The 72,089-nt window shown below is 36.5% G+C and overlaps 1 long non-coding RNA gene across 1 annotated transcript; it reads left to right on the forward strand.

Moving 5' to 3' along the window:
- Window positions 1-11,840: 11,840 nt before the first annotated feature.
- LOC129146526 (uncharacterized) lies at window positions 11,841-38,808 on the forward strand. Its single transcript, XR_008553388.1, has 3 exons — window positions 11,841-11,883; window positions 14,612-14,676; window positions 38,731-38,808. It is a non-coding gene; the product is annotated as an uncharacterized LOC129146526 (long non-coding RNA).
- Window positions 38,809-72,089: the final 33,281 nt, after the last annotated feature.

Below are 72,089 nucleotides of genomic sequence, written 5' to 3' on the forward strand. Positions count from 1 at the left end.
CCAAAACAGATGACTGGATCAAGAATATGTGGAGTGTGTGTGTGTGTGTGTGTAATATTACTCAGCAATCAAAAAAGATAAACACATGTCATTTGTGGCAGCATAAGTGGAAGCTGGAAGAGTTGATGCTAAGTGAAATAAGTCAGAAGGAAAAAGATAAATATCACATGGCTTCACTTATATATGAAATATAGAAAAAACAAACAAAAGGTCAAAGGCAAATCTTGAAAGCTGACTGTAGATAGAAAGCATCCATGAAAGGGAGGGGTGGAGAGGAAGAAGAACACAAGGGAATAGCATGATGGACAAGGGTACTTTGGTAGTAGGAGAATTACAGTGACCACACCTGCAGGGAGAAATCACATATTGCCCCAAAATTAAATAAATTTTAAAAAATGACTTCATTCATGACCTTAGTGAAGTTAACTTCATCAACTGTCCATGTCTGCATCTATAAAATGGGAGGAAATTATCATCGCTGATCCTTCAAAATATCTTAGTAAACTAGTTCACTGCTTATAATATGATTGAAGTATCACACATGCAGAAAAATGCACAGATTTAAATACAGCACTGAATGAATTCTTTATAAAGTGAATACCTTTGTATATCCAGCTCTCAGATAATAAGCAGAGTCTTTTAAATCCTTCTTCTGTCCCCTTTTGGTCAATAGCATCTAACCAAGGTCTATTTCCTTCTAGATTATTTTTTTTAACTCTGTGTGTGTTTGTGTGTGTGTGTGTGTGTGTGTGTGTGTGTGTAAAATCATACAATATTAACCCTTTTGTATCAGGTGTTCTTATCTTAATTTTATATTTGGGACAATCATTCTTGTAATTTCAAGTAGCTATCATATATTACGCTATAATATCATATATTACACTGATTTTTACACTGTATTTTTATTTCAAGAATCACTACAATTTATTGTCTAACTTACTATTGATAGGCATTGGTTTACTTTCTAATTTGAGACTACTTCAAATATTTTGTAATAGATTTTTTTGTACATGTCTTTAGAAAATATCTGTACACATTTTCACTGTGTATATATTTAGGAATGAAATTGCTGAATCATAGAGTATGTACATATTCTACTTTAGTAGATCTACCAAACAGATTTCCAATGTGGTCGAATCATTTTGCTCCCACAAACAGTATTTAAGAGTTCCAGTTGTTCCACATTATCACCTGCAACAGTTATCATCTTATTTATTTCAGCCATCATGACAAGTTGGAGTATTGTCTTATGGATTTAATTTTCTTTTCCCTGATGACTAATGCAGTTGGGTGCTTTTCACATGTTCTCATATGGCTGTTGTTATAGTTAAAAGATATAACCCATGTAAAGCTCTTAGCACATTCCCTGGCACATAGCAAGTGCTCAGTAAAGCCAGATATTATTCTAATGTTGTTTATTTGATTTCAGTGAAGGATCACAACATGACGTCAATATTGCACATTCCCATCTTGTAATAATTCTTTTCCTCTCTGGGTTGCTAAAGAAAAAACAAAAAACAAAACCCCAGACAACTAAACTAGACAAATCAAAAATGAAGATGTTAGCCAAACAAGAAAAAGAAATATCTTTCTGACTATATTTCTATTTTACCTAGTATAAGCAACCAAAGTTTATTTTATTGAGCACCACCGAATTAACATAAATGAAATGTAACCCCATTAATCACCATTTATTGATTTACACCTTGCTAATGCAATCATTTAGGAAAGTAGCTGTTAAGTAATGGTGTCTCATTATAGTTCTTGTGCAATTTCCAGATAGGAATTATCATCAAGTATGTCAAGTGGGAATCCTGGGCACTGGGTGTGTGATAATCCAACTACTCAAACAGTTGTGTAAAATACTACCGGGGGAATTTCCAAGTAGCCAATAATGAATAATGTAGGTTCCTTTGCCACATTTTAAGGGAGTTTTTCTTCTTGATTTGTGTTAAAGAGGAATGTAGCAACCATTTCAGGCCACATTTTACTCTTCACTATAATCAGAAGAGAAAGAAGAGTTTGAATTGTGGACAATAAGAAGGCAGAGACGGCACACTTGAGTTAGTGAGTGGCATCCAATCAGGAATTTAGAAGCAGGAATAACATGGCAGAGGGCACAAAATGGCTTTAAATGTTGAGCAGTCTAAGCAATGCCAGCAGGCAGGCATCTATCAGTCACCCAACATATTCACAAGGAAATTTACCCCAACAAAATAGCTAGAATTATCAAATCATTTGGCATTTTCTTTTGTACAAACTCTAAGTAGGGAATCTCTACAGGTATATATGATACACACATACACACACACATAATAGTAATTTAATATGTGTTTGTGTATATATAATGTACATATAGTATATATACACAGCTGTAATGTATTTATATATATATAACAAATGAACTCACTGAATGGAATACAGCACAAACTATACAAATTTTAAAATTTATTTTCTCACTTCTGAGTTTATCATGGGTTTTGAATATATTGCTTAATATATGTGCATTGGCTTGTACAATAAGGCAGTGATCTGAACTCTCTGATAAAGAACTGACTATAAAACCTAAATTCCATTTGAATCAACAAATATTTAATTAATTGTGGTTTGGTACAAGTCTACATTTGGTGCTCTGGTGGATGCAAGGCCATAGATGTAATTGAACATAATATGAATAAGTTCAAATCAAAGAAAGGTCTGCAAAGTGTGACCTTTGAGTCTCTTTAAGCCCTGTATGGAGCTTGACTATAAGGCTTAAAGAATGAGTCCTCAAAAAGAATATTTTTGCTCCTCAGGGGTCATTTAGAAATGTCTGGAGAAATTGTTGGTCATCGCAAATAGAGGAGATGGGACTACCCCTTCAAGAAAGGACTCTAGTTCAAAATCTCAATAGTGTTCAGGTTGAGAGCCCTGATTTATTGCATTCATTCTTAACCCCTAGATCCAGAGCATGACTTGCTACCTAGTGTTGGTTGTCAATAAATATGCATAAAAGAATGGTAATATCAACCTATTCAACAAAAAACTGTTTAAAACACAACAATCAAATGAGTGATTGTGCAATAGATATAAATAATATCTCAATAAATTCTCTGTTAAAAACAATAATAATTTCAATTTTTGTGATTATATTTGACTTTTTTTTTCACATTTTCATACCAGGTGTTCTTTTGTAACTTGACAGATTAGAAAACAGTATTTAAATTGACAGCAGTGGTTTCTAAGCCAGAAAGACATGGATTCAATTCCACAATGACCCTCAGTTTCCTGGACTGTAAATTAGGATAAAAGTAAATCATTAGGGGGAATTTACATATATATATGTAAATATATGTTATATATGTTATATATTTATATATATATATATATATAAAACATAACTATTGTCTCCTATCATGGGGTATTTCACATGCATTCAGCTGGTTGTTTGTTTTTCTTTGAAACCATTGACTGGCAGGCAGAATTAATCTCTGCTTGATGAAGGAATTTCTTTATTCTAGACAATATTATCCTATGATGGTATTAACAGGTCATGTAACGAGTCACGTTGTAGAAGAAGTTGCCTTGTAATGGCAAACCTTTCAATTTAGAGAATTTCTATGTGCCAGGCATCATGCTAGGTATTTCACATGTATTTCACTCTCTAATCATCCCATGTCATGACAAATTTTGGCGTGTCAAGGCTCAAGGTTGTTTGACCACAAGGGTAGTAAGCAGTCCTGAGCTTCAAGCGCTCAAGTGTCTCACTCCAAGGCCTAACTCTCTCCTGATGTGCATGACTGTGTCTTTGAACAATCAGGAGAAAACTTCACGAAAGATGTTGGAATATATGCAGAGAGAAAGGTCTAATAAAGATGGGGTGAAAGTTAGAGTAAATTTATTTCCCAACACAAGCTGAAATACTTTGTAATGCACCAATTTTTCAGTAAAGCATTGCTTACAATAGTACATTGTAAGAATAAATATTTATAGCTATCATTAAGGGATCAGATAAGTAATACAGAACAATCTATAACCATGGCAATTAATGATGCAGATCTCTATATATTAACTTAGAAAAAAATCACACCGGTTATAAGGATGAAACAGGTTATGTCATAGAGTGAGGTATACATATATTCATGCACGTGTGTGTGTGTGTGTGTGTACAATTATGATAGAATTATAATTGTATGTTGGGAAGTAGTACTTATAAGGAAGAGGAGATTATGGGGTGCTGTAACAGTTACCAGAAACTTTACTTCCTTTTTCCTTCTCTCTCTCTTTTTCACAAATGAGGGCATATTATGTTTACAATGTCTAATTTCTGATGTCAATTTTATTAATTTAGCACGTGTTTATTATACGCTTGCTCAGACCAAGCACAAAACTTCTAGATATTTGAGTCTCACCTTTGCTATGTAATTAATAAGTTTCTTTGTTGATACGCAAGACATAATTTTGGAGCAAACTGATGTGAAACTGGACTAAGGAAGTCACACTGGGAATGCAGGGGACAGGGAGGGTAAAATTCATAATATGAACCTCCTGGGAAGGGGGAATATGTCTCCCTCCCATAAGCTCCTGCATGTACAAGTTCAAGGCAGAATTCACCCCATGCATTCAGTCCACAAGAGAAAGAATCATTTCCTGGAAAAAAAGAGGATTGAGGAATTTTTAGAATCTCTCCAGACCACTGTTCCTGTTTGACAATAATATGACTATTTATTCATATAATACTTTCCACAGATTCTGATTTTTATGGTGCCATAAAGTAAGATTTTCAGAAACTTGGTGGTGGGTAACATAATGCCATCAATGACACTATTAATTAATGAAGAATTGTACTTAGTGAGGGTGAGCATCATATTTTTCTGAAAATGAATCTTGAGAGCTTCCTTGATTATGCTGTGATTCTGCTTCCATTATCATTTAGAGATTGAGGCATGAGATGGGTCTGGTGATTATAATGATTTAGGAGAAATAATATGTCAGAACTATGGGAGATTCTATAATTTCATGGTCTATAGCATAAAAAAATACATCACATCACTAGATCTGGGTGTGTTGTCTTTTCATATTGGCTGTTGTGATACCTTGCACAATATACCTGAATGCAAATTTATACTGAATTCCCCTGACATCAATGGCATATATATAGTGTAGTTACTAATGAAGAAAAGAGAATATAATATACTTTTATTAGAAATTTCTTTAGGGTCCAGGCCATAATGGCACATATGAGGAAAAGAAATTGTTCATTAAGTATTTCCTAAGAATTATTCATAATTTCATCAAACAATATGACTGACCCTAGACCTTGTGGATGCTTCAGCTGGTACTGAATGGAACTACCCAGTTCCATAAGGCAGTTAGCCATATGGAGCACATTATACCTCTGATCTAAAATCTGCAATAAAGATCTTTTTTGCTTTCTGTGGCAATTACATGTTCTGACAATTAGAGTCTTTGTCAGACTGGGCCATAACTTTTTTAGAAGCAAGAATGTTTACACATCCCCAAATCTGCTCCTGAAATAGTCTATGGGTCACTTACTGATTTGGGGTTTGATGCTTCATAATTTAACCCTTAAAATGGAAATTCAAAGACGTCAGATACTTTGCAAAGAAAAAATTGGCATCAAGAGTAGTCACCGAAGAAAGTAACTCAATTTTCAGCTTCTATCTGAACATTTTTTGTTTTTTTAGAAAAGGATAAGAAAATCTAAGAAATTAAGTACCAGATTATTTTCTATAGGCATCGGATATCAAATAACAGTAAAATGAATTCTCTTTTTTAAATTTTTTGCTTTTAACTTTCTAAATCATATTTCATTGAATCTAAGACTCCCTGAATATATAATGCACCATTATGTGCTATTGTGAATTGCAACTGTAAGTCTAACTTCAATTTTGGGAAATGTAGAAAGCAGTGTATCTCAGAATCAAAGAAATTTAGTTAATGCAAGGGATACATGCTGGGAAAAAGCAAACTATGCATATATGTAGGTATTGTCCTCTTCCATTGGAGACCTCTATAAATATTTTTTCTTGCCTTTCCCATAATTCTTTATCCAGTTATTACAAGATGGAACCATTCTATGTATTTTATATTGCCAATGAATAAAACATTAAATGGAAATGTTCTTTCCTCCTTTAAGTCAGAAGTTACCAATTGTGTCCCACAACTCATTGTTTTAAATATCAAGAAGTTTCATACACACTGCTACTTTTCAACATCCCTTAAAAATCGGACCAGGGTGTTACTTTTGCAAAGTGCCTGTCTCTGGTCAAGTAGTGACCAGCCCTCTAGAAGAAGCATCCTCCTCTGGTTCACTGTGTTCCCTGTATTTCCCTGCTGTGACAGAAGCTTCTCTGGTTTCCATCCCAACCTGACCCCACTGGATTTACAGTTTCCAATCCCTCTTTAAAATTTTTGGAACAGAACATTACAGTGGTATAGGAAGATCTTTTGTGACATTCCAAGTTCACTTAGAAAATTACAAAAATGCCCCACTGTCTACCATCTCCACCATCTAGTTTTTATAACTGGTAGCATTTAGATATCTGATGCAAAACTTAAAATTCTCATGCTACTTTAAAACTACAATAGATGAACTATCAGTCCCATTTAATTGGCCCCAGTTATTTTATTATTCTTTCCTGTCATGTGTATCTCATTTGATTATCATAGACTCAACTGCACTTTCACATTGGGAGTTCTTCATTAAATCTCATTTTCAATGACCTGCTATTGTCTACCCCAAATGGAAACATTTCCTTTGTACCACTAGTTACCCCAGTTTTGTCCCTCTAGTTCAACCTGACTACTTCTTTCATTGTTGCTCCCCCAGAGTTTAGGAGCTTTACCCATCCTTTTATCTTTACCTCTTCCTTAGTTGACAAAGGATATTGTGAAAATGTTTGAGTGAACCTTAGGAACAGACGAGATCTAGTGTTTCATTTGCTGAGAGGTGACTCGTTTTTCCAGTGCTACATTTGTGTAAAGCAGATATCCATTAGTAACATGAAGCAGAAAATTCTCTTTAATATACTTACAGTTATTTTGTAATTGATACATATTTCTTGGAGATAGTTTTAGTATGACCAATATCCCATTGCTTTTTGAATGTGCATTTCATACAGAATAAACAATACAATATTTTTTTAAAGATTTATTTATTTATATATACAAGAGCTGGGGTTTAAGTCAGAGGAGGAGAGGGTGAGAGGATTCACCAGAGACAGAGTGGGGAACAGAACAGGAGGATTGACTGAAGTACACTGCTGAGGGGAGCAGCGGGTGAGTCAGGAGAGGTCTGCTGTGCCATGTGGGTAGTTCCCTGGCTAGCCAGGGAGCAAACTCATGCTGCATTGGCTGCGGACAGCATCATAGGTTGCATCCTAACCCTTTGTGCCACCAGGAGGCCCAACAATCCAGTAATTTTAATGACATCACTATATTTTTGGAAGATATGCAGACATTTCTATCTGGCTTGAAGTTTAAAATAAAAAAAATAAAATACATAGCACTGAATTTAGTAAAATTGGGTGACTATTAAACAATGAATATCATGAACAGTTATTTCCACAGTATTAGTTTACATATGTCACAACTAGATAAAGGCTCTTTCTATTCTCCCTGTCTCTTTCTGCCTCTGCCTCTGTGTCTCTGTGTCTGTCTCTATGTCTCACTGTGTCTGTCTTTCTCTGTCTCACTCTCTTTGTCTCTCTGTCTCTCTGTCTCTCTCTCGTGCTCTCTCTCTTTCTCCTGTGCCTGCAATGTTATGTCAGTCGTGATACCCAGCAAGTAATCGTTCCCTGAGTAATAATATGGTAGGACTGAAATGGACAACTTGCACTCAGGGCCTCCATTAAAATAGTGCTATCTCTTAAAAACACCCATGGCTCTTAGATAGACCTCATCCCATGGAAAGATAAAAGCAGAGAGTATCCTGGGTAGCTTGCTGTTAGATTTTGTCATCTAAAATACAAATTAGAGTTCCTTTTTCTTCACATCCTCGCCAACATTTGTTGTTGCTAGTTTTTTTAATATGTGCCATTCTCACTGGTGTGAGATGGTATCTCATGGTAGTTTTGATTTGCATTTCCCTGATTGCAAGTGATGTTGAACATTTGTTCATATGCCTGTTGGCCATTTGCATTTCCTCTTCAGAGAAGTTTCTTTTTAGCTCTTCTGCCCATTTTTTGACTGGATTATTTTCTTTGTTTTTGTTGAGTCTCATCAGCTCTTTAGATTTTTGTGATCAGTCCCTTATCATTAGTGTTGAATGTAAAAATTTTCTCCCAGTCGGTGGGGTTTCTCTTTGTTTTGGTTATTGTCTCTTTTGCTGTGCAGAAGCTCTTTAATTTGATGTATTCCCAGCTGTTTATCTTTGCATTCACTATCATTGCTTTGGGTGATGTACTGTAAAGATGTCTTTGAGGCGCATGTCATGCAGTGTTTCACCTATATTTCCTTCTATATATTTTATGGTTTCGGGTCTTATGTCTAGTTCTTTAATCCATTTGGAGTTGGTTTTTGTGCATGGTGTGAGGTAGTAGTCAAGCTGGTGGGAGTGCAAACTGGTCCAACCACTATGGAAAGCTGTGTGGAGATTCCTCAACCTACTAAAGATAGAGCTTCCATATGATCCAGCAATTCCACTCCTAGGTATTTATCCAAAGGACACAGAAACATTAATTCCAAAGAGCACCTGCACCCCTATGTTTATAGCAGCACTGTTTACAATAGCTAATCTTTGGAAACAACCCAAATGCCCAAAAATAGATGACTGGATCAAGACGATGTGGTACATATACACCATGGAATATTACTCAGCAATCAAAAAAGATAAACACATGAAATTTGCAGCAACATGGATGGAGCTGGAAGGAATCATGCTCAGCGAAATAAGCCAGAAAGAAAAAGAAAAAATACTGGATGGTCTCACTCATTGCAGGAATCTAGAAAACCTAAATAAGGGAACAGGAAAAAGAATATAAGAAAGAAAAAATCAAAATCAACAAACAACTATGAACCAGAGACTCACTTGGGGAGGGGGGCAGGGAAAGGAGAGATTGGGGTCAAAATAAGGGGGTTGCAATTGTATGGGGAATATAAAAATAAAATAAAAAAAACACAAATTAGATGCAAAGAGGTATAAACTAGGATCTTTTCCACACTAAACCTTAAACATGTCTCTCTCTTTACATGTCTCACTTACTCCAGTGGCCCCTACTCCACACCTCTACCCCCAGGTGGTTCTCTCCACCCACATCTTTTTCATGAATCTCCTTGGTGTCAACCTTATTGTAGTCTGCAGTGGTTACCACTGTGCAAGGATAGTCAATCCCACTCCTCTAGCTCACTGGTCTTTGAGTGAAAGTGTAGACCAGGTTCTATGGTTGCCTCTCTAGTGCTTATCCTTTTAGTGCCCTTTGGCAAGGCCTACTTCACAGATTTCTAGGTCCTCTCCTGAGGTTGACTCATTGGTTCTGCAGGGGCCTATTGTGCTGGAACCATTTGCCAGTCATGCTCTGCTACTTGCAGGATCCCCTGGACACAGTGTCACTTCGCCCACCTGCACCGACCAATTGGCCTGCTCCGTTGTCTCTAGAGCCCCTTCTCCAGACGCTGTACCTGATGTGTGTTGTTATTGTCTGATTTTCCTTAGGAGTTACTGATTTTGTTCTGCAATCTAGCTGTGAGTCTGAAAAGGAGGGAAGCCTGGTTTCTTTCCTCTGCCACCTTCTTGCTGCTCCCCACTGTTTTATCTTTTAATCATCTAAATAAGTTCAATTTTGGTAGATACTAAAAATAGATATACAGAGTATACATGGCTGAAATAATTCTCTTTCAACTAACAAAAATGGAAGTATAAATATGACAAATGCATATCTTCAAAAAGTTATATGGTAATTATTCTGAACAGCTGTATAATCACTGTCTGTATTCTTCACAGTATGTGTTATAATTTTTCATACTTACATTTTGTTTCTCCATTAAATTGGAATGATATTGAAGACAGAGACTGTGTCTTTTTTTGGTTCTAATAAAGGTTAGGGTTATACATAGAATGTAAAACACAAATATCTCATTTACTCATGTTTTATCATTCATTTTCATTGATTATAACATAATAACACTTCATAAAATAAACACTTTTCTTTGTTTAAAAAGTAAAAAGAAGGGGGGAAAAAAACAATCCCACTATCCATAGATAATCATGGTAAATATTTCACATATAATCTGAATATGAGGGCTTCCCTGGTGGCGCAGGTGGTTGAGCACCGTGCTGTGAAGCTGTCCACAGCCTCTGCAGTGCCAGTTCGATCCCGGCCGGCCGGCAAGGGTTCCACATGGCATGGCAGACCTCTCCTGTCACGCCCACTGCTCCCCTCAGCAGTGTATTTCATCAGTCTGCCTGTTCTGTTCCCCATTCTGTCTCTGGTGAATCCTCTCACCCTCCTGCGCATCGGGCCTGTACCCCGTTCTTGTATAAAAATAAAAAAAATAAATGAATCTTTAAAAAAAAAAATCTGGGCCTCCCCAGTGGCGCAGTAGTTGAGCGCTGGGCTGCGAAGATGCCTGCAGCCTCTGCAGCGCTGGTTAGATCCCCGGCCACAAGTGAGGGTCCCACATGGCGCGCAGACCTCTCCTGCTGCACCCACTGCTCCTCTCAGCAGTGTACTTCATCAGTCTGCCTGTTTTGCTCCCAGCCTGGCTCCAGTGAATTCTCTCACCCTTCCGTGCTTCTGACTGTACCCAGTGCTTGTATAAATAAATAAATAAATAAATCTTTAAAAAAAAAAAAAAAACTTAAAAAAAAAATCTGAATATGTATTTTAATAGCTACCAAATTAAATTTATTTAGGCTATAAATGAAGAAGACAGTAATTTCAAAATTATTAACAATAGTTTAGACAATACAATTTTAAAAAGAAAATAAGATCTTCTAGTGTTTTTAGCTATCTTACACACACACATACATACACAGAGATTTTGTCTGATATAGATGGTGTATATATATAATAAAATGAGATCATATTAAACAGCTCTTTGCTGCCTTGATTTTTAATATCATGATCCTTTTTTCAGTAGTCTATTGGATCATGGTAAAAGGAAATGAATTAAGAAATTTTAGCATTCCACTTTCAGTAATTTAGTTTATAAGACTGGCTGCAATAAAGTTAACTAAAAGTTGAAAAATACAATCTTCACTTGTATTAGACTCCTCATTAGTCTATTCTTTTTTATACTCAGATTCTGAATGTGTGGAGTCTGTCATAGGAAATATGGTAAATATGGTTTCATTGTAGACAAAGGATAAGCAAGTGACTTTTCACAATGTTCATAGATGAATATCTGTTAAATTTAATAATCACTCAACATTGAGTAAAATTATTTCCTCTCAAGTGACAAAGAAACATTTTTTGTTATCTTATTTAGTTATGTAGAAAATCAGACTCACATTCTTTCCAACCTTTTTCTAAAAGGGCTCATAGGAAAATAACTTGAAGACTAACTCTATAGTTACTCAGTTGAGAGAATGGGTCACATACAAAGTTATTAAAAGCACTGAAATTCACTGAGTTGCTTGTCAGACTTAATTTAGTATAATTAAATGGTTGTGTTCATCACTTCTTATAATTTATTTTACCCCACGTAAGAGGCAAATATATCAGTCTCTGAATAGTATTAAATATTTCCCTCATAATGTATCATCAACAAAGTCCTGGTACATTAATGAATTGTTTGCATGCTTGAAAGTGGGATTGTACTTGTCTAATTGTGGCATCAGTTGTCATGGCAACTATCAGCCAATCAGTGAATAAGCACCCTTACTTGGCAGTGTTTGGATGAAGAAAGCTTTGTGCAGTTGTCAGCCTGAGATTTATGATGGTAAAACTATATTTGGCAGGCAAATCAATGTGTTGTCCACTTTTTTTTTTTTGTTTCTGCCCTCATTTTAACTCAATGCTTGATATTCAAATAGAATATTAAGAGATTCTTGGTCTTTGGAACAGTTATGATATTAATAGATGACTTTTTATAAACTGTGTATGGGATGATTAGCTATTTGTATACATGTCCAATGAAGGCAACATTTAGTATTTCTGTGTATTTGTAATTGCAAATGTCGGATCTTGAAAGTAAGGAGGTATTAGAGGATTTTTTTTATGTCTACAATTAAAACATGTCGAGTGATCTATAAATTACCCCACATAGATAAATAGTGGATTAAAATTAGGCACTCTCATTCTGTCATCACTATAATATTAATCACTGGAGTTTGGGCCTTTAAAGTTAATATATACCTTTTAGCAGTATATGTTACTACATATTAAATTACACGATAGCTGACAGATTTTTAAATCAAAACATTTTTCTCTGCTTATGTCACAAGAAATACAGAGTAATTTTTGCACACATAGCATATTATTTTTTACACATGTTATTTTCACCATTTATATCTTCAGTGAATTAAGGCATTTTATCACTAACTATTCCTGTTCGCATATATATCAAAATAAGGTGATCAGATCACCATTTTCATTTAATATGCAAAGAGCAAGCTCATGATGTCAATACTATTTTACCAATTGTTAGCAAAACAAAACTGAGATAAAATACCAAAGCTATTTAGTTTCTTTCATTTAGAAAGAATTTTGTTATCAAAAAATATATTTTTAAAATGATGAGGAAACATATGGCTTTTATATCTTCATCAACCCAAAATTGAAATTTTTATTATATATCCTATGGTAACTATTTCAATTTATTTTACTCTTTATAAATTCTGAATATTCAGGGAAGTATGGATACATCATATATAGATAGTTGGCATATGTCCTTTGAAGAATGGGTAGGTAAGATTGGCTGCATGTTAGTTAATTTCCCAAACCAAACCTCTTTTCTAAATCTATTGTCATCATGCTTTGTTCATTTGCTGCTGCACAGACTCACTGTAGAAGTTGAAACTTGCATGGAATAGTCATGTAGCAATACAATATTTTGCAAATCAATGAATCAATGTTTCTTTACCTACATTTCAATAGAGTAAAGGAAAAGTAGACCTTTCGCTATTAAACTGTGTTTGTAACTTCTGTGGTTATTATAACTGTATGTTTGTCACTTGTATTGCACTGTGAGATCAACTATGATGGGAATTGTGTCATATTCATCCCTGGGTATTGAATATTTTGAACAATTTTTAGCACTGAAAAAAATTGAGTGAAGATAAGCTAAGGTACTTCTTAAGAATTTATTTATTAAAGTGGAAAAGGTTTGACTTTGTTATATTTTCTTCTTAAATTCCCTTTAACTCAAATATATTCAAATAAGCAAAAATTATTCTATCACTGTTTGATTAGTATAAAAAATAAACCCACATAAATGAGATAAAAAGTCTTCAGAGATAGCTAGAAATTTTTAAAGTAATGTCATATATTAATGATTATGCATTATAATGTAGTAAATAGTATTTTTAAAATAACGTATGAATACCAAGACAGCTTTAACATAGTATATCAAAAATAACTTTTATTTTCATATCAATTTATAGTTCCTAAGACATTTTTCACATGTATTTTCTCATATCCTTATTCCAATTTTACAGATAAGGATTCTAAGGGCCAGAAAGTTTTAAGAACTTGCTCAAAAATAGAAGGAAGTTATTCTAATTCCAAATGTAGTCATCTTTCCACTATAAAAAAATGAATGGTTTTATTCCCTGTCTCATATCTCTATTTATTTACAAATAATGTGTTTGATTTAAAAAGAAATAAGCCTGGCAAGTTTAGTAACATGCTACAGTCTTGTATTTAATTTTTTTTAATTGCAAGTTAAAAAGTTCTTTTGAATAACAAATCAATAGTTAATGCATTTGTCCATCCATCTTGGAAAAATTAATTCACAGATCACAACAGGATTTTAAGTAACACTTAGCATGAGAAGAACCAAAACTAGGTGGAATGACTATCTACAAGTGAATTGTCCTTAAAGTAACTTAAAAACAACCATAGCTCCATGTATACCACATCAGTTCATTGTCACCATCATTGAGTCAACCCATGCATCTTTCTCTCTGAGGGGCGTGCTCTGTTACTCACCAAGATTTTGCAACAGGGATACAGGAAGGCAGCCTTGGAGAGTGGCAGTCATTCTGGCAGATGAAAATCCTTGGGAAAGACACAGGGCCTGTATCCAGACTGGAATGGGGGACCTCCGCAGTGAATATGAAATAATATGTTGCATCCTAATTGAGCCCTGAGAGAGCTATCCCCAGAATGGGCTAGTTATAGTATAAGCAAAGGTTAAGATCATCCTCCCACCAACCCCTGTTTTCTCCTGAGTCCAGAGGAAGATCTACAAACCACAGAGTACTGGGAAAATGAGACAGACCTGGGAAGAAACCTCCAAATTTCACTCCATGCTGTGAAATCTACAGGGATTCAAAAATCCAACCACCGCCTCCAGCCTTAGAAGGTGGAGAACTTGGACCCCCTACCCAGTGTGCAGCAGTTCTAGAGACATGTGCCCCCCAAATCTGGACCCATCTCTGCCTGATCCTTACCCACTCTGGCATGGAGGGCAGTAATGACTATGTACTTTGTCTCCCTTTCTCTAGTGCTAATACTGCTGGCTTTGACCACCTGTGTTTAATGATGCAGGATAATCAGGCCTCCTCCAGTGGTAAGTATTTTAAAATTTTTTCTCTATGTGTAGATATTTTCCTGGCAGAGTTTACTTTGCCATGTTTCTGGGCATGTCCTCAAGGGAAGATTTTTTTTTTTAATTTTAATTATTTTTATTTTTTACATCATTGTTCATTTTTAAACAATATTTGCACCCCCCACCCCACCCCGCCTCAGGTGTAGTCCCCATGGAATTTCCTTCCTCAATGCACCTGTGCACCATCACCTCGGTCCCCTGTGCTCATCCCTCCCTCCCTCTGATCCCTCTCCCTCCTCCTCCCCTGCAGGATGTCTCGGATTTATAATTGTCTGTTTTTGCTTTGTTGTGTTTTGTACTGTTATTGTTTTTTCCCCTGATGCCTTATTTGGTTCCCCTATATTCCTGCTATTAAGTGAAACCACCTGATATTTTTTCTTTTCCTTCTGACTTATGTCATTGAGTATAATTCCTTCTAGCTCCATCCATGTTGCTGCAAATGGCATGGGTTTATCTTTTTGATTGCTGAGTAATATTCCATTACATATATATGCCACATCTTCTTGATCCAGTTATCTATTTTTGGGCATTTGGGTTGTTTCCAGGTTTTACCTATTGTAAATAGTGCTGCAATATACATCGAAGTACAGGTGGTCTTGTGAATCAATGTTTTTGTGTCCTTTGGGTAGATCCCTAGGATTGGGATTGCTGGGTTGTACAGTAGCTCCATTTTTAGTAGAATGAGGAAACTCCACACAGCTTTCCATAGTGGCTGGACCAGTTTGCACTCCCACCAGCAATGCAGGAGAGTTCATTTTTCACCACATCCTTGCTAACATTTGTTGTTGCTAGTTTTTTTTTTTTTTTTTTAGTATGTGCCATTCTTACTGGTGTAAGGTGGTATCTCAATGTGGTTTTGATTTGCGTTTCTCAAGGGAAGATTTTTAAAAAGATGAATCAAAGGGGAAATATGACTCAATCTTCATTTCTTATTTAAGAAAAACAAAAGTCTATTTATGGACTGGTTGACAAATCCCAACAATTGTAGTCAAACTAGGAACAATTTATAGATTATAGATTTATTTTAGTTTAAAAATTGAGATGTTATTTATTATATTTAAATTTTTGATTGGATTTTTTTTTCTTTATGAAAGTATAAACTCCCTTGGTTTCTTGATAAGTTCAAAAGTTGTGAATTTAGGCATACTGATAAAAGATCTTGATAAGAATCATTCATAATAAACATACAAGTTTATAAACAAACAAGGACTTTTCCCTGAACAGCTGTAGTGGCAGGATAGCCACTGAGGCGGTTTTCTAGGTTTTCAGTCCCAGCAGACTGAGTAAAGGAGGAGTCCTGGAGCCCTTAGTGGGTTTCTCAGGCTTTTATTGAGCTTTTTTACATGTACAGTAGCAACCAGGTAGACAGCAGGTAGGGGTGCCAGGGGCATCAGGAGGCCGATAGGCCTCCAAGCCCCCAGCAGGTCTTCACTCCTGGCTTCTCTGGCTTCTTCAACACACTTACCTCTCCTGCCTCCTCTCCTGCTTGTGCTTCTCTTGGTGACTACCTCAGTACTCTCCCATGGCCCACAGAAGTAAATAAGATAGTTTGCAACAATGTAACAACTGCAGGTGCCCCATCAGGCAGGGCAATCCTAATGGTGGGAGGGCAGAAAGCCTGAAAACCATTTACCCTACAATATCACAGTGATAATAAGTGAATTGCATTTTTTTTTTCTACTGTAGATTTTATTGGGACTTTGAGAGACCAAATATAATTTTCCCTCAATGATTTTTTTTTTTTTGAAAATTCAAATGACCAAAATGTTTTATGCCATGGGATTGCTATTCTAACGTATTGCTTTTTTCTCAAAGATTCAAATTCAAGGTAGCAATACATATGGTGCTGCTGGTCGTGAATACTTTTTTGGAAAATAGAGCAGGATCCATACCAATAAGTGAAGTTCAATACTAATCTGATTCGCATGTTTGCTTTTTTCTTTATATTTGTGAATTTATATGTTACTTCAGGAGCTACTGACCCATGCAAAGAGTAACATTCCAGCTCTAAAGAGGTGATGTTTATGGTGACTTTTTTCTTTTGTAATGTTTGTTTAGTCACATTTATTTTATTTTTTTTAAGACATCCACTTTTATTTTTTGCTTCTTTTTTAAAATTTATTTACTTATACGAGAACTGGGGTACAAGCCAGAGGCGCTGGAGGGTGAAAGGATTCACCAGAGACAGAGCAGGGAGCAGAACAGACAGGCAGACTGAAGACACTGCTGAGGGGAGCAGTGGGGCGAGGCAGGAGAGGTCTGCTGTGCCATGTGGGAATCTCCCTGGCCAGCTGGGCATTGAACCAGCGCTGCAGAGGCTGCGGACAGCTTCACAGTGAGGCGCGCAACCCGTCACGCCACCAGGGAGGCCCAGTCACATTTATTTTAAATAATTTGATTAAATGGCTACAGATTTTTGAGAAACACCCACAGACAGCGCCTAATTGTCTTGAGGAAAATAAATTTTTCATCATTTAGGAAGATGATTCTTTGCTGTACAAAATACAAGAGTAGATTAAAATTCTAGAAAACCTCATGACTGATTTACAAATCTTTGTATTTAGCCATTCTACTTTAGTAGTAATTTTATGTTAAGTGTGGCTCTTTGGGGGAGTGTTGGAGGTATTGGGGTGTTCTTAGATTTAGTTCAGAAATATTTCTGTAGTAATATTTTTCTCTGATAGAAAAACAACTTATTCACCTGAACGTATAGTTTTTAACCTAGTTTTAACCCAACTGTCTACCATTTACACTAATTAATGCTGTTCTGTTATTAAATATGACTGCATTAAAATACACATTGTTGGGTCCTCTTTGCCAGAATTCTGATTTTAATAAATCTGAATAGACTCAAGAAATTGCATTTCTAATGAGTGCCTGTGTGATACTAATATGCCCATCCAAGGATTGACCTTGAACACATCCAGGTGTGAGGCTGTGCTCCCCAAATTATATAGTTAAGTAAACAACTAGCAATTCAATAAACTTTGAGGAAAAGAAACAAAGATAACTACTGAGTTAGACAATATATGTGCAAACAGCAGAAAGATGGCCATCTCTCTTAAGAAATTAGAGGGAGAATAGCAACTTAAAGCAAAAAAAAAAAAATCGGTGGAAGAGAACAAAGCTTGAGTACCTAAATTCACATAAATAAAAGTGAAAAATAAAATACAGGTTGAGCAAGTCTAAATAGTAGTTGAGAAGTCTAAACAGTAAAAAGAGAGAAGACAAATAACATCAGAAATAAAAAAGCAGGGGCCTCCCTGGTGGCGCAGCGGTTGAGCACTGGGTTGCGAAGCTGCCCGCAGCCTCTGCAGCGCTGGTTCGATCCCCAGCCACCGGGCGAGGGTCCCACATGGCATGGCAGACCTCTCCTGCCACGCCTGCTGCTCCCCTCAGTGGTGTACTTCGTCAGTCTGCCTGTTCTCTCCGCTCTGGCTCTGGTGAATTCTCTCACCCTCCTGAGCCTCTGACTGTACCCAATGCTTTTATAAATAAATAAATAAATCTTTAAAAAAAAAAGAAATAAAAAAGCGATAAAACCTAGTCACAGATTATGAAAAATTATATACTAATAAATTTGAAATGTTAAATGAAATTTGAAAATTCCCTGAAACACACAGCTATCTTGTTGTTACACAAGAAGAATTGAAAGTCCTATTTTTATTTTAAAAATTGAATATGGAAATGAAAACTTCCAGTGAAGAAAATTCCAGGCTAAAATGAAGCTACCAGTTTTATATAAAGAAGAAATGTAACTTGAAAACAAATTCCTCCAGACGATAAATCTGTTCTTATTTCACCCTTTTTCTCAGAAGATAGTTTTGCTGGGTTCATAATTCCAGTTTAACAGTGATTTCCCCTCAGAACTGAATATATTTTACCTTCTTGCTGCCACTGTTTGCTGCAAAAACCTCTGCTGTCAGTCCAATTTCTGTTGATTTGATCTGTCCTTTCTCTAGAGCTCCTTTTAAGACTTCTTTTGACTTTGGTGGTTTCTAGTTCAGCACAGCTGTCTGGGTTTTCATCTCTGCATTTTATAAATTGTGCCTCATTTCATCTTGTATTTAGGTCAAATTTTATTGAATTTGACCTGCAGAAATACAAATGGTATACATTTGGAATTTGCCATATTTGAGAGGACTTGCAGTCATAATATAGGATCATATTAGCACATTTCAAGTTTCCAGTATAATGCAGGATTCAGTGGTTTGGTTTTTTTAAGATTTATTTATTTACGCAAGAACTGGGGTACAGGCCAGAGGCATGGGAGGGTGAGAGAATTCACCAGAGACAGAGCAGGGAGCAGAGCAGGCAGAAGGACCGAAGTACACTGCTGAGGGGAGCAGAGGGCAAGACAGGAGAGGTCTGCCTCACCATGTTGGAATCTCCCTGGCCAGCCGGAAATTGAACCAGCACTGCAGAGGCTGCGGACAGCTTCACAGCGCTGCACTTAACCTGCTGTGCCACCGGCGAGGCCCAGGAGTCAGTGGCTTAACCCTGTTCACATGAGCAGCCACGTTTAGCATCATGGATCCAACACTGATAATAACATTTACTTCTAGAACTTCTCTAACCCCAATGAGAGAAAATGGTTTAATTAATTAATTTTCCTCACTTTCCTAAAAGTCTAGAAATGCATTAAAATTATACTAGTATGGGCCTCCCCGGTGGCGCAAGGGGTAAGAGTCAGCACTATGAAGCAATCCACAGCTACTGAAGCATAAGTTCGATCCCCAGCCAGGTTGCTGACCCACATAGCGCAACAGACCTCTTCTGTCTTGCCTGCTACTCGCCTCAGCAGTGTATTTCAGTCAATCCGCCTGTGCTGCTCCCCACTCTGTCTCTGGTGAATCTCCTCACCCCTCACACCTCTGGCCTACACCCCAGCTCTTGTATGCATACATAAATCTTTAAAAAAAAAAAAACTAGTGTACATTTTTAGGATCTGGATTTTATTGGACCAGTCCCTTCTGAATATCCAGTCCACCATATTACTAGAAGCCAAAATCCCAAAAGTGACATGTCCATTGTAAAATATTTGGAAAACCATAGAAGCCAAAATCAAAAAGAAAAATAAAATCACCATTATTGTACCATTCAGATGACTCCAGTTGGTATCTAAAATAAAAACATACAGAATTAATTTATTTAATGTTAGATGATAGGGAGGTAAGTAGGTCGATACAATGTTTCCTACAATTTGGATTAAGGGTGACAGATATATAGTATGAATGTTACTATCAGTACTTTCCTCACTTGTCCATGACTGACATCAGTCAGTTACGTCATTCCAACCCCTGGAGTAGCAATATATGTCATGTCATCAAATTCTTGTTATTAAAAAACTATAGACAACAAGTATCAGTCAGCAGTAGTTAGTTGGTACATAAGTTAGTGGTCTGCTGTTCCTTTTTTAAAGTTAATAAATAATATTCATTTATTTTTCAGTCTTTAGAATTGAAAGCATAACAAGCAATTTTAAGAGACTTGAATTAAAAGTTATATTATTTTTAACTAATGAAGCATGCAGAAAATGTAGTAGGGAGAATATATTTGAGAAGTAAAACCATCACCCCAAAAATAGTAAATGTCAATACAAATATGCCATGGGAGAAAAATGTTCCAGGTATCAGAGTGGATTTATATATATATATATATATATATATATATATATATATATATATATGACTGAGTTGTGCTATGCTGAAAATACATTCTAAATGAATAATACATTTTTGCTGAATATCTCAAATAGATCAGAACTATACTGAGAGTGAGAGGTGTAATGGGGAGACACAAGCCTGTCCTTAAAGGCTTATTTTGTTTATAAAGTCCTTAGTTCAAGTTTTTAGTTCAAACTATAACCCAAATCAGACTTGTTCCTGGTATATATGTAAGTTTGCATTGGAGCATGGCCACATCTATTTGTTTCCTTATTGTCTGTGGTTGGTTCTGTGCTAAAAAAGCAGTCATTGCAATATAGAAGATATGACTAAAAATATTTACTTTCTGGGTATTGGTTGTGCAAGAGCTCTGAGTTGGGAGATTTAAATATATGCAAGGTCACTTTCCTCAGCAAATTGAAATTGGAAGCAGCATGTAGAATTTGTGATAACTGTTATCTTAATAATAATGGTTAAGCATTATTTAGACAGATAGACAAAAGACAGATGATTGGTAGATAATAGATCTAGATACCTAGATAAGCTGATTAATTCTTTGATCAACCTGTCATTTCCATTTTACACATGTTAAAACTGAGGTTCATTCAGAGAAGTTTAGCAGATTGCCCAAGGGCACAAGTAGAAGATGGAGACTCCTGGATTTAAATCTCAGCCAGTATCTCTCTAGGCACCTGCCTTTAGCCATTACCCTGTACAGCCACAGGTCAATTGTCAGAGTTATCCATGTTGATTATGACCACTTTGACCAGACAGAAAATGCAGGGGACCCAGAAACACCACACCCAAAAGAAAAAAATAGAGAGAATTAATGAAAGAAAAATGTTTGGCAATAAGAACTTATATGTAAGGCTCAAATATCCCTAACTTCAATAAAAGGGAAATGAACTATGAAATTATTTAGGGAGGCAGTATATGAAAATGAAGGCATTGATACTTCATTCAAATCTCTTAATATATAAAGTTAAATATTCACTCCATTTTAAGTGAATGGTTCTCTCAAAAGAATTAATTTTCTGAGCAATGAGGATATTCATTTAGCATGATTTCACCATCTGCAATTTATGAGCCAAATTATACTCTTTCAGAAAAAAGGAAGTTCATACAATGCATTTAAACTACATCAAGACCAAATCAAAACTGTTGCCCTAAAATTGAAGAAATCACCAAGTAAAAGTTAATCACCTGCACCCTTAGTAGACAATGACCATTATAGCATAATAGGTAACAAATGCTGTACCTGGATGGTTTTAAAAACTTTAGCACTCTATTCATGATATGGGGAGGCAGAGATCAATTCTCAACTCAAAGGGGAACTCTCAGAGTAACATAGCCTTCATAGTGCTAGTGTCTAAAGAAATCCCTTGTAGACATACTTTTGTTTCTTAAATAATTTACAGCGATGCTAAAAACAAATACACCCACACGAGTCTGGAAGGTAACAGGTAAATGAATAAGCAAAGCAGGCTGGGTGGACACTATGCAATAAGAAAGAATTTTTTTGGATGTGGAAAACAATAATAATTGAGATCAAGCTACTTGCTTCCAAAAGGAAATAGGGCTACGTTGTTGTAAGTTATTCCAATGTTTTCCCAAAAAGCTAGGACTCCAATCACTTGTGTAAATTTCCTATATTAAAAAAAGGTGGCAATAAAATGAAAATATTTTAGATGGTGAACAGATTAAAACCACTTTTGAAAACCAGGGAGACTAACAAACTGCACCTTAGCCATATTGCACTGGAGCATCTATTATTTACCAAAGATTAAAACAAAATAAGAATATACACAAAAGAAAAACTATAGGAGAAAGTCATGGTACTGCTTTATATAAGAGAGCTGGCCACCTAACCCCAGCTTTGTTCTTTTACCTTTTTCTCTTTTTGCTCATTTATTCATTCTTTCATTAAATATTTGCTCATTGTCTCTTGGATATCACGCTCAGCAGATAGTCAAAGAAAAAAAAAACATAATTAAATAATGGCAGCTATTTAATACTTGCTGGTTCAGGGGTGCTATGAAAGCACAGTGGGAACTATTAATCTGTCCAGGAAGTTCAGAAAGTCTCACTCGATTTAGTAGGGAGCTCCTGGTTTTGTTTTCTCACCATCCATTCTTGCCCTCTTCCTTTTATTTTAACATTGCTTCAATTTTAGTTTGAGGAATATTTTAATCCAGATAGGCTAATTAAAAGCAACCTAAAAATTTGTTTCTTGCTCATGCTACATGTCTTAAAAGAATAGAGAGAGGGCCTCCCCAGTGGCGCAGCAGTTGAGCGCTGGGTTGCGAAGCTGCCATCAGCCTCTGCAGCCCCGGTTCGATCCCCGGCCGCTGGAAGAGTATCCCACATGGCGCACAGACTTCTCCTGCCACCCGCTGCTCCCCTCAGCAGTGTACTTCGTCATTCTGCCTGTTCTGCTCTCCGCTCTGATTCTGGTGAATTCTCTCACCCTCCTGCGCTTCTGACTGTACCCAGTCCTTGTATAAATAAATAAAATAAATATTAAAAAAAATAAAATAAAAGAATAGAGATTTACTGTCCCACAAATATTCGGAGACCAAGGTTCTACCACCATTAGCTACACTGTCAAGAACAAATGGAAGATACAATTTGAACATCTTGTGCTAGCTTAGTCATGATAGCTTAGAAGCATCACTTGCTCTCACATCTCATTGGTTCAAATTAGCTACATTGTCTCATCTAACTTCCAGGAGGTTTGGAAATGTGAAAGGACATATGGAACCATCACCCTGTGCCACTGTATGAAGTTTGGAAGGATTCTTTTTTTTTTTTTTAAAGATTTATTTTTATTTTATTTTATTTATACAAGCACTGGGTACAGTCAGAAGCGCGGGAGGGCGAGAGAATTCACCAGAGCCAGAGCGGGGAACAGAACAGGCAGAAGGACCGAAGTACACTGCTGAGGGGAGCAGCCGGGGGCAGGAGAGGTCTGCGCGCCATGTGGGACCCTCCTCCAGTGGCCGGGGAGCAGCCAGGGATGGAAGCGGCACTGCAGAGGCTGCGGGCAGCTTTGCAACCCAGCGCTCAACCGCTGCGCCACCGGGGAGGCCTTGGAAGGACTTTCAATCAAGCATTCTACCAGCCCTTGTTTGAGACGTGAGTATGTTACCCAACCTAAGGCAGCCAGATAATTTACTTTCTTTGACTCTTGAATCTTGAACTGAGTCTTACGGAGTCCCAAACAGAACTAATTCATTCTAAGAAGATATCTACTTTTTCTTGTGGTGCAATCCTTGAATTATTCTTTTCTTTGTGGCTTGAAAATTCAATACATTCAATCATCTTCTGATTACTCCATGTGCTTCCAAAAAATAATCATTGACCACCTAATCTATTCAATCATTTTTTTAAAGATTTATTTTATTTATACATACAAGAACTGGGGTACAGGCAAGAGGTGTCTGGTATAAGAAGATTCACCAGATACAGAGTGGGGAACAGAGCAGGCAGCTTCACTGAAATCTGAAATACACTGCTGAGGGGAACAGCAGGGGAGTCAGGAGAGGTCTGCTGCACCATGTGGGAAGCTCCCTGGCCTGGGGTCAAACTCTCACTGCAGTGGCTGCAGAGAGCTTCATAGGTTGTGTTTTAACCCCTTGCACAAATGGGGAGGCCCTCAATCATCTTTTGTAAACAGTAAACAAGTGTAACTAATACACTAGAAGAGGCGGTATGCAAAACAAGTCTTAAAGGATGACCAAGAGTTTGATATGATATGAGAGATGAGTTGGATTACACAAGAGTGGCAGAAAGCAAAAGGCAGCGAAGCCAGGTAGAGCCATGTAGAGCCTTGTACAACTAGTTGTGCACAGCTAAAACAAAGGCTTTCGTCTCTATACCTGGCAAGGATAGAGAAAGGAAGTAAAGGCAGGGAAATAAAACTAAAGACATTCCAAACCACGCTAATGCAGTTTAGATTTTATCCTGTGGACAAGTGCACATGCTCCAGCCAGAGAAGTATGATTGGCTACAAATAATGGGAAATTATTAAAGGCTTTTAAGTAACTGCAATTTCACTATGATTTAGCTGTGTTTTTTTTTTTTGAACAATCTTATTGAGATATATTTAACATATCATAAAACATACTGATTTAAAGTATGCAATTTAGTGTTTTTTAATATATTCACAATGTCGTGCAACCATCTCCACAATTTATTTTTTAAACATTTTCATCATTCAAGAAAGCAACCCCATAATCATTTATAGTCACTCCCTATTGCATAGCCCCTGACAGCCACTAATCTATGTGCTGTCTCTACAGATTTGTCTAGTTTGGATATATTATATAAATGGAATAAAATAATAAGTATTCTGTTTTGATTGGCTTTTTACACGTAGTATAATGTTTTCAAGGTGCAGTCATGTTGTAACATGTAGTACTTCAGTCTTCTTACTACTGAATAATATGTCTTGTATGGGTTATATTGTATTTTGCACTCTATTCACTAGTCGATGGACATTTAGATATTTCCAGGTTTTGGCAATAATGAAAAATGCTGCAATGAACCTTCATATACAAGTTTTTATATGAACATATGTCTTCATTGCTTTTTCATTTATACCTAGGAATGGAATTGCTAAGTCCTGTGTATGTTTAGTAATTTAAAGAAGTACCAAACTACTTTCCAAAACAAAAACACCATTTTACATTCTGATCAGCGGTATATAAGAGTTTTAATTTTTCTCCATGCTTGCTGAGACTTGCTTGTTCCTGACCATATTTTATATTTTATCATGGTAGAAGGTATGAAAATGTATTTCACTGAGCCTCCCCTGGTGGTGCAGGCGGTTGAGCGCAGCACTGTGAAGCTGTCCGCAGCCTCTGCAGCGCTGGTTCAATCCCCTGGCCTGGAAGAACCCCACATAGTGCAGCAGACCTCTCCTGGCTCGCCCGCTGCTCCCCACAGCAGTGTATTTAAGTCAGTCTGCCCTGTTCCCCGCTCTGTCTCTGGTAAATTCTCTCACCCTCACGCGCATCTGGCCTATACCCAGGTTCTTGTATGCATGAATAAATAAATCTTAAAAAAGAAAAAAGAAAATGTATTTCACTGAGATTTTTATTTGCATTTTCTTGATGACTACTTATTTTGAACTTCTTTTCAAGCTATGTAGACTGTGCATTTCATTGAGAAAATGTAAATTCAAATCCTTTACCAGTTTCTTAGTTGGCCTATTTTATTTTAATGTATTCAATTATAAGAGTTCTTTATATGGTCTGGATACAAGGTCTTTCATCAGTTAGGTGATTTGCAAACACTGTCATTACATGGGTCATCTTTGCATTTTCTTGATAGTGTCCTGTGATACACAAAATCACAAATTTGATGATGCCCTACTTATGCATATTTTTTATGTGACTTGTGCTTTTTGGAGTTGTATTCAAGAAATAATTACCACATCCAAGAACACAATAAAATTTCTCCCGTTTTTCTTTTTGAATTAAAGATTTATTTATTTATTTAATTATACAAGCACTGGGTACAGTCAGAAGCGCAGGAGGGTTAGAGAATTCACCAGAGCCAGAGCGGAGAGCAGAACAGGCAGACCTACGAAGTACACTGCTGAGGGGAGCAGCGGGCGGCAGGAGAGGTCTGCGTGCCATGTGGGACCCTCGCCCGGCGGCCGGGGATCGAACTGGCACTGAAAAGGCTGCTGGCAGCTTCTTAGCAACCCAGCGCTCAACCACTGCGCCACCGGGGAGGCCCTCTCCCATTTTTCTAGGTAAGAGTTTTAGAGAGTTTTAGTTTTATTTACTACTTCTGTTTAGGTCTATTACTAGTTTTGTGTTAATTTTCTGCATGGTGTGTGGTAAGTGTCCAACTTCATTCTTTTGTATTTTAACACAGTTATTCCAGATCACATTATTTATTAAAAGATATTTATGAAAGTTTAAAAATTAATTAAGGAAAATTTGGAATTAGAGTTCAATTAGGATGCTAATACTATAGTGTAAATATGAGTGCATAAAAAGATTTAACTAAGTTGATGACATAAGATTAAGCCAAAAATTAAGCCGAAAATCATTTATAGGTAGAACTTATGTTTTGTGGATATTTGTCACTTGAGAGTATTTCTTGGCATTCACTCCCCATTTCAAACACCACTCCAACTTCCCTTTGGGTAAAGTATTTCTCCCAAACTGTTTGTTGCCTGAGTAGATGGTAGGTTACCACTCACTACCTGTAGACAGAGAGAAGGCATAGGAATTACACTTGAGCTACTAGAAGCCATCTCTTTGGACTTTGATTCTCTCTCTCTCTCTCTCTCTCTCTCTCTATATATATATATATATATATATATATAATTGGAAGAACTTTGTTGTAGTTGCTTCATTTCAGAGACATATTTGTGGTTCTGGCTACCTCATGCTGCATGATAAACTTCTTTAAAAGTGGTAGGAAACCATTACTTTATCATATCTCATGATTTTGTAGCTTAGTTTGGACAGAGCCAATGTCTTCTGTGCCAGGAATCCTCAGCCCTCACATTAAAGGAAGAACAATTCCTTTCCATGCCTGCTATCTTGTTGAGGATGAGAAGAAGGCTGTGTTCAGTCTGGTTCCTCTCCTTCTATTCTCAGGTCCTTTCCATGATGTCACTTCCTACATGGAATTAGGGGATTGGTCTCAATATCTTGTTAGGGGAGTGATGTCACAGAACTTGCATACCTCTTTAATCTGTGATGTATACTTAGAGAATCATTATTACTCCAGTTCTTCTTTCCTAGTTTTCCAAAGCTGCCTTAGTCTGTGAATTTTTAGTAGGCTTCCAATAAATTGGTAAGAATCCCAACTCATGCAGTCGAAGAATTAGAACCTGAATAGAGACATAAGATGCAAAAGAGAGATATCTCAAATTTCTCTCACAGTTGTATTTTGGATGATTAAAATAGTTGTATTGCCAATCTGATACATAAGATATAAGATTAAGGTGGTTGAGAAGACAATGAGTTCTACTTTGTGGCACATACTTATCCTCAACAATCTGTTGACTATGCCACCCTGGGTCAGATATTTGTGAATTTTTTTAAAGATTTATTTATTTATTTATACAAGCACTGGGTACAGTCAGAGCGCAGGAGGGTGAGAGAATTCTCCAGAGCCAGAGTGGGGAGCAGAACAGGCAGACTGATGAAGTACACTGCTGAGGGGAGCAGAGGTTGCAGCAGAAGAGGTCTGCACGCCATATGGGACCCTTGCCAGTGGCCGGGGATCAAACCAGTGCTGCAGAGGCTGCGGGCAGCTTCACAGCTCAGTGCTCAACCGCTGTGCCACTGGAGAGGCTGTATTTGTGAATCTTAAACACATATTGAAACTGAATCCATAGACATGGATATGATGTGTAGGATGAAAAGAAATTAAAATCAAGTAATGATCCCTTGGTAGGCCAGACATTTTAAAAACTCAGCAACAGTAGATGGGAATGGGTCAGAATGGTAGAAATCATAAATGAGAACTTAAAGTCTGAGGGAACAATAAGTAATGGAAGGACAGGTCACAGACACGGTAGAAGGTGAGAAATTTAAGATGTTCTCTGTGGATTGATGAAAGCAAAAGAGATCCAGAAGAGAGTGGAGGCTTTTCCATAGAAATATATTTTTATGGTTTCTGTGTGGACGAATGGATGCAAACTAGAAGGATCACTCATATATAAAAGAGAAAGAAAAAAGAAAATGTTTCTGCCTTTGAAAGGTGGAGACTGGGAAAGATCATGTGAGTGAAGATGACTTTATATCTAGGAAAGAGAACTGCTGAATGGGCTCTGTTGCTTTCTGTTTTATTTTGTTTTTCTCTCTGATGGCTTTATACTATGAGAAGATAGGTACGGCTACCTGCTGAAACCAATGTGAGGCAGGAAACAACGTCATAAATTTATACAAGCTGTTCTTTGATAACTTCCTCCCGTTTCCTTGCCAGTGTCAGTTCTGTCTCCTTACTCAATGCTCTAAGAGTATCTCTGCCACCTGTCTCTATCAGGTCTATACAATTGTAAAATCATCTCTTTAAAATACAACTTCAGGGCCTCCCAGGTGGCGTAGTGGTTGAGCGCTGGGTTGCAGTGCTGAGTGCAGAGGCCCGCAGCCTCTGCAGCACCGGTTTGATCCCCGGCCTATGGCGAGGGTCCCACATGATGTGCAGACCTCTCCTGCCGCCCGCTGCTCCCCTCAGCAGTATACTTCGTCACTCTGCCTGTTCTGTTCCTCGCTCTGGCTCTGGTGAATTCTCTCACCCTTCCACACTTCTGACTGTACCCAGTGCTTGTATAAATAAATAAATAAATCTTTAAAATACAACTTCAATTATATGAACACCATAAACACACACACACGCACACACACACACAGGCTTAAGGAAACCAATCCCTTGCTCCCTACTGCTTTGAATATTTTAAGGTCAACCACTTCATTACCTCCCTCATATCTGTCTTGCCTCCTCAAATATATACTCAGATAAAAAAAGTCTTTATTCCCCACGTTCTGCCTTTTTTACATCATAACCCCACTCCTTATGCTTCTTCCACCTAAAAGGTTTCCTAAGCATCTCTACCTTCCTACTTTTGTCCGTTTTTCAATCATAGGACCTATGATGGGATAGGAAGAGAGCAATCAGCCTTAGATCTTACATCCATCAAAATCCTCAAGTTTACCTTCAAATATGGAATTCGTATGGCTAATGGTTGCATGTGTGTGTGTGTGTGTGTTTAAAATCACATTTATCATTTCTTTATTATTGTACTAGTTACCTCCAAAAAATAAAGGTAGCTTGAGGCTTGCTAGACTATTTATTCAAGCTTAATAAGAAAAAATATATAAAATGTTAGTAACTAAAATTTATTATACAGTGTTTATTATGTACAGGTACTACTCTATACCTTATATTTTATTTAATTTTTAACATCAGTCCTATAAAGTAGGTGCTGTTACCTTTTCAATATTGCTGAAAGCAAACTGAACTTACTGTGCATGGGCAACGTGGAGAAGGTCACACAATTTGAATGACACCTAATTCATAAGTTGTTTTTATTTTCTTTTAATTCTGCTAGATAATAAATGATCTCACTTTTCCTTGACCACTCCCACAATAGCAAATGTTCATTTACTTATGAGATTCTCTTTGCTTTTTATCGTTTTGTCAAAAATATGATTTATCTCCAAAATGGTCTGAAAGCTTTGTAAAATTAAGAATTGAGGATACAAATGGGCTCTTTGTATGCTCAGTGCCAATAATGACCCTTGCACACAGTAGGACTTCAATATGTCCACTGCATTATATTTAAGCATCAGAGTCACACCAGTTTTTAAATAAATTTAACATTTATGCAGGAAAGAAAAATGCAGGTCAATGTTAGTGTAATTACAAGTTGAGTAAATCAATAAGTACTGAAAGCATTAGTAAGATAACAAATATGACTCCAGTAATGATAACAATGGAGAAAAATCTTATGTTTATTTTTGCAGACATAGTCTTTCATTCTCCATACTTCCTTTCCATCTACATTTATTAGCATCTGGTATGGACTTCAGTTCTTTCTTCTTTAACATTAAATCTATAAATATTTGCTGGATGATCAAATTATATGTAAAAATGTCCTTGCCATCTGTGTTTTCGGGTCTAAAGGTGAAAGAAAGAAACTTAAAAATATGTGAATCAAATGGTAATCTGTTAGAAATGATGAAACCGGTTACATGTCCTTATACAGGATATACACGACGTTACTCTTTATCTCCCTTTACTTTTTCTCATTTCTCTCTTTTATCTCTTTTAAGAAAGACATTCTATGTTCATCCCCTTTTTCTTTTCTCTCACTGCCTGGCCTTTCTTACTTTCTCCCTTCCCTGCTACCTAACTTATTTTCTAAACTAATTCATAATTTTCTATGAAAATCTCAACTTACAATAGAAAATGTAAAAATAGAATTATCTATATAAATTGCAAAATCATTTTACACTTTGCCAACATCAAACAGGGAACTGAGATACATTTTATTCTCTCTAGCAATTAGACACTGATATATTTTATTCAATATATCTTTTAGTTACATATTTCCAAATTTAAATCTAAACATTCAGAAGCATTTCAATGTGTAATTGCTAATCTATCATAAGTGTCTTTAATAAATGGTACCAATAATTCTCATTTTGACATGAATTATTCATTTATTTTCTTCTTAGTAGTTTCTGGCCTTTGTTTTTCCTATACACAATTTAAAATTAGATATACTTATGTTCATATATTCCAATACTTGCTCTGTAAGTATATATTTCCCCTATTTCCAGGTTCCAAGATGGCCAACATTTTGTTTATATTGTTATTTAATATATTACAAAATAAAAGTTAAAACTCCATTGCACTTGCTCATTTTGTAGTTTAATAAAGACTCTATTGTATAGCCTTTGGTCACACAGAGCATATTAAGTGAAAATATAAATTGACAGGAATGAAAGCTCTATGGTTTCATTATGGTCTGAGTATAATTTCACTAGAACTTCTGTTTTGTCACAATGCTGTGTGTCTAACTCATTCCCCTCTGGAAACCAGGAAAACTTAAGAATGGATCAGCTATTCTCAAACTTCAGTATGTGGGAAAGGCACTTAAAAATTTAATCCAGAAACTCTGTGAACCCTTGATTCACTATGTATATGCATAGACTCTGTTCTCTTGACAAAACGTGACAGCTTGGTCCCCAGTCATCCAAGCATAGAAAGGAGTAAGACAAAATGATCAAATTATCTCTTGTCTAAAGTGATTTCTAGAATACCTAACACAGCATAACTATATAACATTGATCAAATCTTAAATACAGGGGAAGAGAGATGAAAATTTGGTATTTTAGCTGGATAGAAGTGAGCTCACTAAATGGAAAAGCAAGAGTTGGTATGAGATAGGCAGGTAGTAGTCTCTGCTATAGGAAGTGAAGGAGGGGAGAGGCACAGAAGCAGGCAAGAGGGATAGTAAAGGAGAGCTACTGTCTCCTGAAAAAAAAAAAGGGAATGGAGGCATCACACTCCCAGATTTCAAACTATACTACAAAGCCATGATCATCAAAACTGCATGGTATTGGAACAAGAACAGACATACAGACCAATGGAATCGAATAGAAAATCCAGAAATAAACCCACAGATTTATGGTCAACTAATCTTTGACAAAGGAGCAAAGACTATGCATTGGAGCAAAGAAAGTTTGTTCAATAAATGGTGCTGGGAAAACTGGGTCGCTACATGCAAAAGAATGAAGCTTGACCACTACCTCATACCATACACAAAAATCAACACAAAATGGATTAAAGAACTAGACATAAGACCTGAAACCATAAAATATATAGAAGGAAATGTAGGCGAAACACTACATGATATGCACATCAAAGACATCTTTACAGACACATCACCCAAAGCAGTGATAGTGAAGGCAAAGATAAACAGCTGGGACTACATCAAATTAAAGAGCTTCTGCACAGCAAAAGAGACAATAACAAAAACAAAGAGAAACCCCACCAACTGGGAGAACATTTTTGCCCACAACGCTAATGATAAAGGACTGATCACAAAAATCTGCAAAGAGCTGATGAAACTCAATAACAACAAAGAAAATAATCCAGTCCAAAAATGGTCAGAAGAGCTAAAAAGAAACTTCTCTGAAGAAGAAATGCAAATGGCCAACAGGCATATGAAAAAATGTTCAACATCACTTGTAATCAGGGAAATGCAAATCAAAACTATCATGAGATACCATCTCACACCAGTGAGAATGGCACATATTAAAAAAACTAGCAACAACAAATGTTGGCGAGGGTGTGGAGAAAAAGGAACTCTTCTGCACTGTTGGTGGGAGTGCCAACTGGTCCAACCACTATGGAGAGCTGTGTGGAGATTTCTTGACCTACTACACATAGAGCTTCCATATGATCCAGCAATTCCACTCCTAGGTATTTACCCAAAGGACACAGAAACATCAATTCCAAAGAGCAACTGCACCCCTATGTTTATAGCAGCACTATTTACAATAGCTAAGCTTTGGAAACAACCCAAATGCCCAAAAATAGATGACTGGATCAAGAAGATATGGTACATATATACCATGGAATATTCCTCAGCATTCAAAAAAGATAAACACATGCAATTTGCAGCAACATGGATGGCGCTGGAAGGGATCATGCTCAGCGAAATAAGCCAGAAAGAAAAAGAAAAATACCGGATGGTCTCACTCATAGCAGGAATCTAGAAAACTTAAATAAGGGACCAGGAAAATGAATAACTATAAGAAAGTGAAAATCAAAATCAACAAAAAAATATGAACCAGAGACACTCTATGGGGGGTAGAGGGCGGGAGGGGAGGGATTGGGGTCAAAATAAGGGGGTTGCAATTGTATGGGGAATATAAAAATAAAATTTATTAAAAAACATAATAAAAAAATAAAACATCAAAGGCAGAAAAAAAAAAAAAGAAAAGGAGAGCTACTGAGAGGAACTGAGACCAAGAAGGATTTGGGAAATAGGAAAGGCTGAGACAGGGACAGTGATTTTAAACAATATAGGAACAGAAGAAACAAAACAGCTCCCAGGAATTTTTTTCTTTTCTTTTTTTCTTTAGCCAAATTTGCTCTAGGTCTATCCAACTTGATGCAAATGGCAGGGTTTCATCCTTTCTTTTTTTTTTTAATGAATTATTTTATTTTATATAGTTATTACATGATTTTTCATTATTGCATAATGTATGCATTTTCATTTTGGTTATATTCCCCATACAATTCCCACCCCCTTTTTCTGACCCTAGCCCCTCTTCTCCTCCCCCCGCCTCCCACTGTAGTGTGTCTCTGGTCTATAGTTGCTTGTTGATTTTGATTTTTACTTTATTGCAATTAGTCTTTTTTCTGGTCCCTTATTTAGGTTTTCTAAATTTCTCAGGAAAATATTTTACTGAAATGTTGCTGAGCCTGCCACCACCTAGAGTAAGATCTGGTTACAGGATAATTAGGGAACAGAAAAACAACCACCATGAAACTTCCCGAACACCTAGTGCCTAATCAATAGTCTGGCACATTGGGCAACAGGAAGTCTGCCGATATATAATCATGGACAGGGCTGGAGAAAATGGGCATCCTCCCTTGGACACCCCCCCCACCCCCTTCCTGCTGTCAGGAGTTCTTTCCTCTTGCTTCAGTAAATCCACGCTTGCTCTCGAGTTTGCTGTGGTGGCTGTTATTCTTCAACTGGCTTACACACCCAGACCCACGAACATCCACTCTCCTAACACTATCAGTTCTGATTCCTTATAAAACACAGGGATTAATTTCTACCAACCCTCAAGGATTTAAATAAATAAAATTTGAAAATTCAACTAACTGGTCATTTATAAAATTACCTGAGGATGATGAAGCACAACCAAAATTGATGATTGTCAGCAGCAGTAATTGAAAATATTAATACTAGTTGTTGCAATAATACCACTTCTTTTGTTAATCAATACTCATTTCCAGAAAAACATGTGTAAGGAAAATGAGTTAAAATCAGACTATTTTTCGCCATCCACACAACAAGGCAGCACATAACCTTGAAATGCTATGTTTTCCAGCTTTTGAATACCCAACAAACAACAGATGGGCTTTGCATTTGCAATGCCCAACACTGTATTAGTTGTGTGGCTATTGGGCACTTAACAGGTTAAAGGGGGGTAGAAGTTGAGTTGCTGATCTGCCTCTCTCAGAGTGGCAGAGTTTCAGTCTCTCTCTGCCTGCTTTTGTATACAGTCCTCTTTTTCAGCATTAAAGGTCTGCAAAATCCACTGAAGTCTCCAAAATTTCTTTTTTCCTCTGCGAGAATTGACAATGAAACTACCTAACCCAGGGTGGTTGCACAGCAGCACATAAAATCATTTCAAAGGATACCAAGACTGAGCTTCGATTTCAATAAGCATACACATTTGTTCTCTATGCTTTTATAACTCTTCTAATAAGTATTTATAATTCATTATGCTTCAAATAAACTGATGGACATTTGTACTGTAACTAATTAGACTGAAACAACTTTCAAAATGCTAAGGGAATCAGTATATCTTGTGGTTAAGAATGTGAAATTTGATGTTGAGTTTAAATTTAGGATTTACAACTGAAGAGCTATGGGTGACCTCCCTTTTCAGTGATTTAATCTCTAAGCCTCAGTTTCCTAAATTATAGCACAGAGATAACAATAAAAATTAAACTTGAAGGGCCTCCCCGGTGGCGCAGCAGTTGAGCGCTGGGTTGCGAAGCTGCCCACAACCTCTGCAGCACCAGTTCAATCCCTAGCCACCAGCGAGTGTCCTACATGGTGCACATAGTGTCCTACATACTGCTGTGCCCGCTGCTCCACTCAGCAGTGTACTTCATCAGTCTGTCTGTTCTGCTCCCTGCTCTGGCTCTGGTGAATTCTCTCACCCTCCCGCGCTTCTGACTGTACCCAGTGCTTGTGTAAATAAATAAATAAATCTTTAAAAAAAAATTAAACTTGAAGATCTATAATGCAAATTAAATTAGATGATACATAAAATGTATAGGATTTAATAAATAGTCATAAATATCATCTTTCAAGATCCTCTCAACCAAACCCTAAAGAGTTATCAGAGATTAATTTTTAAAATAATAATCCCAAGAGCAATATGTCCCCAAATACATTGGCAGTATACTTAGGGAATATAAAGAAACATAAATACTTATAGTTAGGCAAATTGTGCCTCATGAGATACTACAACTGAGCAAAATAAGAATTTTTTCCCTACAGCTGAAAATAATTAATGGATTTTAAAACAGCAGAAAATTAAGTATTATCTAAAAGAAGAATGGTTCTAAAATATCAAGTACTTGTTTTTAATTTCTAATCATGGTATAATTAAGTAATACCATCAAGTTTTATTACTTGGAAACCAAATTTCTCTCAATTACTAGAATCAGGAATAAGCTGCAAAACATCCTTAGAGTCTGGCCAATAATAGTACATTTTCTTTAATAATTTTCCAAATATAAGGCAAAATCTTTTTTAATTGAGGTATACTTAGCATATAACATTGCATAAGTTTAAGGTATACACTTGTAGATTTGATATGTCTACATATTACAATATGATTACCATTATAATGTTAGTTAACTACTCTATCATGTCACATAATTATTATTTTTTTGTGGTATGAACATTTAGATCTACTCTCAGCAACTTTGAAGTCTATAGGACAGTATTATTGCCTATAATCATGACACCTTGCATTAGATCTCTATAACTTACTAATCTACTAGTCACAAGTTTGTTCCCTTAAACCACATCTCCCCACATTCCAGGCTCTGGTAACAATCATTCTATTCTCCATTTTTTACAAGTTTTGCTTTTTTAGAGTCCACATATTAGTCATATCATGTATTATGTCTTTCTCTGCAAGTACTTCTGATGAATTAGCCTTTTATGTATAATGCTAAGCTCTGAGATCTTCAAATTTTCTTATTCATTTGACTTGAATGATTATAGTCTCTCATCGCCACTCATTATATCATCACATATTTTGGGATTTACTTTTTCTTAGGAATGTTTTCAAGGCTCCTTAGTAATAGGGCAAGCATTTTTTTCAAAATCAGTTTTATAAGCAGGTATTTCAAGTTGTATAAAAACAATTCAGTGTCTGTTAGGCTAATGTGGGCCTCTTGACCATTTTCATCAATTACACATTTCTCCTCTTCTTTCTGTCCCTTTTATACAGATATTTCTCTTGTCTGTTTCTTTTGCTTTCTCTTTTCTTTTGGCAGTGGACAACTTCAATTCCTGCCTCCTATGGATAGCATCCAGAAAGTGTTTGAATAACTAATTGATATATTTATATAACCATTTATTTAAAAACACACAAGCCCTGAAAACCTACTGAGACCCATTAGATATTTAGAAAAAAAGATAGTCACTGGCCTCAAGGACTCCACAATTACAGTCAACAGACACATAAAGTATTTTAAGGGCATTGGTAATGATAATCACAGGTTACTATGAGATCATGATCCTATAGGAGTAGTTTACAAGCTACCCATAAGGCAAAAAGACTTGGTTAAAAAGGTTGAAATACCGAAGTTATTTTTATGTTTAATTAATATAACTAGATTGAAAGATCCTTCAAATACAGAAAAATATTTTGTTCATCTTTTTTTTTTTTTTAGCTTCTCTACCAAGGATATTAGAGTTGTACAGTTGTTTATTGAATAAAGGAATTACCCAGACTTACTGACGATGTTGATGCTGGCACATCTTTAGCTGCAAAGAACTTCTTTAGCTTGCCCAGGGGTATATGGTTAACTTTTTAATGCTAGCCATTCACAGGAGCAATTTACTTATAGAGTAGAGAGATATCATGAGGACACTCAAAACCTATAGATATTACTTATTCCCAAGTAGGGGGAAAGCACAGAAAGGGACAGCTGGGATGTCTAGAAGATAAACTTTGCTCCAAGGACTCCTAATCTGAGCTGAGCATAGTCTACGAGCATATGCAACTATCCGAAGTGGAGTTTTTGTCTTTTGAATAATGAAATCTTTAACAGTGACTTAAAACCTAGAAGGGGCCTCACATACTGAAGATTCAAGAATAAATGATGGCATAATAAATGTTTTAGTAATCAAGTTTTAAAGGATTAGAGGTTACCCTCTAATCAGAAAAATATGATGCTATTATGAAAATCTCAAATAATTAACTGAATTTTCCTAATCTTATTCACCTCTCAAATTAATTTTTTAAAAAGATGTGAGTGTCCCTTTCTGGTTCTTTTAAAAATGAAATTATTTAGGAGTGATGATAAAATACTGATTAATTGTTTTGTTTTAAAATAATTAGATTAAAATATTGTTTGAAGTTATTCATTTTACCCACTTGACATTTTAATGTATAAATATAATTACAGACTCTTTAAGAATGCTTAATTTTTGCTTTGATATATATGTTAGCAATTGTGTGTTTGAAAGAGAATCATAAAATGTAAAACTTTATGTTTAATCACCAGTGTCAAAAGTTATTAGGTAATAACTACTGGAGAAGAGAATGTGTGAAACATACAAAGGTCCATATTTAAGACATAATTTTTCTAATAGTTTCTCTGATTTTAAGATGTCATGGCGTCATATGAAGGTTAACAGGTCAGATACCAAATGGACTTTTCAAAAAATGTTAAGTGATCAATTTGCACTCATAAAAGGGTTAAGATTACTGGAAGCTAAAGTCCTCTTTGACCAGCATCTAGGTACATCACTGGCTAGAGAGACAATAAAAGCTGCCTCTCTTGAGCGTTCATCTGGCTAAACAAAATAAAAAAGAGAAGCTTCTTATGGAAGATGCCCCCAAATTGTTGGCAGAATATAATTCCATTAAATATTATAAAACTCAAATTTTGACATCGGAAAATATTATTTGATAAATCTGCTTTGTTAATCCTGGTGTCCTTGTGTCCCTCTCTGTAACCCAAGTCTGGTCCTCCTTTTTCTGCTGCAAGGCTAAGCAGAAAGCCCTGATAACACTGCTAAGAGGTTGCACTGGGGAAAGAGAACAGTCTTTTGACAAAGCTGATTTGTTTTTTAAATTGCATTTTTCACTGTTGAAAGTTTTGGCTAAGAGTGTGTTTAAAATCCATTATGATTGTAAATACGATATACTTTATTCAGGCTGTGCCTAAGTGCCAATAAACAAAACTTAGGAGTAGGAATAAATAAGAACAAGGGAATTCTTTCAGTTTCCTAACAGTAGAACTAGATTTCCCCAACAAAATATGATACCTAATTTTTTTAAGATGGGTTTTAGTAAAATTATAAGAAATTTGCTTTTCACAAAGATATTGTAGGAGCATTGTTTTCATTTATTAAGGTAATTTTTTTTCAAATATGTAAGTATGCTTCAATTTGGTTTTGGGTTTTTTGTTTGTTTGTTTTTTAATGATTCAAACGTTCTAAGCAATTGGGATGAGCAATGTTGAGGAATCACAGTGAATGAGAATAATTTTGCACATTTTGCCCACCTCCAATCATTGGACCAAATACCTCACATTTATATTTGGTGATGTTATGATAAAGGCTATGTCTGGGTAGTGTCAAAATATCCAGATGCAAAGAGAATAGCCTACTCAATCAGGCCGCTTTGTTTATCAGCCACCAAACTCCTAGGGTTTGAAGGCTCCCTGCTGATCGTCTGAAATGATCACTTTGCATCTGGATGTTTGGCTTTGTGTAGCCACAAAGAAAGACAAAGTGCTAAATTTTACAGCTGTTAAGGTAACACCCTTTTTTTCTCATCTTATGCTTCACAGAAATAATCTTTTACAGGATAATTTTTGTATTGAATTATACAATTGATGCTCCAAGTCCAGCAAGTGAGAATCCTGTTTGAAGCAAATGCATAGAGTAGCTTCAAGGTGAGAATTCCATTGGAGGCAAGGGGGGAGATAATGGAAACCATAGTTTATCCTGAATTCTCAGTTTGAAGTTAATCTGATAGATGTGGCAAATCTAATTATTTTTTAATTTAGAATGACTTTGCAGGAAATTATAAAAGTGAAAATAATGGGGATTTATTTGTGCTCAGGGTGGGGCATAAGAGGAGCAACTGGAGTATATTACTTGGAGTTGCAGCAATAATAAACCTTACTGATTCAACTAAGTAAACTGCAGTAAAATTAAAAATATATAAAAGTCATTCATATTTATCACGGCTATTGCATCTGTTGAAAATGTTAATGACTTCATGTTAAAATGGATGTTTATTGTAAAGGATTAAAATAAAATCACCACTTTTCTCTGAAAATACATGTATTTCTATGGCAGCTTTAGAAAATCATTGCCATTTAATAGAAATGTGTCACAGTTCCTTCGGAGTGTTGCCTTATGATTTTCTGCGTGTACTTCAGTCATGATTAACCTTTATCTGCCTTGCTGTGCCCAACTGCAATGTGGAAACAAATACTTTACTTTTCACTGCCTTAAATTCTCTATTCTTTCCAATTTGACAGTTTGAAAAAAATTAAAATATGAGAAATGTTTTGAGTTGCAGAATATTGAATTCACAAGACTTTTACTGCAAACTATCACACAAAAAAATTATCTTTGCTTAGTATAAAATTATCTGGTTTAAATTTGATAACATCTATTATAGTATTTTATAGTGTAGCAGAATATATCATCAACAAACTTCTCTTTTCTAGTTAATGTGAATTCATGAAGGAGTCATGACTTGCAGTATACCCATTTAAAGAGCACTATATAGGAACAACACAAAGCACATTAAGCAAGTTTAACTTCTCAAAAGTGAAAAACGGTTAAATAATAAGAATTAAATTCTACTGACACAAATAGCTTTTATGTAAAAGATGGCTTGTCCTTAGGAAAATATATTATTTGTTCTTCCTGGATATATTCTTTTAGAATAAGGATGAGAATTCCATTTATTTAATGGAACTAAATTGAGCAATCAATTATAGGCTCAGCATTATATTCATATCTGTGGACGAGGAATAAAATAATAAAACATTATCTTTACCATTGATAGTTTACAAGTTTATGATTGTTGTATTACTATATTTTCAGGTATAAGACTTGACTTGGATTAAGAAGTTACTTGGTTTCTTCACTGTTCAACTGTTTGAGAATGTATTTCAACTAGTAAAGCATATCGAACATGATATAGTAAAAGAAATATGCTTGTATTCTAGATATCTTACTTGCTAAAGAAGCTAATTGAGAAGAACAATTTTTTTTAATGGATCAAAGCTCTCCATCCAATCACACCACCCTTTTCCTCACCTCCTAGACACTGCCAACATAGCTCTTTCCATCACTGTGTCCACTCTGTTGTATATCTGGTGTAGTGAGTAGAGAGGAAAATCAAGAAGACCAGGGAATTATCTTGAAGTAGAGAGAGAAAAATTAGATAACAAAGGTTTGGTGGGACAGCAGGAAGACAATACTTTAATGGATACGACAGCTAGGAGACTATTGATGGAGAGATGTGTGATTAGACCAAAAAGAGTTAACAGAGGCTGTTTTGAGAGGTATGAATAAAGAGAATTTAAGAAGTCTTTGATGTAAATAATTTATTAAACATTTATATGGTATCTAAGAATTTTTTTTAAAGATTGTAGTTATTTTTAGCTTGCATTGCAATTTATGGTCTCTTTCTTTCATTATAATCCTAAAATAAGCCATTAAAAAACAGTTTTATTTGGCTTACATTGAGATCATGGCAACACAGAATCTTTGAGTTGGAAGGAAACTTATTTAGTCCACTATTTCTCCCAATGCAAGGTTTTTTTTCTCTTTTTAGCTCAAAAAATTTCCCTTACCACTATTTCAATTGGTTTTATAGTGAAATATTAACTTCTGATGAGTCAGAACATTTCATTTCTACACAAAACTTTATTAAACTGAATGAAAACCTACCTTCCTATTTCCACAAATAAACTAAAAATCCTGTTCTCTATAGAAGCACTTTAATTTCATCTAGTCACCATATACTAGTTCTTCTGATTTTTCAAAGATACTCATTATCTTTTTGCACATTTCATTATCTTTTGTCTAATGATAGAGTCATATTTAGACTTACTCCTCACCTCTAGTTTCTAATCACCCTTTGAACAAAATTTACTTCCAAACATATTATTCCTGATATCTCTGATATGTTTAACATCTCTCCAATTTTCTATTGCCCCATGTATCTGTAAATGTGTAAAAACATAAAACAGATGGGATAATTTAAGGAAGGTTTATTCATGAAGAGAATTTTCAAAGGTGTGTGTGTGTGTGTGTGTGTGTGTGTGTGTAACTGTAACTCGGCTGATAGCGTCTGAGCTACAAACTCCCGAGGCCTAAAGAAACAGGCAAAGACCTGTTTATGAGAATGTGAGAGGAAAGCACGGTATAGAATGAACCCACCTTGAAAGAAGCAATTACCTTCTGAGAATGTACACTATCAGCTCAAAAGGACTCACCAGGAGGGAACCAGGAAATTGATACATGTCCTCAATCTTTTCACTTCTACCGATCTCCTGAAAGGGGTCTCCATTGACTGAACGCAGTGAGAAGCCAAAAGATCAGCCTCCCAGAGCAGAAAGCAAATGGAGAAATGTGGAGAGAAGATCTAGAGTAGAAATCGAAGACATCTGACACATTTCATAATAACGTTGTACATTTCCCAAAATAAAATCTTCCACTCTGCTATGAGGTCACCAGAATCTTTCAACTAGTTGTGTTACTATTTAAGTTGTACGCTTTCTGCTAAGCAAAAAAAAAATACTATTTTCCACACTTATTAGAACTCTATTGGTATGGAAAAATTTGTCAAAAGTAATCATAATATAGAACTCACTTATGTACTGTTATACTGTTTCTAACATTTCACACACTTAAATTTCTTAGTTGTCCATAATAAAATTTAGCCTGAAAAAAACACCATTTTAGAATCTGGGCAGGGTGGACTATCATAGTCACTGATACTGCCTATCATAACAAATAATACTGAAAAATTAAAACTTCTAATAGAGATAGGTTGTTTTGTTCTTTTTACAAAAGAAAGGGGAAGGAACAGAAAAACAAGCTGGGGAATTGACAGTAGAATGGGCTACATGCCATCACTCTTTCAGCTTGTCTTTAGTAAGCTTTTTGCCAATACAGAGTACAATAGACCTCTCTGCATACCTGATGTTATCCTGGATAACAGCCCAAACCTCCAGAAATCTAGGTTGCACACATGAAAAACTTGAAATATTTGCATTTATTAAAAAAAATCTCTCTGAACAGAAGTATTTTTTATGCAACCCAGTCCGCTAATTATGAGTTCATTCATTTATAGGAAAATGCACTCTTTTCTTGCCTATATACTTGCCTTAAAAGAGTATAAAGCAAAGTGAAATAATCCAGAGAACCTCATGTACCCATTATGGTACTTTAAAAAGAAAAAGAAAACATTCCATCAAAAAGAAGCTGAGATTGCTTTGCATGTATCATCCAATTCACTTTCATAGAGCTTCTGAGACGTGGCTAAAAAAGGTGTCATCATTCCTTAAGGTGTCTTGATGCCATTGTTGCCTAGTAAATTGTAAGTATCACAGGCTTAAAATAAATACTTCAATTCTAGTTATGCTCTGGTCAAGTCCAGTGCTTAGTAGCTCATAATGTTCCCTCAAATCAAGTATGTCCAATTTTTTCTTGTGCTTCTCTCCTGAGACTCATTTCAAACTTGCAGTAATCATTTATTTTAACAAAGTCAAAGCACCTCAGATCTGGTAGGCTTTAAAGCTAAAAGAGAAATTTGGCAGCTATTTCCATGATTGGCTTGGGAGTGGTATGCTCAGTCACCCTTCATAAGACCTTGCTCTACTTCTGTTCAGATTCACGTTACAATACAAAATAGGAAAAATGCCATCAAGCATAAAAAGAAAGTCAAGTAAGTTGATATCCAAAAATGAACTTTACTAGAAAGTATAGCAAGTATGGGATATCAGTATCCAGATTTTATTCAAATCTGAAAATAAGTAATTTTTATGTTAAGCAATTGTTAGAAAGGCATGGGAGATGGATGTGGACATGTCAATGTAAAATCATGGTTGATAGACACCGACAAATGGGAGCATAAACTTCAGTTAGCTCTTGTCGGCAGAGGAGCCCAATAGAGCCTCCAAGGACCTTAAAGGTTAACAATAAAATCTCAAATTGAATCTTCATTTTCAATGTGAGCCAATCTGTTATAAAGCAATGAATTGGCATGAACATACCAAGGCCAATGAGTACAGTTAAGCAAGAGCCTGTCAGCACAGCAATACTTTATCACCCATGCAGAGAGTAACTCTCCATGACATTAAGGATGCTCTATTTGATGGAATGTCACAGTTAGTTGACACTGGCCTTATCCCGGATCGTAGATTCTCTGTCACATCCTGCCAGTTTAGAGCAGGACCTAATGATTACAGTGTTTTACCTTACAAGCCCTTATGGAAAACCAAAGCTGAGTTTAGCTGTGTAAATTGCTGCCCGGCATCAGAGTTGCCAATTGGAAATGATTGATAGAAGAGATGGTTAGTCATATAGAAGAAAAGAAAGTGAAAAGGATTGTGCACTAATCTTAGGGGGAAAAAAACTTATAATCAAATAGAAGGAAAATGATTAACGAGAATCTCAAAGAAAAGAAGTAAAATTGTCACTACATGCAGATAACATAGTATTATTTTTGGAAAACCCTAAAGCCACCACTTAAAAAAATGTTAAAACTAATAAATGAGTATAGTACAGTTTCAGGCTATAAAATCAACATACAAAAATATGAATTTCAATATGCAAACAATGAACTAGCAGAAAGGGGAATGATGAAAATAATATCATTGTTATCATAGCAAAAGGAATAACATACTTAGGAATAAATTTAACCAAGAAAGTGAGGGGCCTATACTTTGAAAACTAAAAGGCACTGTTTAAGAAATTGAAGAAAATGCAAAAAAGTGAAAAGATATTCTGTGCTCATATATCAAAGAATCAGTATTGTAAAAATGGCCACTTTACATAAAGCATTGCACAGACTGAATACAATCATTGTTAAGATCCCAAAAGCATTCTTCATAGAACCAGAACCAAAAAATCCTAAAATTTATAGAACCACAAGAGATCCTGAATAGCTAAGACAATCTTGAAAAAAATATTAAGGTATCATGCTTTCTGACTTCAAACTGTAGAAAAAAGCTAAAATATTCAAAGAAGTATGGTACTGAGGCGGGAGGGGGAGAACAGACACACATATCAATGGATTACAATGGAGATCCCAGAAATGAAGATAGATAGATAGATAGATAGATAGATAGATAGATAGATAGATAGATAGATGGATGGATAGATAGAACTAATTTATGACAAAGGTGTCAAGAGCATACAAAGAAGAAAGGAAAGTTTCTTCGACAAATTGTGCTGGGAAAATTGGGCAGCCGGTTGCAAAAGACTGAAGCTAGACTACTATTTACACCATATATTAAAATCAATTTAAAATGGATTAAAGACATGAAACCATAAAATACATATAAGAAGACATAAATGATAAGCTCTTTGACACTGGCCTTAAAGATGTTTTTGTTGATTAGTCTTCAAGAGCAAGAGAAACAAAGTATCTATCTATCTATCTATCTATCTATACCTATATATAAATATAGATACATTGTATATGCACATATATGCATATATGTGAATATCATATGAACATATATGCTACATGTATATGAAAGATATATATATATGAAAAAGAGAGATAATATAAACAAATGGGACCAGATCAAAACAAAATGCTTCTGCACAGTGAAAGGAATCATCATTAAAACAAAAAAAGCAGCTTACTGAATAGGAAAAGATTTGCAAACCATGTCAGACAAAGAGTTAATATCCAAAAAATGTAAATAACTCATACAACTCTACAACAACAAAATGCAACCCAACCAAAAAATGGGCAGAAGATCTATATTGACATCTGTCTTTGCTGAAATGCCTAATAAATACATGAAAAGATATATTGCTTTGCAATCATTAGGGAAATACAAATCAAAACAAAATGAGATTTTACTCTATATCAGACTTTTATCAAAAAGTTAATAAATAATTAGCATTATCTAGGATGTAGAGAAAAAGGAACTTTCATTTACTGTTGCTAGGAAAATATATTGATGCAACCACTATGGGAAACAGTGTAGAGATTCCTCAAAAAAATAGTAATCCAATTTCTGAGTATTTACCATAGAAAATGAAAACAGTAATTAGACAAGATATATATACCCCTATGTTCATTGTGATACTACTATTTACAGTAGCCAAGATATGGAAACAACTCAAGAACATTCTGATGGATGAACACATAAAGAAGATGTTTGCAATAGAATACTACTCAGCCACGAAAAAGATGAAATCTTGACATTTTCAACAATATGCATGGACCTCGAGAAGATTATATTAAGTGAAATAATCAGAAGGAGAAAGAAAAATACCATATGATTTCACTCATTTGTGAAAGATAAAGGAAAAAAGGACTTGAACAAACAACAAAAATAAACCCCTAACTCTGAGAATATAATGGTGCACAGAGGGGAAAGATCGGGAAGGGTATGGGTAGATGGGCTTGTTGGTGGGGGCTGACTAGACATTTGATGGTGGGTGTGGTGTAACACACACACACACATAAACACATAAAGATATATTTATAAATATATATATATTTCTCACCTCAGCATACACACACAAATACACACACACACATACACACGCACACAGTTGCTGAGGTGAGAAATTGTACACCTGGAACTTACAAAGTATTGTTAACTAATGTTACCTTAATAGAAAGAAAAAAAATAACCCTAAGGATACAAATGAACAGCCAGATGAAGAGGTACAGAAGGCAAAATCCAGAAATTTCACAAGCAAAAGAGCTTTTTTCCCTTTGGACTTAGTTGTGCTGTCATCTTGGCAAATAGATGTGTTCACTAATCCAGAAGCTCTCCAAATTCCATTCTTTGAGGATTTTTATGAAGATGTCATCATGCAGGTATTATCTATCACTAACTCAACCTCTAGCTCCTCTACCCTTCCTAGAGAATGTGTGTGACACTGAAAATTCCCAGCCTCTCATCATGACTCCATGCAGGAGCCCACCAACAGTCACCTCATTAGAACAAAAGACAATCCTATCACCCAGAAAATTCCAAGAGATTTAGGAACTTGGTGCCAGACACACCTCTCAGAGGAAATTAATTACACAAGTCTTAGGAGCTCTGTGTCAGAAATTGGAGACAAAGATTGAACTTTATAACTAAATATTTTCCCACCATCCCTATTTATAAAGGTTTGAAGAACCCAATGTCAGGAATTGGTGGCAAAGACTAATATGTGTGTGTGTGTGTGTGTGTGTGTGTGGTGTATTTCCCTCTCTCTCTCTCTCTCTCTCTCTCTCTCCCCCTACACACACACACACACATGCATGGTGCGTATTTCTATTTCATCACACTAAGACTGAGAACTAATGCTCAAAAAGCTGTGATTTGCACAGACAATTTTGTGTCCAGTTTAGAACTCTGTCAAAAAAACAATTTAAGTCCATATGGAAGCAAGGCCTATTTTAGGATTTTAGGCAAATTCCAGGTTCTAGAGGTGGCAGTCTATTAGGTATCAACACCTCTGTCTTCTGTAATGCTGAAAGAAATGTCAGAAAGTAATTTGCAAACAAACGAGGGACCACAGTTTGGCCCTAGGAGCTTCATCAAATGCTCTTTGTCATTCCTAAGAAATAGGGACTAGATGTCAAACTGGAGGGTCTAATACACTCCACTGAGCCCACAGACACTCCTCCTCCTCCCCTTTTTCTCTGGCCAGAAGTTCTCCACAAATTCTCTGGTTGTTGTATGTCTACTACACAACTCTCCTGCCCAACAATGAAACATCATAGCTGGCTAAAGAGCAATACATAATTTTAAAGGGAATGACTTAAATTTAAGAGAATAAATACCAGTAACTCAGAGCCTGGGGAACAAGGAGGCATTCCATAGAAAACCTAGGGAGGAGAGTGGCCGGGTGAAGGGAAAGGGACAATGAGGAAAGAAATGACAATATTCAGGGAGCGGAGCCAGTTTAGTTATGGCAGCTAAGTAATTTCAAGCCACAAAAGGAATTTTAGGCTTCAAAACTCCAGCTTTCAAATAGTGTTATAATTAGTATTATTTTCAGATTAAAGAAAACACCACTTTTGTGTAACAAATTACCTCCATTTTAAAAGCAAAAATAATATATTTCACTTCATAAAAAAATGCCCAAACGGAAGCATTCTTACATTAATTATTTCAGTCTATTCAAAAAGCATATCCCTGCTTGCTTTTTATTATGCCTTCCAGCTTCTACTTTGAAAAACATGTTAGGAAGCTGGAAGGTATTTTTTTTAAAATGAAAGGAAAATAGAAAAATAAATAATCTTTGAAGCAATTAGAGCCAAAACACAGAATACATAAATATACATGTACATATTTCTTTATTTGCCCCCTAGATTCAACTCCCCATTTTCTTCCACCTCCCTTTCTTGGCACCAGAACATGAAGTATCTTTCTTTCCGTGAGCTTCAACAGCAGGCAAGTATTTGCCCCAGAATTGAATCAGATTCTGTTCTGTGGATTGATTGGCAAGAGTTTTCATAAAGGGGGTGGGGTCCCCAGAGGGCAAATACATAATTTTCATAATGCATTTCTTTTTTCCCCCCAGCCTAGGAACCTAAGTCTATTTCTGAACCATTTTCTCTGAGAGTAATAATTAGCAGTACATTGCAAGAGACAAAACACCCTCGTCATTGCTTTGTGGGGTCTGTAGTTGCTCTTGTAAAATTACCAAGAATATAATTTTACTGTGGGAACAAAGAACATATGTAAAGTAAATATTGTTACAGGTTTTAGAGTTTCAGGAAGAAATTTTTAAATTTGGATATTATAGAAAGCCATGGGAAATAGAGTATAAAATGGATTCTCGCAATGCTTCTCTTCGCCCAGTTTACGTGGCTGAGTAAATGTTGTCACTTTGTATGAGGAAAAACTTGAGTACAGGTCTTTCTACACATCGAAAATTGAAGCACTTCTATTGAAAACATCTGAAAAAAATAAGATGTCCCCCTCAAAAGAGCCACAACATATAGAAATCCATCTCCGAGTGAAAAACAAATACACCCCCATTTTTACAAGGTTTTAATATACAATATTGAATAATAAATAATAAATGATATATTAATGTGAAAAAATGATATTTAAGTTGCATATGTATTTAATGGTAACCAGTAATAAGGTGAAAATAAGTGTGTGATAATATTATTTGTACTGTGACTGAAATGGTAACTATACCTAAGAGGTTTGACCATTTGTTACCAAATCTGGAAAAATGTGCAGCTCTCAGGATGGAACCCAGCCATTCACAAAGGTAAAAGCACCCTATTTTCTGGATGGTCAGACTTCTGGTAAGACAACATTACCAGTCCAAAAACATAGCTCTGAACTAGAAAGCCTCAATCCTATACCTTAGTGAGTTCCAGATGCTCCTCTCAGGATCAGGTAAAGCTTCCTGATTCAGCTTTAACCCAAATTCTGACAGTGCCAGCAACCTGATTAATCATATCACAGCACAATTAGTCAGTGCCAATTAGAAGTAGGGATGGGGTGCCACAGAACAAGGACAAAGCTGTAGATTTGAGGGACAACAAGAAGACAAAGCAATAAAACTGCTGTTCAGTAATCACTGGTCCTCAGGATGTGCCTGAGTCATTAGGGAAAGCAAAATTATGCTCTTATTTTCCACTTAAGAAGAAGGCAAGTATATCAGGAGTCCTGAAACCTGGCTGAATCTCAGAAGGAAAAAAGGATATTCTGGTTCAATAGGTCTGGGGAAGATGTGTTCAAGGTCACACATTTTAACATAAGTCTCAACAAAGATTTCTCTCATCTACAGAATGATATTTTGGGAGCTTTATAATTTCATAAATGAAGAAATGGTGGCACTGAAATAATGTGCTCAAGGTCCCCTAACTAGGTAATAAGTAAAAGAGCTAGTGTTCTAACCCAGGCCAGTACTACCTAGATTCTTCTCGGTTCCTCTGCAGCTTTTAGCTCATGGCACCCTTACATTGGCTTCAATCAGGACTTCTGTATCTACTGACCCAGAGAATCTTAAAGTTCATCATCTGGCACTTGTTAGAATGCAAATTAGGCACAACCTAAGTAAATTAGAATATGTGGGTGTAGGGACCAGCAATCTTTTTGCAAACTTGTCATGATAGTCTGATATATCCTAGGGGATTCTAAATCTACTGTACTAAATCATGTCAGACGTAATTTAAATAAAGCTAAAGGAGCAGGAAGCATAGTGTCTGATCTGACAACTCGCAGAAGTACCCAATCACCTTTGTTTCTAGAAAAGGTAGATGTGTCCCCAGATTGTCCTTTTGTGCAGCCCAGTCCTGGCTGGAAATCCCCATCTCCAAATCTGAGGCACTCATTGTTCTTACATTCTTTTTTTCACTTCATCTCTTTAAAAGTCCTCATCAAGAAACAGTTTATAAAGAAAACTTTATCAGCCAGCGTCCTGATGTCAAAAAAAAAAAAAAAAAAAGGAAGAGAAACCACCCTTGGAATGCCTTGAACAACAACAAAAAAATCATTAGAAGCAAATCAGAAGTCAGCTAGAAGTCTGGAAAAGAAGCTAATAAGTCATCAAGGAACAAAAGGAACCTACTCAGCAGAGCACGGAGCACATATCTGATGCCACACTCCATGAAGCACCCATTGGTGCTGGACACTTCCCAAAGCCACTGGTAGACATAGCTCAAGGTTCCATGAATAATCTTCAATTATCTACAATGTTTACATCACTCAGTGAAGATTCAATGTTCTAAAAGAAAGCATCTAAAAGTTGGACAAACCTAGATAAAAACTCCAAGTCCCAGCAGCTGAAGGTTGGGGAGTCAGACCCTCTCTGCCCATGGTAGAGAGTTCTGCAATTAATACCTGGCACCCAGGGCCTCCCTGGTGGCACTGCTCTATGAAGCTGTCCACAGCCTCTACAGCAAGAGTTCCATCCCTGGCCAGGGAGCTACCCACATGGTACAACAGACTTCTCCTGTCTTGCCCGCTGCTCCCCTCAGCACTGTGTTTTAGTCAATCTGCCTGTGCTGCTCCCCACTCTGGTGAATCCTCTCACTCCCCGGCCCCTCTGGCCTGCATCCCAGTTCTTGTGTGCAAAAATAAATAAATCTTTAAAAAATAATATAAATAAATAAATACTTGGCACCCAGCTAAGAGGCCTATGACACGCATAGTCCCCAAAAGACCCTGTAGAACTAGGCTTGGGTTTCTTAGTATTTCCTTGCTGTTGTTCCTGTAGAAATAAATTAAAATACAGAGGTGTCTGAAATCTTTGGGATAGGGAACTGATATCTATGTGGTTTTTTTTTTTCTTTTTTTGTTATTTACTAAGCTGCTAACCCCATAATCTTTCTAACAATGCAAAGGCAAACTACCTCTCTGCTCTGAAAATCTCTGCATGCTTTAGAATAAATTAAAGCCTCTATTAGTCACACATGTTTTAGAAAATTAAGATCTTTAGAAAATCAAGGTATCACAATTGATACCTCTACTTAATTTTAAATCTTCTGTTCCTGAATAATTTGAGTATATCATCTTCTGCACCTTTCCTGCAATCCTTTTTTTTTTTTTTTAATTTTTTGGGAACAAATATTTTTGAGAAACTCTTTGAGGTGAGAAATGGTACTGGATTCTAAGAATATGACAATGTTTAAAAACACTCTACCCTCAAGATGTTTCTAGTCTATTTTCACTATTTTTAACCTAAGATCCATAAATGCTTTCAAGAGTTTAGTAACTTATCAATATTTAGCAATATTTACTTTTACTTTCAATCATACTCTGGACATGTGATAGATAGCTAGAAATCCCATAACTTTCCATCAGTTACTCAAAGTGATTCTAGGTCTCTCTCTCTCCCCCCCCCCCCACCTCAATGATATTACCTCTCTGTCTGCACATGGCAGGCAGGAAGTGCAAACCGATGTCCGTCCCTCCAGCAGCCGTTAATCACTAAAGGATGGGAGTTATTGTTTAGTCCACCCCCATCTCCCATCTGGTGAGATAGCTCTGAGGTCTCAGTTCTGTACTAAATTCCAGAGCTCCCAGGTGGAATTAAGTTCCAATTATCCGCAATGAAACCGCTTAATGACGTCCTCTTTGCTGTCTGCCTCCACTTCCAGTCTCCCTTCTCTACTGCCTCCCACCCTGTTTCCTGGGGCTGTCCCCCCCCCCCCCCCCCGCCCCCCATAAGCCACACCCAGTGTAATTCTTGTCTCAGGATCTGTTTCTTCAGGAACTAAACTAAAACAGAATGTTTAAGCCAAAGCGATTAAAATTTACTAGTCTTGTGGAAACAAACCAGAAAAATTTCAATTTTCTCCCAATGTGGTCAGCACTCTAAAGGGATGGGCACAGTGGTTATAGACCTGAGTAAATAAAAGAGCTTTGTAAGGTAAGTGGAAATGGCCTTAAATAGGTATCATTAAAAAAAAAAAAAAACAAAAACAAAAACCTAAAGAGTTTACCAAGTAAATACGTTTAAAAAGCCGTCAGTCCAAGTATCTTTAATGTTTCCAATCTCTTCACCTAAGAGAATGTCATTTTCTAAAGTCAAAACTTCAACTCAGAGGACACAGGAATTTTGCAGACATGATTTATGTTTGATGAGGGGAAAAGCACATCAGTCTTGGTAATATAGAAAGGCAGCACCTCATCGGAGGCTGAGATTTCTGAGGCACGAGGGTCGAGTCCCACCGTGCGGGGCGCCCCAGTCAGGGAATCTGTTACTACATATTTGCTTACCAGCCTGCTCTATGCTGAGTGGAGAATACCATGATAGGAACTGTTTGTTATATTATTTACTGTGTCTTTAATCTAAGCTTTTCATGTGTATGGGCTTCCTACAGAGTGAGGAGACAAATCTACTCCCAGAAGAGACTTTACAAGAATGTTAGCTGAAATGTTGAATAACGATAAATTCCTCTGAGTTCCTTGCGACTCTAATCCACCATGATGAAACTTTCATGTTTTGTCAGCTATTGTAATTTTGCTTTCACAAATGCAATACAAATTCTTCCCGTATAAGTGACTTTCACGTTTAGCGGTAACTTTCAGGAAAATTCTACTATTGTGATTTTAGATGGCATGTGTTTTAGGAGCTCTATAAAACACACATACCTAAAAGGTTTATATTTGAATTCCTTTCATTTTAGTCAGCCGTAGACAAGTTTTAGTCTACATTTTTAAATAATTGACTCCATTATATTTGATAAAATATAGGTTAGTTCTGAAGGCAATAGTTAGCACTTACAGAAAGAGCTTTTTTAAAAAAATTTTCACAGAGCTTGTAAACCTAAAATAATTTTCATGTCCCTGTAAGGCAAGAAAGAAGCTCCAGTTCCCTAGCTTTTGTTAAAAGAAACTGAGGCAGGAAACTGGGTTTGAATTGAAAACACTGAACACAGAAAAATTACAGGGGCAAGTGTTTATTATTCAGCCTAGCAAAAGTTGCCATGCCTTATACACTCTCATCAGCATCAGTTGACATAAGTGGAAACATCCTGGCTTGTAGTAATTGCAGAGGTTAGAAGCTGTAATTAAAACTACATAAAATTAATGGATGGACTTAGAAAGATTTATGTGCCTTGAAATAAAAAAAGTACTTTTAACTAGTTGAGATTTATATCTATGACTTGTCAATTTTGCGTGTGGGTGTGTCATTTTTAAAATGAGGTAAGTATGCAATTTTTCAAGTGTGCAAACATTCCCAAGTTCTCTGAGCTTCTGGTTTGCACCAAAGAGGACACAAGAGGGCCATTTGGGCCACACTATTGGAGGTTTTAACCATGAGCCAGGATTACCATTTTTCAAATGACTATAACTTACTTGTGACAAACCACTGGAATTCTGTCAAACCAGCACATCGGAGGTTCACAGATTATTCTGCCCTTCTGGATGTAAGAGAGCGTGTGCCTGATTTTGTTAAACTGAATTCTCTTAGTTTTAGAGATTTGTTGGGAAGAGAAGACATAGAAGTAAGTGACCAGCTGGGTTGTAAACCAGGAATTAATTTTTCTTCTCCCCAAGATAAACATGAAAAAAGGAGCATGTGAAGACAAGGCAGAGAAAGCAGCTCTCAAACGCCCCAGGTAGGAACTGTAAGGTCTGGACACAGAGAGAAAAGTGGAGGGAATGATTCCTATTTCTAGCAATAAAAAATATTCCCCAAGAGTTTTCTAACCCTATATCATTTCTCCAGATATTCTTACCTTTAATCTCATTATTTTCTGATTAACCACCCTTATTAATTTTCTTAACCCATGTAAATTACTCTTTGGAATTTCAAATATTTTTCAATCTAGTGATTCCTTCAAAGGGGTTTTTAAAGGCTATCTGTAAGGATGAACCTGTTGTAACGTCCTCATTTTTCAAGTCTCTGAAATGATAAATAAGGGTAAAGATTGTTAAACTTTTAAAAGTAGTTGTTATCTTGTATAGTTTTTATTGCAAAATCAAACACATATGTAAATGTCTCTACTTGGATCACTTAACAGCAAACATTTTATGATGTTAAATGTAGATGAATAGTAATGCTGTAGAATTTTTTTTTTTCTCAGTCCTCACCCCTCCCCCAATTAAGAAAGCACATTTTCCAGATGGAAGCAGGTGGTTCAGAATCTGACTGGTATTTCCAGGGAGGCGGCATTGGAAGTGTGAGTTCAGGAGTAATCACGCCGTGCTAAAAGAGGGAGCTATCTTCACAGCTCAATCTGCATAATTGATCCAGTATGAAATAAGTCTTGTAGCAGATGAGCACTCTGGGGATCCCTTGTTTGTCTCGGTGTACTCAATGTCTGGGACGCATTAGCCATCAGATAAATGTATACGTGCATTACTCTTCCTCCCCGTGGTTCTGGAGCTCAACGAACCTTCTTAAACTAATGACAAAATAATCAGAGACATAAAGATGTTTCTTTTGGACAAATTTGACATGTTACAATGATGGAGTGTTTATAACTCAGACTCACCCCCTCCACTGCCACTGCTTATGAAAGCAGGCAGTGTGGGGAAGCAGGCAGCCGCCAAAGTTTCCTACAAAGATAAAAGTCGTGAAATTCTTACTGAACGCAGTTTGGCTATCAATGATGAAACGAGTCTAGATTCTTGGGGTTGTGACTCACAGAGGCTCCATTGTCCCCATCTCATGTCTGAATATTTTAAGGTCAGATTGCAATTCAGACCGAAGCAGGTGGAAATCTAAAACTGAGACACAGTAACATTAACCTGACTATGTTGTTGGGAAAACCAGGGTTGGCGGCAGTTGGTTTTCATTTTCTGTGAAGCTATTTATGGCTCATATTTAAAAACCAGAATCTTGAGGGCATACAAGCATACAGAACTATAATAAAAAGTAAAATAAATTAAAAAAAAAACCCTCTAGGAGTTTCTAGACCATAAGCAGTGGACACACACTTTGAAAAAGTTATACCAGAGAGGCAAATATGAAATTACCTAGCAGTAAACAAAGCAATTAAACTATTTAGAGTGTAATTGTGACACATTCACAAACTCTATAGAAAATGACTTTGATATACACTAAATTAAGGCACTCACTCTGAAGCCTGGGAAAATAACCTTCAAAGTGTGAGGAGAAGTGAGCCAAGCATAGGAGGTGGGTGTCAGAAGTGCATCAAACAAGAAACACAGGATGATCCCAGGCAGGAATGAAGAGGCTGGAGTGGTGTATGCAAAGGTCAGCCAAAGAAGGACATTATTTGCATATCAGAGAGCGAAAAGGTATCCCACAGATAATGGAAATATACTGCTATACTGCAGAAGTCAAATAAACAAACAAAAGGAACACTCACAGTTGCCTTTTAGAAAGTTTTCATATGTAGGATTCCAGGAGCATAATTAGAGGAAAGAAAACAAACTAGGGCGATGTTTTGAACTGAATGCCAAGTTACGACATTCAAAGTCTTATACTGGAAGAGAAGCAGGGTCTCAGAGGGGAGGTAGTGTTCGGGAGAAAGGATGTCCTGAGCAAACTCTATACAGGTTTTCAACCCATTTCATATCGGGGTTGCCCTGTAACAGTAGGAGTTCCCTCGGATCTGGAAAGTTTGAAACCCCTTGCAGTATTTTCTTTTTTTAAGATTTATTTATTTCTGCATACAGGAACTGGAGTACAGGCCAGAGATGTGGGGGGAAAGATTCACTAGAGACAGAGTGGGGAACAGAACAGGCAGACTGACTGAAATACACTGCAGAGGGGAGCAGCAGGGAGACAGGAGAGGTCTGCTGTGCCATGTGGGTTGCTCCCTGGCCGGCTGGGGATCGAACTTGTGCTGCAGAGGCTGCAGACAGCTTCATAGTGCTGTGCTTAACCCCTTGCGCCACCAGGAGTGCCCCCTTGCCATATTCATGAGAGATGTCCAGCTATGATTAACTGTACAAGTGAAAAAATTCGATATTTGAATACTGGTGGAGAATTTCATCAACACAAACGGAATCATAGAGGTGAGAGAGAATTAAATGATTAGTATCTGCACAATATGTAGAAACAGTTTCTGATGCACAGTATGCACTAAATAAATGTTTTCTCTTTATGATTGTTTTAATTAAACTCTCATGCAGTTTCTTTCCTAGAAAGCACTTATTGGGCCTCCCTGGTGGTACAGCGGGTTGAGCGCAGAGCTGTGAAGCTGTCCACAGCCTCTGCAGCGCCGGTTCCATTCCAGGCCAGCTGGGGAGAAACCCACATGGCACAGCAGACCTCTCCTGCCTTGCCCACTGCTCCCCTCAGCAGTGTCTTAGGTCCGTCTGCCTGTTCTGTTCCCCGCTCTGTCTCTAGTGAATCCTCTCACCCTCCCGCACATCTGCCTGTATCCCAGTTCGTGTATAAATAAATAAATCTTTAAAAAAGTGCTTATTTATGCTTATAATAATGTAATCATTCATGTGATTATTCGATTGAATATCTTCCTTACTAAAGGGTAAATTCCATGCAAGTAGGGACAACATCTGTTTCAGTTTTAGAGGTTTCAGTTTTATTTTTTATTGAGGTAACATTGGTTTACACCATTGTTAGTATTTTAATTGCTATGGCTATACCAACAAAGCACCCCTGGTCCACCACCATGGTCATCGTGCTCCCTCCCCATTTTGTGCTCACCCCTTTCCCTCTGCTCTTGTTGCCTCAGTTCTAGAGTCAGCTTTCAAGTGTTATTTTTCCATTTGACTTTATCTGACCCTTTATCTGGTTTCTCTATACTCCACATGTAAGTGACATCATCCCCTATTTGTCATTCTCCTTCTGACTTATTTCACCTAGTATTGTGTATATATAACGCATCTTCTTGATCCGCTCATTAGTTTTTGAGCATTTAGACTGTTTCCATAGTTTAACCATTGTAAATAATGTTGGACTGATTATGGAAGTACGAAATTCCCATTGATTTAGTGTTTTTGTTCTAGGTAGATACCTAAGAGTGGGACTGCTGAATCCTATGGCAGATCCCTTTTTAATCTTTTGACAAACCTCCATATTGTTTTGATAGGGGATGGGCCAATCTGCATTTCCACTAACAGTGTAAGAGGGTTCCTTTTTCTCCACATCCTCACTGACACTTGTGACCTAGTCTTTTTGATATGCGCCGTTCTCACAGGTGTGAGGACGTATCTCATTGTGGCTTTGATTTGCATTTCCCTGACAATAAGTGATGATGAACATTTCTTCATGTGTTTTATATGCATTAGACTTCCAGAAATGTTGCAAAAATTATACCAAAAATCATGTATCTTCCTTCCCAAGTTTCTTATAATGCTGTCATAGTACAATTATCAAAACCAAGAAATTAACACTGATAAAAATAATACATTGAGTGGAATAACAAACCTCACTTGAATTTCAGCATTTTCCCAAATATGTATGTATATGTGTGTGTGTGTGTGTGTATATATATATATATATATATGCATTATTTATACACACACATACACACACACACACATATTTTTGTCTCAGGATCTAATCCATAATCCTACATGCACTTGGTTGACTTGTCTTATTCAATCTGAGAATGCTCTTATCCTTTTTCCTTCACAACCTTGTTACTTTTGAAGGGTTCTGTTCTCCAATATTCCCTCTGTTTGTTTTGTCTGGCATTCTCTCATGATTATAATGTCCTTATATTTTTGGCAAGAATACTATAGAAGTGATGTTGTATTTTATCAGTACATCCCCTCGGGGGTACATAAATAAATGTCCCTATGTTTTGTTACTAGTGAGGTTACCTTTGGCTAAGATAGTCTGCTGGGTTTGGCCACTGTACTTTTTTTAGGTTTGTTTTTATTTATTTATGCACACAAGAAATGGGTTATAGGCCAGAGGTGCGGGGGGCAAGAAGATTCACCGGAGACAGAGTGGGGAGCAGAACAGGAAGATCTACTGAAATACACTGCTGAGGGGAGCAGAGACAGAGACAGGAGAGGTCTGCCACACCATGTGGGTTAGCTTCCTGGCCAGGAATGGATGTTTACGTTTCAGTGGCTGGCAATAGCTTCATAGTCCTGTGTCTTTAACCCTTGCATCATTGGGGAGGCCCTTACCACTGTACTTTTTGATGATCATGATATTCTAATCTCTTAACATAATGCTTGGGACATAATAACTGTTCAGTAAATATTTGTCCATGAGTTAATGAATGCCAACTGACTAAATTTCTCTGTTGAGTCAGACAGCCGAGTAATATGTTGTCTTTTTGTTTGCCCAAACCCCAACAGACTTTTTTAATGTCTCAGATAGTCTCTGAAGAGATTATGTTCTTCACTTCTCCCACTGCTGTATCTGTTCAATGAACAAGGATTTATCATTATCCTTTTGTGGGAGTGGAACTCCAATCCATTTTTCATTGAAGATAATGGATAGAAGTAGCTGGGTTGAGGTCACGTGATCCTGGAAGTCACAATCAGGAAACACCAAATTCAACTTTTCATTTCTTCCCTTTGCAACATTGTTCTTTCCATAAAGATAAGGGCAAGGTCCACATTTCAGGAATTCTCCCATGATGAAAGTTTACAGGCAGGAGCCCCAGTGAGGTTATCAAGCTTTTGCATAAATGCTTAAGCCTTTAGAGATAGTCATTATGAATGTTATACATTTCTCCATTTCCATAGTTGAAGGGGAAAAATATCTACAATGTTCTTGTACCAAATTCTAATTTACTCAGTAATTAATCTGAAATGAAAGCTAATTTCTTTGCTTACTTTGACAAATATTTTAGAACAAAGGGGTTACTTTAATTTTTTAACTGACTCTCTAATCTATTTTTGATGACACTAATCTTTTTTGGCTGCAGGCAGTGGCTGAGTGGCCTCCACATCACGTAGTCCGACCTAGACTCCCTGGAGCCAGAGGTTCAAATCTGCGCAGGGTCAATCCAGAGGAAGGCTGATAAATTGAGTGCCTTGTGATGCAGTCCTGACAGAGCAGTGATCTTTCAGCAGAACCCTTGAAAGCTGGTGTTTTCTCTAGACATTAATGATCCCCAAATAAAATAGACCACAGTATCCAAAGCATATTTCTCATTAGTTCTCTAACCCCAAATGCATGAGAGAATGTTTATGATAGAGGGGGACGGTAAAAGTGTTGAAGAAGTCAAACTGTGTCAAACGCCAGCAGATCCCAAACAGGTGCAAGGGGAGGCAGATCTGCTGGGAGCACTTGACAACAAGCTCACATCTAGTCTCACTGGCATTACTGAAGCCCTGAGCTCTGTGCCATTAAATATTCTGGAGCAGTCAGTAAAGAATGCTTAGAATATATAGAGAAATAAGAGTGCTATGAAAATTGTGCTCCTGTGGAAATGGAGAAAGTGAAACTCGTGGCTCAGCCCTGTGTTCTGTCTTAAGCCGATGATGTCCCATAAGATCTCCACTCTCACCACCTCATACAGACACACCCCAGCAAACTCAGGAAGTGCATGCATGAGCAAGAGACGTAAAAATGACAGTACAGCACATCATTTCCTACCATGTTGTTCAGTAAGCATGGGATTACAGTAAGGAAAAAATCAGTCAGCTGGAGATGGGGATAGGAAATAAACACATCCGTTTCACTTCACAAATTCCACCAGTGAAAGCAATGCAGTTTGCATTGCTCTTCAATTGTGTACACACACACACACATCCTTGTTTCTTAATATTAAATAAGTGATCTATAAATTCATGTATATATATAGAGGTCTAGTAAATGCAAAATCATATGTACGGTTTCTGATCAACTTTGTAGGTTCATGTTTTCTACTTAAAATGATTAACAAAGTAATAGCTCATAATCAAGTCTAACTAATAGAGTCATGTTATTTATGGACTTTAAAAGTAGTTATTCAACTATTAACTGAATGTGACTGTTCTCCCTAGGGGTCAACACATTCATTTATTTTTCATTCAACAAATGTTAATAAACATTTATTATGTTCAATGTAGCATTCTAGTCATTTTACCTTTGTTCAAGTTTTGCCGTTTGTATGTATGTGTGGGTGCATATATATACACATATGAAAATATTTCCCAGCTTTAACCTTCTAAATGGCAGGGATAATAAAGAGAAGAACAACTAAAATTATTGGTACATTACAAATGCAATACAATTATACAATAAAGGAATTACATTTCCGTATTCCGATGATTACCAAACAGAAACAATGTTCATAAAACTATGAAAAAATATAAATGTATCATTTGACCTCTTTTGATTACATTTGTTCTAGACTCAGTTTAAAATGGAGTAAGTTGTATTTAAAAATAAAAAAAAAATATTTAAGGCATTAGGGAGAATTTCCTGGCTATAAACCTTGTGAAAGAACAGACTATCATCTTTTTTTCAGAATAGACTCTTATAATTTAAGAGCTGAGGAGAAATACAGAGATCATCTAATTCACTGTCTCTTAATCTTTTGAAGTGTCAATTGCCTTATAAGATCTATTTAACACTGTAGACTTCCTTCTCAGAAAAAAATTTCATATACAAATGTGGTATAATATTTCAAAATGTTTATGGGCACCCCCACCCCCCCTTAATCCCAACTAAAACTCAAGATTATAAATCCTTGATCTCATTCACTATCCCATTTTAAAGATGAATAAACTGAGACCCAGAAGTTAAATGTTATAGGCTTCCTTGTATTTCCCCTACCCCAAATCCATATGTTGAAGTCTACCTTCTAGTACCTCAGAACATGACTATATTTGGAGGTAGATTTTTTTTTTTTATGTAGAAGAACTGGGGTGTAGGCCAAGGTTGTGGGTGATGAGAGGATTCACCAGAGACACAGTGGGGAGCAGAACAGGTGGATCTACTGAAATACACTGCTAAGGGGAGCAGCAGGTGAGACAGGAGACGTCTGCTGCACTATATAGGGGTTAGCTCCCACGCAGGCCAAAGTGGTGATAGCTTTGAGACTTAATCCCTAGGCCACCAGGGAGGACCCTGTAGGTAGAATTTTTTTTTTTAAGATTTATTTATTTATACAAGAACTGGGGTACAGGTCAGAGGCTCAGGAGGGTGAGAGAATTCACCAGAGACAGAGCAGGGAGCAGAACAGGCAGACAGACTAAAGACACTGCTGAGGGGAGCAGCGGGCAAGACAGGAGAGGTCTGCCAAGCCATGTGGGAATCTCCCGAGCTGGCCGGGAATCAAACCAGTGCTGCAGAGGCTGCGACAGCTTCACAGCACGGCACTCAACCCGCTGCACCACCAGGGAGGCCCTGGAGGTAGAATTTTTAAAGAAATAATGAAGTTACAATGAGGTCATGAGGGTGTCCCGAATCCACTATAATCATTGTCCTCATAAGAGATGGACATTTGGACACAGTTGTGTACAAAGGAAAGACAATGTGAAGATACAGGGAGAAGAAAGCCATCTGCGTAGTCAAGAAACTACCCCTGCTGATACCTTGATCTATTGCTTCTAGCCTCCAGAATTGAGGAACTAGATTTCTATTGTTTAAGCCAACCAATCAGGTAAGTTATTATGACACTCCTAGCAATCTTACGTAAACAATGAATCCAACTTGTTTTACTAATGTTAGAGGCAAGACAGGATCCCATTTTTCAAATCTTTCTCTACTTCAGTTCTCTTTTAACTGTTGTATGACTTTGAGTGGAAATTAATGAAACAAATCTAATGATCTTCCAGCATTACTTTTTTCCAATGACTCTATTCACTTAAAAAGTTTAAAATGTCTTTTGACAAATCTTTTAAACATTCATAAAAATAGGGTGATAATTCTCTCTTTCTAGTCATAGTAAAAAATCTGATCTGGTAAAAAATAAAAATGAATTTGTTTTCTATGTAACAAACAAAAAATTCAATAGTCTTTGTGACTGGTGAGTCCTCCTATCCCAACTTTTGAATAAATACCTATAAAACTAAGATGCTCTAGTGTGAGTACTTTTCTATAATAGCTCAAAAAGTCATTGCAATTACTAAGACTCATACTTGAGTACAGGAGCCAGCCTATGTAGAACCTCATCATATCACAGATAAGGTAACTCTGCAGGTATAATGTAGTGGTCAATAAGCCAGACTCCAAAATAAAAATATCTGAATTAGAATACCTGCTTCTCAAATAATTAGAGTAATGACCTTGAGTAAATTTATTAGGCTTTCTAGGCCTCAACATCTGCATCAATATGATGGAAATGATAGTAATATCTATCACATTGGATTATTGTGAGGAACAAATAAAATAATGTACGCATGTGCCCAAAGTAAACATTTAATATACGTAATATGTAAATATATAAAAAATGCATTAAGCTGAAATTGATGGAAAACTTAAAACTATAAAACTTCTTTAGGGGCCTCCCTGGTGGCACAAGGGATTAAGATGCAACTTATGAAGCTGTCCGCGGCCACTGCAGCACGAGTTCGATCCCCGGCCAGACAGGGAGCAACCCACATGGCACAGCAGACCTCTCCTGTCTTGCCCACTGCTCCCCTCAGCAGTGTATTTCAGTCAGTCTGCCTGTTCTGTTCCCCACTCTTTCTTTGTTGAATCCTCTCACCCCCCCATACCTCTGGCCTATACCCCCATTCTTGTATGCAAAATAAATAAATCTTAAAAAAAAAAAAACTTCTATAGGGCCTCCCTGGTGGCTCAGCAGTTGAGCGCTGATCTGCAAAGCTGCCCGCAGCCTCTGCAGAGTCGGTTCAATTCCAGCCGGCCGGCGAGGGTCCCACATGGAGTGGCAGACCTCTCCTATCTCACCCACTGCTCCCCTCAGCAGTGTATTTCGTCAGTCTGTCTGTTCTGTTCCCGTCCTGGCTCTGGTGAATCCTCTCACCTTCCCGTGCTTCTGACTGTACCCAGTGCTTGTATAAATAAATAAATGAATCTTAAAAAAAAAAATTTCTATAAAAACCAGAAGTGTTAATCTTGTTACTTAGTGTTATACAAAGACTTTTGGATCAAACACAAAAATGCAAATCACAAAAGAAAAAAAAAATACGTAATTGGATAACCTCAAAATTAAAAACCTCTCTTTGAAAAACTACTGTTAAGAAAATAAAAAGCAAAAACAAAATTAAAAACTGTAATTTTTAAAAAAATGAAAAGCAAGCTACAGACTGGAAAAAAACTATTATCCTATCTGACAAAGCACTTGTACCCAGAATATATAATACATTCTTAGAATTCAATAGGCAAATGACAAACAATGGCATTCTTAAAGGAGAAAAATATTTGAAGACATACGAAAGACAAATAATCAAATGAAAATATACTTAAAATGTTAAGTATGAGTGATTAAGGAAAGGAAAATTAAAACCACAGAAAGAATTTATATCCACTGGAATAGCTGGAGTGAAAAAGATTGGCAATACCAACAGTCAGAGAGGATGTGTGTGAAGCAACATGTACTTCACATGTCATTGATGGGAAAGGAAAATTGTACAACCATTTTGAAAAATGAATTTTCCATTTCTTAGAAGGTCAAATATAACATCTACTACATTATCCTTCCAGTCCATACTAAGTATTTACCAAAGATAAATAAAAACATGTGTCCTAATATGAAAACTCATACACAAATGCTCCTAATATGCTCATCGTGATAATGAATGTTAAGGGATGAAGGAGGAGACAAAAGCATCTTTGGTGTCCATAGAAGTGTTCGCTATCTTGAGTATGACTGTGTTTGATCAGTATATTCATCTCTCAAAAGCCACCAAATTGCATGCTTTAAGTAAATGCAGGTTTTACCTCTATCAAGTTTGAAAAACAAACAACACCGGAACAGGAGTCGGGACACCCAAGCGTGACTTAAGTTCTTATAAACTATTTGCAGGTTAGTTTTTGGATTCTGATTTGCCATGGACTAGATTATTTCTCAACCGTGTGCTTTTATGAGATGTCCATCACATTAGGAACTAATGATTTAATGGTACACAACACAAACTTTGAAGTTAGACTGTTAGGGATTACAATGTGCTTACACCACTTACTAGCTGTTTGATCTTAGTAACTTTAGCTTTCTGTGTGATGTTTCCTTGATCTGTAAAATGAGAATATTAATGAAACGTTAATAGGTTACTATACTAACAGTACTTAGGAAAGTGCCTTGGCACATATGTAATTATTAAATGTATTTGTTATTAAGGTGAATGAGTTGGTATTGCAAATGAGCATGAACTCAGGGTTCAAATCCTGATTCTGACACTTAATAGTTTATACAAGCTACTTAGGTTAACTAGCATAAGCAGTTTGCCTAGTGTGTAATTTGCTAATGCCGTCATAATAAAGAACCACAAAATGAGCGACTTAAACAGTAGACATTTATTTTCTCACAGTTACAGAGTCTGGAAGTCCAAGATCAAAGTGTTTACAGGGTTGTTGTTGTTTTTTCTGAGGACTCCCTCCTGGACTTATAAATGTCTGCTTTCCTCCTTTATCGTCACATTGTCTTACCTCTGTACACATCTGTGTCCAAATTTTATCTCCTTATAAGAATATAAGTCATAGCAGATTGGACCATGTTATTGACCACATTTTAAATTTCTTTCTTTCCTTCTTTCTTTCCTTCTTTCTCCTTCCTTTCCTTCCTTCCTTCCTTCCTTCCTTCCTTCCTTCCTTCCTTCCTTCCTTCCTTCCTTCCTTCCTTCCTTCCTTCCTTCCTTCCTTCCTTTGTTTTTATTTTTACATCATTGTTCATTTTTAAACAATATTTATTTCCTCCTACTCCCTCAGGTGGAGTCCCCATAGAATTTCCTTCCCCAAGGCACCCGTGCACCATCACCTCAATCCCCTGTGCTCCTCCCTTCCTCCCTCTGAAGTTTCTCCCTCCTCCTCCCCTGCAGTATGTCTCTGATTTATAATAGTCTGTTTTTGCTTTGTTGTGTTTTTAAACTGTTGTGTAAAAATTATTATTATTTTTTACACTGATACCATTCACAGCAACGTGGATGGAGCTAGAAGGAATTGTGCTCAGTGAAAGAAGTCAAAAGGAAAAAGAAAAATATCAGATGGTTTCACTTATAGCAGGAATATAGGGGAACCAAATTACTTACTTTCTTAAAGACACTACCTTCATATATAGTCACATTCTCGAGTACTGAGGGTTAGGATTTCAACATACGAATTAAGGTAGGGGGGCATAAATGACCCCACAACACCAGAATTGAAGGCGGGCCCATGGATCTGGGACTGTCAGTGCTAAATCATAGTTCTGGGTAAAATGGAATCGTTGATTACTCTAAATTTAGTTCTGAACTTCTCTGATCTTAAGTTTGCTTATGAATAAAATAAAGATTATAGCAGAATCTATCATCAAAGTTGGTTCAGAGAATAAAATTGAGCAAGTGTATTTATGTACTTAGCCCATTCTATGAGAATTTGTTAACATGTAAATTCAGTTAAGCTGAGACGACACAAGGGATTTTAAACTAATGACCTCAGGATCGCTTGAAGGTCAAATAGTCTAAGGGTCTCCTATTAAATGAAATTTTGAAAAGTACAATAAATCAATAAGAAAATGAGATAGTAAAGGTTTTAATAATTTACTAAGAAGTTTAGCAAGGCTAGTTCTTACCTGCCCAAAGTTTGACTGTCGTAATTATTCCAAGCCAAGAGCATCTGATCTAATATATTAGAATAACCTTAAATATCTCCTTGAGTCAAGGCAGAGTTAGAGTCTGCATTTGTGATGAATGAGTTTTCAAAAAGTAAATAAATATACTGAGAGTCTGGAGGATTTTTACGTCTATGTTGGTTATAGCTTAAATGCTTTCTCTTTAACTCATGGCAAATTTCCTGTTTCCCATAATGAAAAATTAGTTGACTAACTTTCTATTGTCCTGACATCCTTGCTATAATTAACAATAAAAATATATACAGCAGTTGTTAAAATAGATCTCATTTCTTTAATTCAACTACTTCTGAAATTAATCTCTTTTTTAAGAAAAAAATAATTGCATTAGAATATAGGTGGTTTTGAATTCCAAGAAAATCTTCTGCTTTTTCTTCAGGACTTTTGTAAAGTAAATAAAGTTGGATTTCTCTTAAAAATACTGAGATTTTGAAATGCTGACCAAACTGACAATGAATATATTCTCTACTTATAGAATAAAAATAAAGCAAACTTGAAAACTTTATTTTGAAAAGTCCCAAAAGGGCTACCCCAATCCATCCTAATGATAAAAAAGATGGGAGCAAAAATGTTTTGGTTTTGGTTCTTGGTTGAAGTTGGACAAAGTGGAAAAATATTTACTGAAGTTCTTGTGAGTCTGATAAGAACTAGAATTATGTGCTCGGGTGCGTGAGACTACGCATATCTGAAAAGAAACATTTTAATTAGAAGGATTTTGAATGTCTGATCAGCTCTTAATATGGTAAACTGTAGAAGGAAGAAGTTTAATTCCTTTATCCCAGTGCTGTTCAATATGAAGTTCCAAAAAACATCTCCAAGCACAATAGATAGAAGTCAATTTGCACAGCAGCATCGAGTGAGTTGCAGACCTCAAAGAGGTTTATAACATTTTGGTATATACAGTTTCAGTAAATGCCAAGGATCCAAGAACAGGATAGCAACAGTATCTGCCACACTCTCCAAAATAGTTTTTCCTTCAGATAATCCCATCTCAGCTAGTGATATCTCCATTCATCAAGTTGCCTAGGCAAGACAGGCAGCCTTGATTGATTCCTCCCTTTCTTTCACCATCCCCGCCCAAATTCATCCATCAGCTTCCGGTAGCTCTGCTTTGAGTTAGTATAGTAAGTCTGACCATTCTAATCACCTGCACAGCTACTACCTTAGTATCAGAGTCCTCATATTTTACCTAGATCATAGTATGTTGCCTTTTAATGTCTCATCTTTGATCTTATACTAAGAACAATATTTTGGAAATGTAAGTCAATCATATCCTAGAATTAGAGTAGAATTTGAGCTTCAAACTACATCCTACCTGGCCCTATGTGACCTTTTCTGCTTCCAAGACTTCACAGCCAACGTTTACACATTACCATACTGAAGCCATATAGACCATCAGGCTACTCTTTGACATATCATGCCCTTTATTCCCTGTAAGGACTTTGAATTGCTGCTTCCTTCCTTCCTTCCTTCCTTCCTTCCTTCCTTCCTTCCTTCCTTCCTTCCTTCCTTCCTTCCTTCCTTCCTTCCTTCCTTCCTTCCTTCCTTTTCTTTTCTTTTCTTTCCATACAAGAGCTGGGGTACAGGCCCTTCCTCACACAAATACTCTAACACTTTTCCCCAACTTAATTTCGTTTTTTTTTTTAAAGATTTATTTATTTATTTATTTATACAAGCACTGGGTACAGTCAGAAGCACGGGAGAGTGAGAGAATTCACCAGAGTCAGAGCAGGGAGCAGAGCAGGCAGAAGGACCAAAGTACACTACTGAGGGGAGCAGCGGGCGGCAGGAGAGGTCTGCGCGCCATGTGGGACCCTCCTTCGGTGGCCAGGATGCAGCCGGGGATTGAACCGGCGCTGCGGAGGCTGTGGGCAGCTTCGCAACCCAGCGCTCAACCGCTGCGCCACCAGGGAGGCCCCACCCCCGACTTAATTTCTTCATACCATTTATTAATTGGAATTTATTCACATTTCATTTTGTTTGTTTTGTCTCCCCCACCTAAATTTAACCTTCATGAGGGCATGGATATTATTTATCTCATCCAGTGCTCTATTCACCAACCCACAGCCTCAGGACATAGTAGGTGAACAATTAATACCTGTATTTTGAATAGATTAATTAATAAACAACATAAAGCATACAAAAAGGAATGCTCCCTTCCACTATTGGATTTTGGCAAATGTTTCCTCTGATGATAATCTACTCTCCCATTCTGCTTCACATGCTTTCTTTCTTCTCCCAATATTTCTTATTCTTTAGTTATCAGCGCAGACATTTCCTTAGAGAGGGCTTCTTCTGGCCCTCAAAATTAGGTTAGCATACCTTTCAATGATAAGTTCTTTCCGGGTTCTCTGTACCTTTCCTTCATTCAAACACTTATCATTGTTTGTAATTATAATTTGTTCAGTTATTGATTTAAATAAATCTCTATCTTTTTGCAATGGACACAAACAGGAAGTTTGGTCTTGTTTATTATTTTATCCCTGGCTATGAAAAAGTGCCTGGTCCATATTGAGTATTCAATATACTTTTTTTTTTCTTATACTTTTTTTTTTAAAGATTTATTTATTTATTTATTTATACAAGCTCTGGGTACAGTCAGAAGCACAGTAGGGTGAGAGAATTCACCAGAACCAGAGTGGGGAACAGAACAGGCAGACTGATGAAATACATTGCTGAGGGGAGCAGCGGGCATGACAGGAGAGGACTGTGCACCATGTGGGCCCTCCCCGGTGGCTGGGGATCGAACTGGCACTGCAGAGGCTGCGGGCAGCTTCACAGCCCAGCACTCAACCACTGCACCACCAGGGGAGGCCCTGTATACTCTTTTTTTAAATGAATGATCATAAATGAATAAAATTTTAAGAGGAAATGACATAAAGAAATGCAAAAAATGGAATGAATTGAATGAAATTGATTAAAAGATATAGATTTTTTTACCTTGGGCTTCAAAGTAGTAAGGAGATGTCTAAATTAAATGATATGTTGAAATCACGTTAAGTTAGAAACAAAAAGAAACTATGGTAAAACCAGCCACACAAACATTTATCTCATCAAGGCACATGTTTTCAGTTTGTTTCCTAGTGAAAATTTTCATTCATTGGAAAATTGTTAGCTGAGAATATGAACACAGTTTTTCAACCCATGTTATAGACTCAGAAAATCTTTTCTCGTGTAGCATTCAATGGCATCATTTTTTTATTCTGTTGACTTAATATTCAAAGCTTGAAGCTGAGAGTCCATTTGGAAGACTGGAACTAAGTAAAGAAGAGGGAAAAGGGCCTCCCCTGGTGGCGCAGGCGGTTGAGTGCTGCACTGTGAAGTTGTCCGCAGGCTCTGCAGCGCCAGTATGACCCAGGCTGGCCAGCGAGGGTCCCACATGGCAAAGCAGACCTCTCCTGTTGCGCCCACTGCTTCCCCAAGCTGTGTATGTCATCAGTCTGCCTGTTCTGTTCCCTGCTCTGTCTCTGGTGAATCCTCTCACCTTCCCACGATTCTGGCCTGTACCCCAGTTCTTGTATAAATAAATAAATAAATAAATCTTTAAAAAAAAAAAGAAGAGGGAAGAAAAGGATGGAACAGAAACTACAATTGTGAATGATATTAGATTAAACTTAAAGGATGACTTCTAAGAACACTATTGCAGTTATCTTAGCATATATATGCAGACTCCAGAACCCAGGGCACAAAATTCTAAACATAGACCTTCCTAAATTAAGATATTGTATTAGAATTGATTAAAAAGCCACTTAGTAAAAATACACAGTCCATGATATGGCACAATAATGTCAGGTACTCTTGCAAATTTCCAAGAGAATTGGAGAAAAGATACTAAAAAGCTGTTGACAATATTTGTTATGAACTTTGAAAATACGCCTGCCTTTTATCACAATCACATTTTTTAATTATTGTATGGCAATTTTCACAAACATGGACATTTTTACTAAGAAATATTCCTTGTAGAAACTTACAATGGTTAGATTGGAAACAATCTAAATATCTAACAATAGAGGGATACTTACCTAAGTGACATAACTGGACAGTGGGTACAATGTAACAATTAGGAATTATAATTTCAAAGAATATTGGATCAATTCATCCATCTCTGAACAAATTACTGTTATCTGACAGGTGGAACTCAACTGAAGTCTGCCCACTTACCCAATCCTTAGAATCATGAGTGTACTCAACCTTCCCTGAAATGCAAGGAAATACTCTGGTTCTATTTACCCACAAAAGGTATGAATACATTTGCAAAGACTTGAATGTGGATCTTAAGTGGAACAAAACATCAAATGGCTACTATGTTGTGCTTATTCTTAAATAAATGGTACAAAGAGTGGTTATATTTTTTAAATAGTTCTTTTCCTTATTCCTGATTTTTTAAACATTAATATTTATTATTTGTTGGTAGCATACTCCCCAAAACAAACCAAAAAATGCAAATTTTTAAAATGATTTTCTATTCCTTGTAAGGAAAACTCGGAATTTTAATATTTCCTATTCCCTCTCCATCTGCTTTTCAGTCTCACTAACATATAATTCCCCACTGCCACTATTTTCATATTTTATAACCCTATAAGATTCTTCTTCCTATTCTCCCAATTGAAATTTTTGTTCCTATCTTCACTCCTTACTTCTCCCATTTAAGATCTGAACTGCTTACCTATTTTCTCCCGCATAGACAGAATTTCTCTGTTCAAATCTATAGTATGATACAATTCTCATTTTAGTACAAGTTGTAATGTCACTTTGTACAACTCCTAACATGATGGTTCAAGATATTTGTGTGTAACTTTCAAAAATCCCAACACCTTCTAACCTTCAACAAAATCAAATAAATTAGATTTATCTCCTGCTTTTTCAAAAATCACCCCAGAGATTTTTCAATATTAACCATGTATCTAAATCAACACCTGATTGAAACTATTTAAAATGCATTAAATTAAATAGTTTCTGTCGTGTATGAATATGCTTTGTGCTTACAGTTAAAATATTGGTTCTATCAAACTGCACTATAATAACCAGTTATTCCTTAAATATTTGGCACTTGCAAATGTAACAGAAAGACCACAAACTGTACACCAGGCTGCATGAGTCAGATGGTTTAAATTTCTCAATAAGCCCCTGCTATTTGGGCCACTCTCTGATTATGGAATCCCTAGTGAGCACACTCAGGAATCTTCATGTACCTCCTGGATTATTTATCTCCCATTCTCAAGGTTAATTCACATGAAACAATTTCTCTTGTTAAATGCCAATCTTGCCCTAAGGTATGAATGTTTAATCCTCACGAAGGTAGTGGGAGTTACATGTGTGCAGTGGTAACGGTCCCTTAACTAATTAGTGGAGAGGGAATGTTAATAAGAGAGTGATTTATATAATACTAAGAAACTGCCAAATACAGTAAAATCTAATTTAGACCAACTGGTGAAAAGCCAGACTTAACTGTTAGAAAAGTAAGAATTATAGAATATTTTAGAGGAATTATATATCACCACTTTCCAACACATTTGGTGATTCAAAGTGCTCCTCAGCTTTAAAAGAGCATGGGACATGATGTATTACAAAGTAGAGAAGATTTTGAAAACTCCTTTTAATGAATAGATAATCATGATTGTGACTATCATAATATAGTATTTTCAATATAAATTAAACTATTTTTAAGTTTGAGACTTTTTAACTGATCCTCTTGTGCTCTTGCATAATACTACTCAGGTTAATGCATTTTTAAAAATGTCATCTAAAGACTTGTCCTGGAGACTCAAAAAGCCCAGCAAGCAGCCCCTTGTTGTCCCCTGGCTTGCAAACTAGCTAGTGACATGAGATATACAAATTTGTTAATGGCCCAATGAGAGTTAGTTACTCCTTCAATGTTTGGATATAACACATTTATGGAATGCTTACTATATTTCAGTCACAGTTCTAGGCACTGTGGTGAAAAATTGGGTTCTTAAGGCTAGGTTAGTATCTGAATTTGATATGAAGTATTGTGGGTAGTCACTAAACAGCTTTAATCAACAAAATCTGATTTGTATCCCTGTGCATGAGAGGGATCAGTGAAATAAGTGTCCATTGAACCAAAGGTGCAGAGGTTTGAGTTAATCATACTTTCCAGATCACCATACATTGTGAGCTTGGTCTGTGTGAGTCCTCTTTTACCTCATTCATTCAATTCTTATATTCGCTTTTATTCATATAATCCACTCCCATCCTTCCTCCTATCCTTTCCTTCCATGGAAATCATTCAAATAGGTTTGATACCTTTTATTTTATTATTGATATTTTATTTTACTTTATCATTGTGCTCTTATACAGCATGCATTGCTAATTGTGTTTACATGCATGTTTGATGCACATATAGCACTATGCTATATCATTGTTTTACGACTGCCTTTTATTCAGAACTATTTTCTTAATGCTGCCAGTTTGTTATGCATTTGACTGGTTGCTTCTAATGGTTGTACAGTATCCCAAAGCCTGAACCCACTATGATTTCTATATCCTTTAACCATGTTACAAACAACTAGATTGTTTTAACCCCACCCCCATATTATAAAATTAATAAGAAGATTCTCATACTTGTTCCCTTATCAATCTGGAGGAGACTTTCTGGTCCGTACACCTTGGAGTACAATTGTTCCATTATAGGGTATAAAAATATTTAATTTGATAAGCAACTCTAGATTGCCCTCTAAGAAATGCCCCTCTTATTGAGACTCTCAAAAAGAAGCATCTGAAAACTTCTCTGTTCCCAGATTGCTGTCAATAGCTTCCATTGTATAGCTATCTAATTCATATCAACATAACAAGTATAAACTGATACCTTGCTATTTTGATAAGTACTTTTCTGAATATTAATACAATGAATATGGGTAATTTGATTTATGATTGTTAAACTTTTGAGCTTTTA

The sequence above is a fragment of the Talpa occidentalis genome, unplaced genomic scaffold (genome assembly GCF_014898055.3).
Source record: "Talpa occidentalis isolate TD23 unplaced genomic scaffold, MPIMG_talOcc4v2.1 talOcc4.10, whole genome shotgun sequence".
Taxonomy (NCBI): domain Eukaryota; kingdom Metazoa; phylum Chordata; class Mammalia; order Eulipotyphla; family Talpidae; genus Talpa; species Talpa occidentalis.